At 55.0% G+C, this 69,129-nt stretch overlaps 2 protein-coding genes and 1 long non-coding RNA gene across 6 annotated transcripts; 1 reads left to right on the top strand and 2 right to left on the bottom strand.

The window, feature by feature from the left end:
• Positions 1 to 15,742: 15,742 nt before the first annotated feature.
• Positions 15,743 to 28,632, bottom strand: LOC142055576 (uncharacterized). 2 transcript variants are annotated; one of them, XM_075089682.1, is made up of 2 exons: positions 25,916 to 28,632; positions 15,743 to 16,092 (listed from the first exon to the last, which is right to left on the bottom strand). In XM_075089682.1, the coding sequence occupies exon 1, from the start codon at positions 28,115 to 28,117 to the stop codon at positions 27,215 to 27,217; it is 903 nt and encodes a 300-aa protein (XP_074945783.1). In that variant the 5' UTR covers positions 28,118 to 28,632; the 3' UTR covers positions 15,743 to 16,092; positions 25,916 to 27,214. The 2 variants fall into 2 exon arrangements, with proteins under 2 accessions (XP_074945783.1, XP_074945782.1); XM_075089681.1 differs by lacking the exon at positions 15,743 to 16,092 and adding an exon at positions 22,955 to 23,474.
• Positions 28,633 to 30,000: 1,368 nt separating this feature from the next.
• Positions 30,001 to 34,751, bottom strand: FOXA2 (forkhead box A2). Of its 3 annotated transcripts, none has more exons than XM_075089679.1 (4): positions 34,610 to 34,751; positions 33,813 to 33,953; positions 32,765 to 32,834; positions 30,001 to 32,064 (listed from the first exon to the last, which is right to left on the bottom strand). In XM_075089679.1, exons 3-4 carry the CDS (start codon positions 32,831 to 32,833, stop codon positions 30,802 to 30,804), a joined length of 1,332 nt encoding a protein of 443 aa, XP_074945780.1. In that variant the 5' UTR covers position 32,834; positions 33,813 to 33,953; positions 34,610 to 34,751; the 3' UTR covers positions 30,001 to 30,801. The 3 variants fall into 3 exon arrangements, with proteins under 3 accessions (XP_074945780.1, XP_074945781.1, XP_074945779.1); XM_075089680.1 differs by lacking the exon at positions 34,610 to 34,751 and adding an exon at positions 34,196 to 34,350; XM_075089678.1 differs by lacking the exons at positions 33,813 to 33,953; positions 34,610 to 34,751 and having other exon boundaries at positions 32,765 to 32,866.
• LOC142055577 (uncharacterized) lies at positions 32,943 to 40,962 on the top strand. Its single transcript, XR_012659984.1, has 3 exons — positions 32,943 to 33,222; positions 35,743 to 37,017; positions 37,268 to 40,962. It is a non-coding gene; the product is annotated as an uncharacterized LOC142055577 (long non-coding RNA).
• Positions 40,963 to 69,129: the final 28,167 nt, after the last annotated feature.

Genomic DNA, 69,129 nt, shown 5'->3' with positions numbered 1-69,129 from the left:
GAGGGGGATGTTTGGGATCCAGGTGCTAGGGGTAGAGGCGCATTTATGCAACCACGTCTCAAATTCACTCAAACATCACCCAGGAGGGTCAAAAGTTCATACAACCAACGCCAACACCATCGAGTTTTGTTTCCTGCTCAGGAAAGCGGGTGAAGGAAGGAACCGAGGAGAAACAAGAAAGAAGAGAGAAATCCAATAAACGTGGGGGTGAGAAGGGAGAGGGGCAGGCAGTGAGAAAAGCAAACAAGGGCTGCAACAAAAGGAGGAGAAAGGGAACAAGAACCACGGAAAGCAAGAGGACGACAGGTTAGGAGGAGCCGGAGGGGCGGATGAGGGCCGCGGGGCTGCTTGCACAAGCATCTGAAAAGCGGCGGCCCGTACGTGGCAACGCCGCCGTGGCGTTTAGAAGTGTTTGCTGACACTTTTGTCACCATGTGCCCGTTTCCAGCAGGTGTGACTGCACCACCGTCAGCTCTGCTGAGCTCTGGGGTGGCCAGCGCAGACCCGTGCCCCCAGCCCCCCGGGGGCAGAGCAGGGCGCAGACCCGCGCCCCCAGCCCTGGGATGCTGGCGACAGGCCCACTCACCTCCCTTAGGGCTTCTTACTTTCTCCCTGCAGCAGCTCTTAAGGAACGTGGCATGCAAATGGAAAGGGATGATCTTTTGGAGAGAACATTTTCTGCACAAAACACTAGTCTCGTTGGTTCCCACCGCCCACGTCGTCCCAGCGACTGAGCTCCCCGCTCCTCCCACAGCCACGCAGGCTGGACCTCTGCAAAGCGTGGGACACCGGCCCCGGCTCTCCACGCACGGGGAGGCTTTGCAGCAGCACATCACGTTCCCAGCATCGCTGGGGGAAGCTCCGTGCTTCCTCCCTGGCCCCCCGCCAGCAAGGTGTCCCTTTCTGTGCCTCCTCCTGGCATAGGCGCCAGCTGCCTCTCGGGTTTACGGGAGCGGGGTGGTTCATAAGAGGAGGAGAGCATGCCCCGGCATGCGCGCGGGCTTTAACGAGGCACTCACACGTGGGCATGTGCACCTTGGAGGTGGAACAAAGGCTTTACGGCTCTCGCATTGCACACGGCAGAGCCCCGCCAGTGGCCTTCCCCGCGCTCTCCGGCGACCTTGGATCTTTATTGTTTCTGAGAATGGACCCTTTATAGGCTCCAGATGGAAAGTGTAAAATTAATAACCCCTGGTTGGCAAACACCCATATGTTTTCCACCTTCTCCTGAGATACAAGTTGTTTATAGTGACATTTATTTAATGCAAATTAACATATAAATGAAGATACATGGCTCTTCCTAGAGACTTGCAGAAACTGCTCCGCACTATGTTGTTAAAGCCCATCATGTATAATGATATAACCGATGGGAGCAGGTTATAACATAAATCAAAATATTTTGCTGGACCGAGTCCCTACGCCGCAACCCCCAAACCCCTCCTGCCACCCACCCCAAACACCGCTGGCCGGGAGGGTGCACCAGGACCACGCTGCAGGGAAGCAAAAGATAGAGGTGGGTTTTATTTTTTTTCCTGAGCTTATTACTCACTTTTCTTCCATTCTCAAGAAACCACAACAACTTGTTTACCAAAACCTAGATCCTGGCCTAAAGCTGCAAGAAAATACAGTTTTGTTGCCTGACTTTCAGAAGAAACACAGCATCTCCAAGTCTATAGGAGAGGTTTCCTTTGAAATAGCCTCAGCCTTTTATTTTTTTTTTATTCTTCCCAGCCAGGAAGAATTTCGCCAGCCTCCTGCAAGGGCCCTTTTATTTAACAATATACACCAAGCCAGCCTGGGAGGTGTTAATTGCTTTTTATCTAAATGGACTGTTTCTCCTCATGCCAGCAGTGCTTTCCGTGGTGGAAGGAATACAATACATTATCAGGGAGCGAGATACATGTGTACAAAGGGTATTTACTTGTAGGAGGTTAAAGATACCACACAAAGAAAGCCAGCCTTGCAAGGGTACCCTGTTAACTAGTGATGGATGAAGCACCAAAAGAAGAAAGGTCTGAAAGCAGTCAGCAGATAAGACCTTGCAGGCCTTATCGGAGCCCACAGGTACCTCCCCGAGGTGCAACCACCAGGACTTGCCCACGGAGACGTGGGTTTCTGAGACCCCAGCCCAGAGCAGAAGGCTTGGTGCGCCTAGGGGTGACCGCCCGGGAACGGGGTGGCATCAGGTGTGCCTGCACCTCTTGGGCTGCCGTGCAAACCAGAGCGCCTGGGTGGGTTTGCGACCACTTTAGGGCAGTGACGAACATGGTCTCTGCAAGTCGTTTGGGTGCCTTGGGGCATTTTAGTCCTCTGCTGCCTGCCTATGGTGATGTCCTCCTCTCAAACCAGCGAGAGGAGGGCTTGGAGAGAGGCAGGGACCAGCCTGCGTGGTGGGAGCAGAGGGGCAGGGTGGGGTGAGCCTGGCACAGCAACTACTTAATAAAAAATAGAACCAACCCACAGTTACGTCCCATTTGTCCGCCAATGACCTTAGTTAAACCAGTGCAAGTTTCTTAATTCAGAGCCAGCCTAAGCCTTTAAAAACTGTTGACTTTCCAGAAAAGCAGGAAGCGGGTAAACACGGCAATTGGCTGCTCTTTCTACTGCCCACATGTCACCATAAGGCAGGGGAAAAAAAATTCTATTAGGCTTTTATTTAACATGAATTTGAATGTATTCCAGGTCACTGATCACATAAGCAATCATGATATGGGTAATAAAGAAGTTCCTACCATACCTTTATTTGCTTTCTACCTGTAATAAATCTTTATCACACACCGTACTGATTGCAACAGTATCACTTCCTTTTTTTTTTAACCCCCCATCCTTTTTTTTTTTTTTATAGAGCAGCGAAAAAAATAACTCTATACATCTGCAAGCGCAGCCCAAGCCCTCTGCTCTGCCGCGCTGCTGAATAGCTGGGGTTGGGAGAGCATTCCGGGTCACGGTTATTTCCCAAAAGGCTGCTGACGGGGCCGGGGCGGGCAGGGATGTTGCAATACCCACAGTGACTTTCCCCGGGTCCTTCAGCCAGACCGAGACGGCCCCGTGCAGGTTGCAGAGCTCAGCGTGCCTCCTCACAGCTCGCCGTGCAAGCTGCGCCCATCCCTGCCTGCCTCTGGGCCCTCTCCAGTTTCTCCATGCCCTCTCTGGGGCACAGATCCCAGGACGAGGCAGAACATCCCACCCCGCTGTCATGAGCATCATCCCCCCCCGCACCTTGGCATACGCTTTTCACCCTCCCGGGTCTCACCCTGCAAGAGGTGGGTGCTGCGGGAGCTGCACCCAGGGCGTGCAGGTACCGACACACACAGGCAAGTCCTTTCACACGCGCTGGGAAGTGAAAGGCAGCCACACGCTCCCCGGCTCTGCCCGTCCCCGAGACGAAGCGCGGTTTTGCTGGAGGATGGTTGGCATTACCTCCCCATGCCCTCCTGAAGGCCAGCATTGCCAAGAGCCATCCTTGTCCCAGACGAGCCAGGTAGAAATGGGTTCAAGCCCAGAAAGCCCCATGGAATCTCCCCATGGGCTCTGGGACAGAGAGCAAGCCGCCTTAGTGCCCACAAGCATATAAACCGTCATGGGACAAAGCCAAGCAAATCCCACTCAGAGGGTCCGTGGCCACAAGGAACCCAAGAAGAAAGCAGGGATATTTAAAGCTATATCAGCAACTGTTCTGCAAGAAGGAAAATTGGACGTGCTTCATCTTTGCATGATGCTGCGAAATACTGACCTGCAAGCTTGCTTAGGAAGCGATTGCTAAAATGGCTTTATGAAAGATCCAAGTGATGCCCCTCTGCTAGAGCAGCCCAACACGCCCCAGACCCAAGCTTTTCTCCTCTAGAAGAGTTTTCCCTTCCTGTAAACCAAAAAGTCAAAGGGAAATCTAGTCAGACTTTCAGAGGCCGCTTGATGAGCGGAGGATTTACGGAGGGAGGAGAACGCGGCACCCAGCTCTGCCAAAAGCGCGCACAAGTGAGGGCAGGATAATATTAGAATAGAGTCACATCACGGGTTAGAAAGTGCTCGGCAGAAAGACCAAGAACATGGATGGACGGGCACCTTTCAGCGCGCCGAAAGACGAAAAGCGCGTGGCTGCGAAGCTCGGTGCCGGCAGCACCGCTGGTGGGGGGCTGCGGCGCCCGCACCGGTAAGATGAGGCCTGCAGCAAGCAGACTTTGTGCGTTACGCCGCACGAGGAAAGGCGGGGGGGCTGCAGAAGCCGTGCAAAACCCACCCGAGATCCGCACGTGGTAAGAGGTAAAACGGGAAGGGCTCAGCTGAACCCTACACGCAGCTTCCTACAAACTGTCTAAACTTTCTATGAAAAAAAAAAAAAAGAAGGTATTGCAGCTGAAAATCTGAGTAAAAGCCTGTATTCAACAGGTAGTCAGCCAAACCAATTTAACTGCTCCTGGAATAGAGAGGATTAAAAATATTTAGAAAAAAATCCTAACTAGGGAAAAAGAAAATGAGAGACTGCAACTATTTAGCTTAGAGAGGGGGCAAAGGAAGGGTTGAACTCTGTCTTACAGACAGCAAAGCAGGGATTTATCTTCGGCCTCTCCGAACACAGGAATAGGGGGATATTCACTGACACTGGATGGAAGTGAGGCCGTAGTGCATCAAAGGAAGCGTTTGGTGGTTTTTCCCCCTGCTGTGATACTACTTGTAAAACTCATGTCTATGAATTCTATCATCAGTCCCAAAACTTACTGCAATTCACCAAATGCCAGGCATTGCTCTCACTAGGCAAGCATCCACAATACCCTTAGAAACAACAAAATTTCCCAAACTAAGGAATATTTAGCTCTTCAAAAAAATATACAGAGAGCTCAAAAGCCAGAAGTTATGACAAACCACTCCTGTAGATTCTTTTAATTTTTTGCTGGAAAACAAAGTTCCAACACCAAAAACTTTGGTTTGAAAGAGAATTACTTTTAAGAGAATTGCTTTCAGGCTTCTCCTTCAACGGCCACGTGAAGCCCTAGCTTGACTTCCAGGTTGGGAAGGCTCGCAGGGGGAAGCGGTTGGCAGAAGACCCCTCATGGATGGCACTGGGCTCGGGCTCTGGTCTCCCCAAAGTCTCCAGTGTCCAGAGGTGGGACGTCCCCCTGGCACCCCTGGCTTTAGCAGACCCCGAGATCTGGGGTACCTCGAAGGGGCCGACACCTGCGCGCGCAGGACAGTTTTCTCAGTGTCTGCGTCACCATTTCTAACTCCTTCAACAAATACAACCTGAGCAGCCTCCCGCTCTTCCCAGCATTGTGCTTCCTGGATCCCATTCTCCCTCAGCCCCTCATGCTTAATCTGTCTCATTTGGATGATTTGCATCCAAATCTCCCCAATTTTGTCCTTTCGTTCTCGAGCACACGATGTTAGTTCCTGCTAATGCAAGGGCATCAATCGCCTTCATCTTTTCCTATTTAATGATATTTATCCATCATCGCATGGGAGAGAAATTGGCTGCAGCTCAATTTGGCAAAATAAATTGGTACCAGTTCAAGCATAATCTCACTAAATACACAGATTTTAATTTCCCCCTAAGTGAACTATGCTGCATCTGCAGTCATTGTCCTTGGTGCAAAATCTGGACGCTGGTTTCAAACTCCTGCATTTTTCACTGCGTGTAGAAATCCACTTTCTGACCGAACTGGCCTCTTGCTTGGCGCCACTGGGCATTTGACGTGCAACGCTCTTGCAAGGGCAGGTTTGTAGGCGCGCGGTGGCCCTGACGGAGCCTCATGACGATGCCATCCAGTAGCTGAACCACGGTAACTTTTTGCTTATACAGCTTGAACCGACTTTATGCTTAAGGCACTTGACCTGAGGCAATGGATCAAGTTACCCCGCTCTTGCCACGGGCTGCGACGACTGGCCTGGCGGACGCTTAGCGCGCTCGGCTGGCACATGGGACCTTGCCAGGCTCCCTATGCATCGGCAGCAAAGACTCAACACAAACCCAAAGGAAACCCTTGGACGATGCAGATTTGAACCCTTCAGTTCGACTCCCTTTGGAAGAGTCATCCCATTTTTTTTTGGGGGGGGGGTGGGGGGGTGGAGGGGTGGGTGTCAACCTTTTCTCCACAACGATAAAATTGCGAGAGCTCCAGCTGTGCAAACCCACCTTGGCAACGCATGGCCAACGCCTTATCACCCCACCGCATTTGGCAGCCCCCTAAAGCTGAAGCCCTCAGGGGTCCGCGGGAGCCCGGGGTGGTGGTGCAAATTCTTGCAGCCCCTCTCCTGCCATTAGCCGGCAGAGTCAGAGGCTGCCATGCGGATTACCCGGCCCCTGAAAGGCTGCAAATCCCTCCTTTGGAAAGGCAGGACGCTTTACTCCTCCTTCAAGGGCCTGAAGAGGAGGCAGCATTTAAATTCAATAGCACAGCTTCGGTACAGTTTCACCCCTGTTGTTGTTAATTGCTCGAATATCAGGCCGGCTGATATAGTGATTATTTGTAGACATTTATACTACTCCAGGCCTTCTTTTTTATAACTTTATTTCATTTTCTGCTGTTTACTCAAAGTACCTTTATCATCACACGCTGATAGTCTGTTCTTTATTGCCCCAGCATGATTACAAGAAGTCTAAGCATAGTGCAATAACACACATATATAAATATTTGAACAGGAAAAGAAAGTCTGTCTGATTTGCACTATGGAAGGAATAAATTAAAACAAATAATACCACTAGAGGGACCTTCACTCTGAACAGCGGCACCGGGGAGGTCACACATATAGTCCGACGTGTAACTCCCAGCAAGCGATGGCAAATCCCCCCCGCCGCCCCCCGGCTGCCCAGTCCAGACCCCTTCTCTTCCCCCCCCCCCCCAAGCAACACGCTGCTCCAGGCTTATTAGAAATCGCAACTGCAGCACCCCGCACATGTTTGCAGGACTTTGTGTTTGCTGAGGATCACTAAAATAATTCCACTTGAGCACAATAAACGCGTTTTGTTTTTGCAGTTAAAGACCTGAGTAGTTTTAATTAGTTTACTCGGGTCTTTTGCATTCGGTCCCCACGCAGCGTTGCGGGTTCAAAGAAGAGCCTTTCTGTGTGTTTTCCCTTTTCTTCTCTTTTCTTTTCTCTGTCTCTCTCTCTTTTAACGCTGCGTGTGAATAGTCGAAGACAGGAGCGAAAGACGCTGGACTTAGAAAGTAAAATCTCCAGGAAGGAAAAATGGAGGCAAACACAGGAGCTAATTTAGGCAGGCATAGCTGGTGTTGTTTGTGGTTGTCCCTGACAGCGCTGCTGACTCGAAAGCACCTGTGTTTGCTCACTAGCTTTCCCCAATCTGCTAGAAAATGGCCCAAGCATGTCACATGGCAGCGAGATAGTCCAAGCGCCATGGGAATAAAAAAGCCTGAGCTTTTAGCGGAGTTAATCATTAATGCGCCTTTTCTTTGTCCCATTCAGGAGTGCTGACAAGCGCTTTGATATTTCATATTTGCCATCAGGTCAGCGGCAGCCATACCCAGGTACTAATGAACAGCCTGGCTCACGCCTCCCCGTTTCATTGCCCGCCTGCCGGCTGCAGATTTCCTTTCACCTGCCCTCAGCTCCCTGTGCATATGCCTACGTGTGTGCATACACTCGTGCACGTATATATAACCTCTTTTTCAGCTGGGTCGGGCTCCCAGCAGGTCCAAGCCCATGCAGAAGAGCGCCGGTGATTTTATAGCAGCAAGCGCGCAGCTTCCCCTGCCCCAACCTCAGGCTCTTTCATCCTTCCTTTGGGATAAAATACGGAGCTAGCACGTATGCGACGTCAGCCAGCCCCGAGCAGGCAGCTCATACGCTCCATATTGGTCACTTGAATACAGCGCTTTGTATTTCTTAGCAGCTGTCAATTTGCGTGTGTGCGTGCGCTTTGGGGTTGAGCAAATAATCCCTCGCAAATAATGTATGGATGGGGAGGAATGCAGGCTGCCTCGCTCCTCTCCTCTCCTCCCCCCGGTGTCAGCAAGGGGCTTGAATATTTTCTGCAGTGCATCTCTTTTTCCAAATTGTTTGCAGAGGGAATGATTCTTCCAGGTGCGGGGGGAAGGAGGGGGACCTCACCTCGTGAGGACATGGTTTAAGAGAAGACTGAATGGTCTCCCATCCCGTGCACACTGTTAAAGGCACCAGCGGCTGGTTCTGCTTTCTCTGACTTAACAAATAAAATGCATTTGTGCCAGTTTTGAACAGAAACCCCTGTTGTGCAGCGTAAAGGACAGGTGGGTCTGCAGGGCCCCATAAAGCTGCTGGGTGGACGTGATTTGTGCCAGCTTAAACGAGAATCACAGTCAAACTTCAAGGTGCTTGAACTTTTCCCTTGACTCCGTCAAACCCTGACAGTGTGGCTTTGCTCATCCCGCCCTAAAGCAGAGCCTGCTGAAACCACGTGGTGAAAAAAAGAACCGCGTCAAGGGTCTCCTCAGTGTTTTGTTCCTGCATTTATACCACCCAGATATGAAAACTGGGTGAAACTCCCCGTGCTTCCAGCTGGAAAGCTTTCATCCCCAATGCCTTACCAATTCTGCAGCTGACAGCCACCAGTGCAACGAACCAGCCAACATTAAAGCAACAAATGCATCCTATTAACTACAGCTGCATGTAGGAGAGCCCTGATATTGCATTTAAACACAGGCAGGTAGGAGATGCCCTTGCTCAGCAGGAGCACAGATGAATGCCCCTTCTCCCTCTGCAGTTGTTTCCAGGTTCAGATGCTAAAGTACCCTGAGAAGTCGTGCAAATGGGTTTTCCCTCTAGCACCCCCGCAGATGGGAATGTATCAAATGCAAAACCTAATGATTAAACGATACCTTTGCTTTTTGCCACCCTGTTGCTGAGATGTGCTACCTGCATCCCTCTTGGTCTCAGCAGGCTGTTGATGGAGGCTGGATGGAGCACGCTGGGAAAGTGTGGTGGGTTGCTCTGTCTGCCCCATGGATTTACATGCTGCTCACCCTGGGACGCCCGTGGCTGAACTGTTGAAAAGGTGGCCAGGGCTCACGGATCATCCCTGCCTGACACCGCTTACTCTACCTAACTTTGGGGCTTTCCTGAGGAGGCCCCTACAGCTGACTTCTCAACCCAGCACCCCAAAGGGGACATCATAAGGGCTCCGGGGTTGTTTGGGGTCAGACGTGGCCCAAGCACCCTGTCCCCTCTCCATCACCCAGAGCTTGCATCCGCTCAGCGAGGACAGGAGGGTCTCCTTGCTCAAGCACAAGCTATGGGGACCGCTTCCCTCCAGACCATCCTCCTGGCAAGGGAAGACTCAGGAGCTCCACTCAGGAGAGGCAAAGTGGCCGAGAAGTTTCTACTCGAGAGGTTTTTGGCCCAGGGAGCCCCGCCACCACATTCCTCATGAGCTTGGCACACCCCAAAGCCACCAGAGGAATGTGGGGCCAGGCCACCAGCTCCTTGTGCCAGTTTTTTTTTCAAATCAAAGAGGAAACTCCTTTAAATGTCATAGATTTGTAAAGGCCAGCTAATGGTGACTCATAGAGATAAAGCTCTCAAGGACACCGAAGGAGCCCAGAAGCCTCGGTACCATGGGCTTCCTATGGGACTGAGCTGGGTCTGGGGAAGTTGCCAAGGTCATCAATATGCAGAGAGCACCCCACCGCTGGCTTAGGTCTAGTGCCTCATGGGATGAAACACCTCATGTAGTAAGGCACCCACACGATTAATTCTGCAGGTGATGTAGGTGCTGGATGTAGCGCCCAGGTGAAGGAAGAGCACATGTAAGAACATAAGCATTGCCCAGTCTGGTCAGACCAGAGGAACAAATAGTCCACACCCTCCCCTTTAGGTAGTAAATAATAAATATCTGGAGAAGATTAGAAGGACGGTGTACACACGGTGATGTTTTTCCTGAGTGCTCATCCTCACACCTAGATACCCCAATGGCTGAGAGAAAGGGGAGAGATTTGGTATGCAATAGCCCCTGCAAATGTAACCAGGCCCTTTCTAAACACGGGTACCCCCAGGGGCCACACAGGTACCCCAGACTGACCAATCCCTGGTGTGAGAGCCAGCATGCCATGCTTTGTGTGAAACACCTGGGAACGCATCCTGAATTAAGAGCAAGCCTAGGACAGCACTGGGGCCCACAGCCAGATCTCCTGAAAACCAGGTAAACACTGCAGCCCCAAGGCCACCAGCAGCTTTGATCTCCACCTTTTAAAACATCCAGATAGGTACAGCCATTTTACAACACAGATCTAGCAGAACAGCTATAGCAAAGAATGCAACTTAAAATACTCCGGCGTAACTAAGAGCCAGCTCGCATCCCTCAGAGGCAATAAAACCACCCGTGAGGCCAGATCTTAGAGGGTTCCTCCATCCTTAAGAAATGCCTGCACGCTCACATCACGGCCAAGGGCTCGTTGGCAGCAGCAGCAAAGTTCAGCACACTCAAAGCCGCGGTTCCTGCGCCCCCAGCTCACCGAGCTAGGCCAGGATTGGCCCCTTTAGTCACTTGTGCTTATTTACTCCTTTACTTTTAACTTTTTTAAAAACATCCAAATAAACTCAAGGATTTTAAAGTCAGGCCACAAGAAGCAGCCAGGCACTACACCACACAGGTTAGGATGGAGAGCCCTGCCACGGAGAACGAAGCCAGAACCCAGTGCTTTCTGCTACTCACAGTCACATCTCCCCACCTCGGAGCCACCACACAGGTACCAGCTGCTGCATCCCAGCTGGGTGAGGATGCCTGGGCCCTCTTTGTAGGGTGGGGCTCTCCAGGATTGGCCACGAGGAGGGTGGGAAGGGCTCGACCGGTGTTTACACTCTTTTCTGCAAAATCCCACTACTGTAGAGGTGGGAAGGGGCCTCTGGACCTCTGGACCTCTTCCTGGCCAGCCCGGAGCTCCCCACATCCTCCTGCCCAAAGCTGCTGGTGGTGTTGGATTTGAAGCTCTTGCATTGCTCAGTTATTGAGGTGCTGCAGCTTGCTCAGCTCTGAGTTAAAGCTTCCAGAGAGCTAGGGGAAAGACACTCACTGCTTTCTGTAGGCTTTAGCTCGGAGCAGGCTGTGTCTTCCAGCTGAGAACGCCGAGCTGCAGGGGAGAGGCTGGAACAAGGAGGCAATGTGCGTTGCAGGGGCCTGGGAGCTCGCCATCAAGCTTCTCAGAAACATTGAGAAATGAGTTGACTGTGGGGTAGGATCGGCCCCCAGGGGAGAAAATCCAGGGTGCTAAAAGGCTTTTTAATCCGGTGGGGAGAAGATAAATGGGAACCAGTCAGCAGGACCTGCTCCCAGGCATACCCACGCTGGAAGCGGAGCACAGCTTTCTAGTAGCACAAGTGATTAATGAGCACAGCAGACTAATTATGGTCCTCTCTGGCCACAAAGCTCTAATCTAAGAGGCGTTCTTAATGAACTCCTGAGGCTGCGATTGGACTTCTAGGGTAAATCACTTACATTTTAACACAGACATAGGAAACTGCTCTCCGAGTTAGCAACCAAAGCTCATTCATAATTGCTTGTTTAAATATTTTTCCTTCTTCATCGCTGCAGTCAATTTGCCGTGTGCATCCTATGCAGAGGCGAAGCCAGCCAAAAAGGAAGCTTTCCTGGAAAAATAACAAAGGTACTTTCAGCCACAGAAATCCCCATCTCGAATCCAAACAGGGAAGCCTCTGTCCCTTGCCAGTGTAGGCAGGGTTTCCGCCTGCCTGTTTGACATAGCAGAAGAGTTAGCTTAGGCAGGGGAAGGGGAAGGGGCCGCTTCTCCTGCTGCAGGGTGGAAATCCTTGTCTTTCTAGGTGCTCTTTCCGAGCTCAAGTCTCGCGCTCGGTGCTGACGGGTTATTTATTAGTCCCTGCATTTCCTCGCAAGGGCGGATAATAGCTGAAGGCAGCGCAAACACCCTGGCAGTAGGCTGCGAGCAGAACAGGCAGCCGCTGCCTGGAGATGGCGTGTTGCATGGAAAAGCTGTGTCACCCCTGTTAGCAGCTTCGTTTTGGCTGGAGGAATGAAAAGCCTGGCTCCCCAAGCTGGGGGCTCAGTTGCAATCTTCCAGCTGTTTTGCAGTGAATGCATGGTTATTTCATGTGAGTTTGGGGTGCAAAGGGAAGGGATGTGAGGATGTTCAGCTTATCCCCCTGCTCGCCCATGCACGGACTACTGGTTCCAAGCTGCCGGAGCAAGCCAAGGGCACGTGAGGGAGAAGGGTTGTCCTGCCCGGCTCAGGAAGGGACGTGTCCATGCCATGCTCAGGATTGGTCCCTCAGCGCCAAAATGATGCCGAACCAATGAATGAATCTGAACCCTTCCTAGCATTGTTAGTGACCTTCTCGGTGACCCAGAGCCACTCGGTTAACCTCTCGTGATAATGAGATAATGAGAGCCTCCGATGGGTAAATATGCAATTACAGGGGCTGCTTCGAGAGGGCAGGGGTGGCCAGGCAGCGGCCGCTGCAGCCCGTCACACATGCAGGTAGTCCCGGGCACCCTCCAGCTCAATTAATGGGGAAGAAAAGCATCTTTGCCGTCATGGCGAGGCAGGGCAGAAGGAGCCACGCGCTCAGATGAGCCCCCAGCAGGTACATCTGAGTGGGTCAGTGGGCCAGGCGTGTTTGCTTTCCTATCTTGTATTATTAATAAGGAGTTGGACGTTTCTCACGGCACTCATTACAGCCGAGAGAGAGGGGAGAGCAAGTGGCACAGACATGCTGCAGGAATGCCGCGGTTTTGCTCAAATAAAGGTTTTTTAGCTCTTTTCTGCGCTGGGAGGAGATGTACCTGATGTCGCTGAGATCAGGGGGCTTCAGTAATGGGGGAAGTCGTGTAGTCACAGCTGCCCCCTCCATCCCACAGCACCCTGAGCTGATTCCCACCCACTTGCTGGGTCCTCCAGGTCTTGTGTGTCCCCTCACCTTCACTCCACTGGGCCTGGGAAGAAAGGGCTTGGCTCATTTTCAGGAAACTCAAGCAGGCAATGATCATCTTTACACGTAGCACCAACTTTTTCTTGGCAGACCCCTTTCAGGGGGGATGTTTCACAGGCTCAAGAAGATGCGGAGCTGGTGTGTGGATGCTGGGGCATCTCTACGTGACACTTGTGACCTGCCACTCCTCTGTCATGAGAAATGGGCAGTGCAAATAAAACGATCCTGTTCTGAAATAGCACGGTGCTTGGGTGGTTCTCAGTGCCGCGAGATATGGCTGTGGTGAGCGGTATGAATGACCTCCTGCAGTACTTGCAATGAGACAAATCACGGACAGCAGGTCCATCAAGGGTGGTTAAGGAGCAGGAGACACCAACAGCTTATTAAAAAGCCTACAGCATCACCCAAAATAGCTTAGAGACCCTGCTTGGCACGCAGGGGTGGAAGGGACCAGGGCTGGGGGACTCCTGTGGGTGCTGGCCGCCCTCCCTCCCCGCTGGGGCGGCTGGCTCCCTGCTGCGCAAACACGGCAGGTGAGATAAGGTGTGTGTGCACAGCACTCTGCCAGGAATTTGGGGCCCGTCCCCCCCGCCACAGCCACCTTCCCGACAGCCACCGTCGCCTGGCTCGCTCCCCGCACCCTTCCATGCAGCGGGGCTGGCTTCGTGCCCCCTCGCTCCTCAGATACCCAGGAGGGATGTACAGAGATGCTCCCGCCGCGGCATCCCCACCATGAGCCATCGTGCTGGGGTGATGCAGGAGATGACATGGGACATGCAGCCCACCCCCAGAGAAAAAGCCGATGAGAACATGAGCATCTGCAGAGCGGGAGGAAGCCGGGATTCACCCTGCTGTGTTTGGTTTTTACCACGGGCACAGTTAACAGGGATGAGTCACGCTGGCAGCGGGCAAACACGGAGCCTGGTTTCATCGTCAGCGGCACAAATGCCTCCTCGCCCTCCCGCCGCCCCAGTGGAGGACTCGGAATAATAAAGGCCGGTTTTAAAATTAATATGGTGATACCTAGGAGATTAATATTCCTGATAAGCAGACAGCAGAATGACTGAATAGGCCCGTGGTTCAAACAAAGGTTTCTGTTGAGTAGGACCAGGTAAAAGACGGATGGTTTGTTAAACATTGCCAGCATACTTTGCTAGTGCCATTCCCCGGTCACAGCTAATGGCAGCCGGGGCATTGTGCGGCAGATGCAGTTGCTAATTTCAGCCAACTTAAACGCTGCTTCTTATCTTTGTTGGCCTTGCTGAGATGAAGGTGGTTTCAGGATTTTGAATGCACTACACTCGCGCATGGAGAACATTCCTGACGGTCTCAAGATGTTGAAAAAAACCCACTGGCCAGAGAGGAGCGGAGCGGGATCGGCTGGCCCAGGGCCTCCCCAGCTTTGGCAGCGAAGCAATTTGGGGGTGGCGGTGCTGCCCTTCACTTCGCCTTCCCCTTTCCAAACTCATTAGGCAAGGTCCAAGGAGTGCCCAAAATGTGTTGAGCAATTTGGACTTTGCCCCAGCCTCTCAATAAGGTCTGCTCTTCCTCCCCACGTAGCTGCTGCTGCTTTTTAGCCAGGGGCCTATCCAACCCATGGAGGCAATTATCCCTAAAAGCTGGAAGAAACCGTGCACCAAAACTTTGCGAACAAAATCACCGCGCAACCTCTTTCTTATTCCCCCAGCAGTTCTGCAAGCGAAAGCATTCGCTGGCTCTGCCCGGGGAGGCTTGGGCAGCAAAATCAGGGCAGATGGCACCAACTTCTCTGCTTCTTCATCAACATCTCTGCTTCTTCCTTCCCCATGTCGCCCACCAGAAATTAAACCACTAAAGAATGGCATGTCAGGGCCACTTGGGTGCTCTTCAGCATCAATTATCATCACTCCAAAGGTCTCTGAGGCTCGCACCTATGTAAAAGCCCCATCTATTTTGATTTCCACCCAGACAGGGTTTCTGGTGTCGCCCTGTCTGTGCGTCCCTCCCCTCCTAACCCTTGAACTCCTTGGCTGGTTTCAATCAGATTTGTCAAGACAATAGCTGTCTGGAAGCTCATTAAGTCCTTAGGGGGGTTTGTGGACATAGGCAACTGTGCGCAGGCAAGAGGCTGGGGGATGGCTGCAGGGTGAAATCCCCCACCCGGGACCTCTCTTCCTTCCCAGGAGAGGAGGAGCACATCACCCCACTACCTGAGATGCTCCCCAAGTTTTTCCCCTCACTTTTTGGGGGAGTTTTCTCCCTTCTTTGAATCCTTCTCAGTGTTTTTCCCCAAATCGGACACTTGCAATATCTCTTTTTTCTGTAGCAGGGAAGCCAGGATATCTGGGGGGGTGTAATTAATGGTATTATAACACTTTTTATTACTCTCTCAGGCATCTTAACAATGCTGAGTCACACCAGGGGATTAGGACAGCTACAGGAATATGAAATCCTTTGCAGGGCTGGGCCAGCGGGCTCTGACAGAGGCAGCAGGCAGGCAGATTTCTGGAGGCTGGGATGGGGCCAGGAGCCAGAGGTGTCTTGTGGGAAGCATCTCTGCCAGGCAGGACCTACCTGGGATAACACAAGTCCGATCACGTGCATTGCTGGGTATCGCCTGCATTGCACAATAACGCGAGGAGGAGATGCGTGACCCGCCCTGGCTCCCCCGGGCATTTCCTCTGCACCCCCCTGCACCTCAGGCCAGATCCAGGGTGCCTAAATGTCACAGAAGCCTCTCGCTCAGGCGCCCCAGGTGCCTGGAGGCAGCCAATAATTAAATGTAGGCTCTCCAAAGATACCAAGAAAAAGGTTTCTTTTCCCCCAAAGGTTAGTTGCTATCATCATCATAATCATTATTATTATTATTATTATTTATTGAAGCAGAACTCCCTCAATATAGACATAAACTTGGCTTCATTTGTTTGCATTTTGACAGGGGGGATTTGCTCGACTCCTCCGAAATGGCTGGTAGCTGCAGCCGTCAGCTCCCAGGCGCAAGGGGCTGGGTGATGAGGAGCTCTGACCAGCTCAGCCGCGGCGTGGGATGCTTCCCCTTCTCAGCTATAGGCTTCAATTTATAGTAGGGAAGAGGAGAATGAGGCTCAGCTGAACTACGTGCACGTGTACGGACACGCACCACAGGCCCCTCTTCTTTTCTGGGCTGGCCAGCTCGCCTCGTGTGATTGCTGCGTGAAGCATCTTCAGCTCAGTTAACACCACCTGCGGAAGAATAAAGGAAAATATCTGGCAAGGGTCATTTCTCTTCTGTCTTCTCTACTGTTCATCCCAGCCACACTTCTTGGGGAAAATGGGCGGAGGCGAAACAATACGTGCTTATCTGCAAGCAGGACGCATGAGATCGCTGGATGCGAAGAACGGTTGATGTTATTTCAGTACATCTTCTTCACCACGGCTTGCTTCCCCCGCCGGTTTGCCCCCATCGCGTTTGCAGGTGCTGCCTGAGCCGGCGGGACGAGCCCTCCAGGAGCAAGGCGACCCGAGGAAAGAAGCAGCGTGCCCCAGAGCAGCTCTGCCCCGGCTCGGGGAAGCAGGTCCCCAGCCCGGGCCGAGGGGTCCCGGGGGACAGGGACGGGTCCCAGCAGCCAGCAGGGATGTGGCCACCCCGGTTTGGCGGGTGAGCAAGCGCTGGCACCGCTCGGGCGGTGGCGGAGATGGTGCCTTACGCCAAGGCACCTTATCTCATGGCAGAGAAACCCGCAGCAGAGCCATGCTGGCAGCGTGCTCCTGCCAGAGGCATTATATTCGCTTTGAAAAAAAGACAGAAGTATTCAATTGCCAAATATATTGTTCCGGTAACTGTAACAGAAATGACTCTGGGACTTGCCAGGTTACAAAGCTCCTGTTAAGTAGCTCCTGCCGTGTTGCAGTTAATGCCTATTGTTACAGCGGAGCACCCATGCTCCCGTCCAGGATCACCCCGCTTTGAAGTAGGTGAGGCGGGCTCGGCTCTTTCCTCTTTGCTTTTTTTCTTTCTTTTTTTTTTTTTGTTCTTTTTTTTGTTTTTTTTCCCCAACTCCCCAAGTCTGTGATTTAGGCTGAGAGCAAAAGAGCAGGGGAAATTTGGCAGGTATCGACAGACACTCCCCCTGAGAATTTGTGCTGCACAGGCACGAGGGGAAGACAAGTAGCGTTGGCTCCGGTTAGAGATGCCCTGGGGTTTGATTGTTGGGTTTATGTCATATTTTGGATGACCTGGACGCGGGTAGGGTGTGCAGGTGCTACCATGAAATGTCAGTGCAATGGATGTAGGAGGGTGAGAGAGCTGTCGGGTTTCAGAGCAGGGTCTAGCCAGGTCGGGAAGTCTCCAGCAGGGCCATGGGGCTGCTCTTCCCACCCTTCTCCAGGTGGGGAGGTCTTCTGAGCCAGGCACAGGGTTTCTAGTCTGTACCCTGCGGTGGATCTCCCCTTGGGCCCAGGTACCCCTCCTGCACTCAGGGCATCCCTCGGGAAGGAGCTGGGGTAGAGCCAGTCCACCCTCCGCAGCCGAGTGCGCAGACTTTCCCTCTGACGCTCCTTCTCCCAGCTTACGGATTTTATCCAATTTAAATGGCAAGGATTTAAAATGCCACCTGAGTTAAAAGGACCTGATTAAAACCGTAGCCTCATCATATTTCTTAAACATGCAGTTGCATTGCTGTATTTACATTAGTGTCAACTTTAATTTAAATTCTGCATAACTATATTTGCTCCCCTAAATTCATTCGCCGGGAACACAGCGCAAATTACTCTGCACTAACTGCACTTTCTCTTTGTCTATGGCGGAGTGGTTTGGAAATTAGCACCGTAAGTGAGTGGTGGGGAGTGTCATTCCGCCTCTTTAATGTCTCATTAATTAACCCATCTGGGCCGGGAGCAGATCGATGCCCCGAGGTGGGCGAGATGCCGGCCCGGCTCTGGCAGGGGCAGAGGCGCTGCGTGGCTGCGAGCCGCTGGGATTACTCTGCTTCGGCTGCTGGTAGGGCTGCTCCAGCTGAGCCTCACCCTTGTGGGTGGCGGGCTGGGCTCGTTCGGGCAGGTTTGTCCCATTTTAGGGGGCTGCTCCGTAGCTCCCAGGTACAATGGTCAAGCTGCTGGTGAAACGGCAGAGCCTGAGCACCCTAAAATGAACCCCAGCATCAGTCCTTCTTTAGCGTGGTGCCTTCAAAATGGAAAGCAAATTGGCCCGATGGTGGGTTCTTTCCAACTTGAGATGTTCTATGAAATACAAATACAATTAAATAGAGTACCCCAGCTGTGAGGGGTGGTAAGGTACAGCTTGGGCATAAAAATACTGCCGCTGAGAAGTCCTAAAAACTATTTCTTGCATGGCCAGACACCTCTGGACCGTTGTCATTTGCTTGCCATGGGTTCATCCCACCGCTGCAGGGCTCGTCGGGGTGCTGCAGCATCCCCGGGCGCAGGGGACAGCCAGGTGCCGGGTGACTTCAGGGACACGTGGGGTCAGCTCTTAAGGCAGCGCAGAGACAATAGGAGCCCTCCTGCTTTTCAGCCCATCCTCCTGACCACCCACCAGGGAAGAAGGGGGAAAAGGGAAAAAAAAAAAACAACTAAAAACTATCCCCCCCCCCCCGCTGTCAGTTTCTCAGATTTTTGTGACAGAAGCAGTGTTTAAACTCAGTCTTTCCTGCAGGTGTGCTCTGTGACTACAAACGCTGAACGTGATCTCAGCCAGGCAGGCATTTTCTTTAGTCCTCAGCGTTTTGCCTTTTCACCTCGTAAAACCCTTTCAAGCTAAATAAACCTTATTACAACAGAACCGCGCGGTGCAGCCCGGCTCCCAAAACCAACAGCCTGGGGTAGGACAAAGAGTAAAAATAGCAAAGCATCCCCATCGGCATTGGCGCTTAGCTCAGACTGTAAGACCAGCCTGTGCCGTAGCGTCCGACCTTGCTACGTATTTATTTTTAATTACAGCATTTGCCTGCCCCATCAGCAATGGCATCGTTAAAGCAAAACAAGTGGTGCCCTGGGTGGATTAGAGGTGGGGGGGTGATCTTCAGGGACGTGGGGCGCAGGGAGGGAAGGGGAATGGAGGCGGCTGCCTGAATGCAGCAGGACCTGCCCCTGGAAGGATATTGCCATCAGCACCTGCCATCGCTTATGTCCGGGTAGCAGGAGACAGACCCCACCGCTGCACCGCACGGACGATGCAGGCTTATGCTAGTAAATCTCTCGAGGCTGGTCATGCCTTATAGAAGTATGAAATAATCACATTTTGCAGCTCTGCATCTCCAGCCCATGGTGGTAACGTCCTTTATCTTCTGGAGCATGGTGCTTCTGGAGCTGGGACTGCTTGCCCTGAACGAGGACGCCATCGCACACGTGTGCGCAGGAGCAGACGGGGGCACACGCAAGGAAACGCGTGCCAGGGTGCGCTGCCCGTGCCTTGTTTATTTCCCACCAGGGCAGCCCAGGGAGACTCGGTGGGAGAAGGGAGACCCGGGCAGGGGACGAGGGGAGGCAGCGGCAACAGCGGGTGCCCGGTAAGGGTTTCCAGCCATCCCTGAAGGAGCAAAACCAAAGCTGCAGGACATGACTTGCCCCTGAGCATTGGCTGCCAGGCGGCCCTGGGGGTGAACACAGCATCCGATACTCCGGGGAGGGCATTTCACGGGGGGAAATACAGTAAAGGGGACGCGAGATTTGGGTGGATAAGTAGAAGGCCTGACTTAGCCGCGACTCCGCAGCTGTGCTCTTATCTGGCCAGAGGAAGAGGCTGAACAACAAAAGGGGCTAAGAAGCCGGGTTGATGCATGGGAAAGCCATTGGCCGAGCATTGTGGCTGCCCTTCTGCTGAGCAAATAGTTCAAACTGTTCATTCCCATCTCCTATTCTCTCCCTGGTACATTGTTTGTGTCCTTGCATTTCATTCTGCGAGGAAGATTGCTCTCTGGGCCTATAAGCAAACAGTCCAGAAAAGAGCCAACTATCCTCTCCTTTTCCCTGGAGAACTAGCATTTTTATTTCAGCTCCAAGCTGTCAAAGAGCTGGAGAGTTTATGTCAGTATCCTGAATTAATTGCTTTAAGCTGGAGCAGCCTATACCAGCCACCAAATGTCCAGAAGATGTTTATTAATAATGTTTCCTCTAGGTTTTGGGGTTGGTTTTTTTTTTTGTTCCAAGCTGTGCTCTCACATACAGTGCCCTCTATTCACCGCCGAGGCGGCGCGCCTGACGCCGGGTGAGGGTGGCGAAATGAAAGCCGCTTATAGGGAATTAATAAAAGCTCCCGAGGTATTGTCAGCCCCGGAGCTCAACATGTCGGCGCGGCGGGCACGGCTGGGGGCTCGGAAATCTCCCGCTAGGACTTTTTGGGTGACGGGAAGGAGAGGAGGAAGATGAATTGCTGGTGGGATCGAGAAGGAGCGAGCCCTTGTTTAAACACAAATATCTTTGGTAATTAACAAAAGTGGCGAGGAAATTACTGATGGAAAAAAAACACATGAAAGGTAAATGGTTTTGTGTTTAAACATGATATATTTTAAAGTGTTCCCCAGTGTGAAAGTCCCTGTTTAAGGGAATGAAGTAATAAACCAATTTATATACCAATAGAAAGTCGAGATCCTGAGTGCCTTTGTGTAAATTTTCCACTTGACTTTTCATTATCTACCTGAACAAAATCAATCTATATGTATGGGATCAACATGCAATATGAGAGATAAAAGACGAAATAAATGTGCTTTGCATATCCCGCAGATAAAAGCCACCGGGCTCCAGGCGCTGCCTCCTTTCCAGGCAGATGCATTTTAGAAAATAAATCATTTTGCAAAGGAAAAGAGAGCAAAGCAGAGTGGTGCTTCTTAAGTGTTTACTCCCTCGCTTGAAATATTGATCCTGTCAAATGAACAGTGGTTAATAAGTAACTCAGGAAAAATATGCCGGCTCTTTCTTTGCTCCCTGCTGTAGCACGGACCCGTCTCCCATCCCTCTCCGGCTCCCGGGCAGCAGAGCCCCGGGGCGTCATCGCCGCAGGCTGGAGCTCTGGGCAGAGCCCGGACGCGCTGGCGGGGCCTTTGCAGGCTGGAGCAGACTAAAAGGAAGGCGACAGGGGCAGCAGAGTGGGGTCAGATCCCCTGCACCCCGCAGGAAGCCCTGAAACCCCAGGGCATTTCGGCACCTCAGGACCTTCCGCATCCCAAACTCCACTGCGTCCCAAGCCCTGCCATGTCCCAGCCCCCTTGCTCGTCCCTCACGGCCTCGCCTGCAGACGGAGATAGCATCCCACCGCATCGGCCGCTTGCACGCCGAGACGGCTCGCCCTTGCCTCACCCCAGCGGGAGCCATTCCTGACCCAAAACATCCCCAGTTTCATCTCAGAGAAGAGTATTGCTGTCGGGTGGGGGATCAGCTCTGCTGAATTGGGTTAATATGTGAACTGGGGTAACGTTTCTGGGGTGTGGGAGCAGAGGACATGGTGCCGCACAAGGAAAATGCTCTCAATTTAAAAAAAAAAAATGCAGCAATGAGTGCAGATTTTGCTCAAGCAGCCTCAGCACCCCCGGTGAAACCAGCAGTTGCTGTGTTAACAGCAGCTAAAGTACCTGCCCCTGCAATGTTATAATGCAGAGCCTCGAGAGCCTGGAGCAAGTGCCCTGTCCTGTCGCTGCAGTTTTGGGGACTTCTTCCTCCACCCACCCCTTCCCCTCCCCTCTCCCTCTCCCAGGACCTGGGTGGCACTTGGCTTTTTGCTGTGATGAAGCTCCTCTGGTTTCATGGATCCCAAAGTCTTGGAGAGCTGAGTAATAGCATCCTCTCTCTTATTTTTTTCCCTTTTTTTTTTTTTTTTTATGGTTAGGTGAAGAGACAGGAACTCCTTGTGGTTTGTTTTTTTTTTCCTTTAGTAACAGGATATAGAAAAGGTTAAGAGGCACTTCAGCAGATACAACCCCCTCCTGGGCACGGGGTGTTCTTATTTCTGCAGAAACCCCAGCCCCGTTTCTCAGCGGCAGAGCCTGTCACCCTCGTTGATGTATTCCTCCTCCTAGAATCCTCGTGCTGGGGAAAACACTACACAGCCCCTCTCCGGCCAACAGGCAGGGAAGCACCTGCCTCCCGCTGATTTTATTTCTTTGAGGGTCTCTGCACGTCTCCTGGCTCTGGCAGCCAGGATGTGGGGTTGGACGTGGGTGTTTCTCCAGGTCAGGCATCGGATTTTTGCCTTTCCTTATGCAAAAGGCCCTTCCCAGCCTTTTTCCTTCTTCTTCCCCTAAAAACCCGGACAGGAGGGAAACGATGGGGAAGGAGGGTGCGAAAGGAGATGAAACAAAAAAGCAGGGGCGAGCTGATACCTTTCCAATCCAAAGAGTTTTGTCAGGATGCCCCCTTGAAACATGCTCTGCCGTTGGCTCAACATCTGCAGCTATTTTATTAGTTTGCTAATGATGTCTCAGATTGGACCCAGGGGTGACAGAAAGTCCTGGCAACCCCTTTTGAAATGAGCCTCACTTTCTGCCTCCCACCCCGCTGCCTCCCCCCGCCCAGGGCGGTTGCGTTTGGGCCCCCCACCTCCCAGGCCGCCAGTTCTGGAGCGATGCACAGCCCCATGCAGGCAGCAAGGCAGCTACACCGCCGCAAACCTCCCGCGAAGAAAAGGGGTTCGCGCATCCACACATCCATCCCTTCCCATGGGACAGCAGGGATAGAAATAGCCCCGCCACGTACAATGGGTTACGAGGGGCAAAGGAAGTGGGGAGGGCTCCAAAGTGGGGCGCAGCAGAAAAGCTGTGGCATAGGAAGGGGGTGAATCATCACGTCGCAGGGTAATTTTGGCTGTCAGAGTTTGCTCTCCTCTCCAAAGCCCTTCCTGAGCTTGCTCTTAGCACAGCACCAGCGTGCATCCCCCAAAGAGCTCCACAAATGAATTCACTCCTCAACTTCCTCAAGGTGCTGTGGTGATTTTTTTCCCACACACACACTTCCTTGGAGCCCAGAAAGATCCATCCTGCCAAAGCACCTTCTTAAGCTTCCTCCGAGCCGGGATAATGCTTCTCCCCATTCCCATCAGGAATTACTGGAGCGTGACCCAGGTATCGCACACAAGCACAGACACAAAGAGGCGATCGGAGATGGGAATCTGTGCCTTTAATAGGAGATGCATGCACAGCAGCAGCACACTCGGTGAGGCCCAGAAGTTTGCCCCAGCCACCCCTGACACTGATTCCTTGTGCCATTATTAAAATAAATAACGGAGAGTGAAGGGGAGCGTAAGTGCAGGCAGCCAGCAAAGCAGCGTGCGGCCGCTCTGCTGCATGCAGAAGGCTGTCAGTGACAAGCAAAGCATTTCAGGGTCTTCAAAATCCTTCAATATCAATGCCTTCGGTACCAGGGCGGGAAGTAAAATCAGCACATTTACACTCCTCTGTGCTGTTGGCACCTGGTAGCTGTTTTCCAGCAGCGGAGGAATAAGGCTCTTTTTTTTCTACTGCTTGTGTGAGTCAAAATCCTGTAGAAAGCCGCTCCTTCCCCATCCAGGGGTGAGCACCTTGCTCTGGCCTTGCACGGATGGCGCTGGCAGAGGTGGACAGTTTGAACGGGTAGAGATCTCCCAGCAGCAGGGATCTGGCTCCAGAAATCCCCGCTGCCTGCAGCAAATGGTGTATGGGGGCTTTCCTGCCCCCCTGATTTTTAAAAAAACCACCAGCCCCTGGCATGTGGAGGGCAGCAGGGGGACCTGCTGCTGTGGTCCTTGCCCTGTGCCCATTCCCGTGGCGGCAGGGCTGCCCACCCAGCTGCTCTGTGGCCTTCGCCTGCCCTGCCCTGCCTGGGGAAACAGCCCCTCTGCCCTGGAAAGGGGCTCCGTGGCCTGGGGGGAATGGAGGGGGTGGAGCGGGAGTGAGGTGGGCTGTGAGGAGAGGTGAGCTGTTGGCATCGTGGGGGGAAAGGGAAAGAAAGGGGGAAAGGGGAAAGAAACTGAAAAAAAGGGAAAGGGGGGGGGAAGGAAATGAAGGGGAAAAAAAGGAAAGAACTGAGAAAGGGAAAGAATGGAAAAAAAGGAAAGAAATGGGGAAAAGGAAAGAAAGGGGTAAAAGGAAAGAAAGGGGGAATGGAGAAGAAAGGGGGGAGGGAAAGAAGCTGAAAAAAGGGAAAGAATGGGAAAAAAAGGAAGGACAAGGGAAAAGGAAAGAAAGGGGAAGGAAAGAAAGGGGAAAGTGAAAGAATGGGAAAAGGGGAGAGAAAGGGGAAAAAGGAAAGAAAGGGGGGGAAGGGAAAGAAAGGGAAAAGGGAAAGAAAATGCAAAAAAGGGAAAGAATGGGAAAAAATAAAGAAAGGGAAACAGGAAAGAAAGGGGGCAAAGGGAGAAAAAGGGAAAGAAACTGAAAAGGGGAAGAAATTAAAAGGAAATTCAAGAAAGGAAACGAAAGAAAAGGGAAAGAAAGGGAAAGAAGAGGAAAGAAAGAGCAAGAAAAGAAAAGGAAATAAGAGGAAAGAAAGGGAAAAAAGTGAAAACAAGGAAAAGAACGGGAAGGAGAGGCTGGACGGCGCAAGCAGAGGCGGGGGGCCCTGCCCTGCCCGCCCGGCCGCGGCCGCTCCGGCGGCCCCGCTGCGGGACGCTGCCCGCGCCCCACCGCACGCGCGGGAGCCCACGAAAAACCCCACCCGGGGTGGGAGCAGGTCCCCGCCCGGCCCCGCTCCAGCGGCTCCCCCCGAGGAGCCGCCGCCGCGTCGTTTGCTGGTTTTTTTTTAAAAAAAAAAATAAATTTTTTATTCCCTGTTCTTTTTTTGTTTTTTTTATTTTCACGTGCAATTTCACGCCCGGCTGCACCTGCAAACATAACGGCCCGGCGCAGCCGCCGCCCCCGGCCCCCCCCGCTGCCTTCCCGGCCCGTTTGGGGGTCCTTTGCCTTAGCCCTGCCCGCTGCCAGGCTCGCCCGCGTCCCCCCGGACCCCTCCGGCCTTGGGGAGGGGTCCAGGCCCTACGGGCAGCAGCGGCGGAACAAACGGCTCTCTGTCTTTCCATCCATCCCTCCATTAAACCAACCATCTATTTATCCATCCATCCCTTCCTGTGTCCATCTCGCCATCCATCCGCCAATCCCTACAGCGATCCCTGCATCCATCCCTCCGTCCCTCCATTCCTGCATCCATCCATCCATCCCTCCGTCCCTCCGTCCCTCCCTACACGGATCCCTGCATCCCTCCCTCCATCTCCCCCCGTTCACCCGCCCAAAAACAAGGTCCCGGGCTCGGTGCAGCTTTTCCCGTCCTCATGGACCTCACTCGCCGTGGGTGGGTGGGCTCCGGGCCCCCCCAGTACCCTTGGCCGCTCAGGTGCCCGACAGGACGGCGGGTCCAGCCCCTCCGACCGCCAAAAAATCCCCCTCCCCTCGTTGTTTAGAGCCCAGCCCCGGGTTTATTTGGGTGCTCCGCAGCCCCGGTGACCCTGGGGACAGCCCGAACCCCCCGGGGACAAAAGCGCTCCTTAAAGAATAATTGGGGGTGGGGGGAACCCCGGTTGCGGTGCCCGGCCGGGGCTGCGAGCGGGCTCGGGCGTTCCCCTCCCCCTTTCTTTTTTTACTGGTTTTTTTTTGTTTGTTTGGTTTGGTTTGGGGTTTTTTGGTTTGGGGTTTGGGGTTTTTTTGTTTTTTTTGCTTTGGTTTGTTTTTTGTTTTGTTTTGTTTTGTTTTGTTTCTGTTTTGTTTGGTTTTGCTTTGCTTTGGGTTTTGTTTTGGTTTGGTTTTCCCAATAAAAATAACCACCTCCCAAATTCACCTCTCCCCCCGGCCGCCCCTCCCCGGGCTCCGATGGGAAAAAGGATAAATATTTCGCTCGCCACCGTGGGAGCCCGAGCCTGAAAAACGACCGCAGCGAGAGAGCGACAAAACAACCCCAAAGTCCTCCCGGCCCCGGAGCCCCGTTTTTAGCTCCGCTGGCGACGAAGCTCTCCCGTAAATAAGGAGCCTGCAGACTCTGCATCATCCTTTAATATTTACTCTTTTGAAGGTTAGGCAGGGCAGAGGTAACAAACTTTGAACGATTTTTTTTTTTCCCCCCTCCTCCTCCCCTTTTCCATCCTCTTCCCTACCTGGTTTTATGTGGTTTCTGGTTTAATCTAGTGCGGAGCAGAAGCGGACTTTACCCGGCCGAAATATAGGATTAGGACTATTTCTAGAAGAAAGAGGATAGTGTGAACTGCCTTTAGCCTGCAATAGTCTAAAGCAGAATTACAGCTTGTAAAATAGGTCTCCATCAGTTTCCCAGGAGACGAGTTAAGCCCTACTTGGGTGTTCCAGCTCTTTTTAGAACCAGCAATAATTAGACTCATCTCACCCCCGAGTTGTCCGGTGTCGGGTTTGGTTTATTTTCTTTTTTTTTTTCCTTTTTTTTCTTTTTTTTTTTTTTAAAGATCATCAATAAATGCACTTTTGCCTCCAGTCCCGCCGGCGGTGCGGGCAGGGCAGGCAGGGCCGGCAGCTGCCCGCACCGCCGGAGTCCCTGGCATGCGGGGGGGGGGCGTTTGGGAGCGGGCAGCGACCCCTCCTTTGCCCAGCGTCGAGTCGCGGGGCTTCCCCGTCAAACTGCTGGCTGTGCCACCTTCTTTGTGCTTTGATGTCTTTTGACCCACGGCTGCATGTCAATAGGGGCCCGAACAATTAAAGAAGTGCCTTCCCTCCCCCCCCCCCCCCCTTCATGCAGCCCCCCGGGGAATGGGAAATCATGGGGGGAAATATAGATATATATATATAGATATAAATAACTGAGGGAAGGCGAGCTGCTGGATCGGGGCGGTTTTGGGGGCTCAGCCCGGCGGACCCCGTCGCCGCGGGGTTGCCCAGACGGGGTGTCCCGCCCCCCCCCCCGCCCTTTCGGCCGCCGGCATCGGCTGCCGCTCGGTCCCCCCCAAAATGAAGCAGTGTTTGGGGGGAAATCAGGGCCGAGCGGAGCCCGGCGCTCTGCCCCGCTGTTCGCCGGGGAAATGCAAACCGGGCCGGGGGGGGTGAGGAGGCTGGGGACGCTCGGCTGCGGGAATCGGGGGAAAATAGGCATGGGATGGGGGGGGGCAGAAAGGCCGTGCCCCCCCCCCCCCCGCTCCCCAATCCCAGCCCCATCAGGTACCGACGCCCCGGGAGCGGGGGGTCCCCCCCGGCCCCGTGGGGCTGCTCCGTCCTTCTGGGGCCGGGACCCCCGGGGCGGGCTGCTGCGGGATGCGGCGGGGCCGGGGATGGACCCTTCCCACTCGCGTCCCCCTCCCCGCGGGGGCGACAGGCCTTTAATGACAAGTAATTGGCGAGCGCGCGGGGCTGCATTACGAGCGGGCCGGGCTGGTATGAATTATTGAAAGCCCATTAGCAGCCGGGCGCCTGCCCCTCTCGCCGGCGACATGTCACCTGTCGCAACAGCGCGCGGCCGGAGACACGCGCGGGGACACGCACACCCCCGCTCCCCCCACCCCCGCGTTCCATGGGTGCCCCGGGGCCACGTCCCGTGTGTCCCCCCCGCCCCTCCCCGCGTCCTCCAGCCCCCGCGGGAAGCACCCCGGAGACCCCCGTGCCACTCCTGCCCCGCCCGGGCGATGCCACTCGTGTCCGTGCCCGGTGCTGGAAGGGCCGCCGTCCCCGCCGAAACTCCCCGTTTCCCCTCTCTCGAGGAAATACGGACGGGGGAATTTTATTTTCCCCCAATTTATATATATATATATATATATAATTTTGCCCACGCGGGTGCAGGCAGGCGGGCCAGCAGCGGTACCGGCAGCGGTACCGGCAGCGGCGCTTCCCCGGTGACACGGACACGGGAGAAATTCCCCTCCGCGGGGCGGACACGGCGTGGTCGGTCCCAGCCCGGAACAAAAGAGTCCGAGGAGGACCACGAAAGGGAGGGGGAAAAAAAGTGGGGGGCGGGGAAGAATAAAAGGAAAAAAATTAATAAAAAGTAAAAAAAAGCCCAAGGGTCCGGCGCGGGGAGCGGGAGAAGGGCGGGTGGCGGGTCCCGCACGACCCCGTCCCTCGCCCACCCTCCTCCGAGGGAGCCGCAACGACTCGCCCCCTGGGCCGGGGGTTTTGGGGCTGAAAGGGGCAGGTTCGGCGCTGCCAGCCGGGCCGGACCCCGCCGCACCCCGCTCCCCCCGCGTCCCCAAATAACACCCCGTTTTCTCCCTTCCCCTGCTCGGCGTCGCGGGTTTTCCCCCCTTTTTAAAACGACTCCTCGGCTGGGAGAGGAGCGGGGGGGTCAGGACACCCCCAAAAAAAACCCCCACCAGCCGCGGGGGCGAAGCGGTGGGGAGCATCCACCCCCCCGCGCCCCCCCGACCCCACTGGGCCGCTGCCCTCGGCCCGCTCTCCCCGCCGGCTCTCGGGCGAGCTGGGGAGGAGGAGGAGGAGGAGGGCTGGAAGAGAAGCTGAAGGTGGGAGTTAAAAGAGAAGGAGAAGGAGGAGAAGGAGCGGCGGGTGTCACCTACCTGCGCCCCGGCCGCCGGCCCGGCTCTGCGGGGGCTGGGAGCATCCCCGCATTTATTGGAGCTGAAACTGTGCTACTGTTGACTTTAGCACAAAGCAAAGATTTCGCTGCCCGCTAGTTTAAAAATGAATATTTTACCAAGATATCGATCAGCTTTATAAAATTCAGTTAAGCACAATGGCTCAAAAGGAGGAGGGGGGGGAAGGAAAGGGACGCAATATAATATCTGTGTAAATTTGCTGAAGTATGACGTGGTGTTGAAAGTTTACCCTCCTGGAATTTGGATCCAGATTCCCCCCCCTTTTTTTTCTTTTTTTCTTTCTCTCTTTTTTTTTTTTTTTTTGTTTACTGACTTTGTTTATTCACAGATCACGGTTGCTTAAACCGGCAGGAGCAGGATGCGCTTGGAGCGAGGCTGAGGGCAGGCGACTTGCGTGGGGAGGGGGAGAGAAAAATGCCAGAGGGTGTAAAGAAAAAGAAATAACGTCTAGCGTGGGGAATTATTTTTGGTTTTTCTCTCTTCCCCCCCTCCCGCTCCTCTCCCTCAACTCCCCATTCTTGCATTTTCAAAGTGAACTAGGCCAGAGGAAAGGGAAAAGGAACAAAAATATATACATTAATAAAAAAAAAAAAAGGGTGGGGGAAGGTGGTGGCGGGGAAAGGCCGCTCCGGGAGCGGGCATCCGAACGGCACCGCGCCGCGCCCGGGGCCGGGGCCGGGACCCACCGGGGCGGGAGGGGCGCGGCGGGAGGCGGGGGCACCCCAAAGCGGCGGCGGCACCCCCGCGCCCGTGCTCCTTCCCCGCGGGAGCCTTTTATGTGCTAATGAAACACATTGCATGCCTTGGTTCACAACGTGTGTGTCCTTGCCGTATAGAGACGGACAGATTTCTGGCTGGATCCCTGTTTTGTTTTTGGGAGGGTCTTTTTTTTTTTCACCCCCCCCTCCACCCCCCTCCCCTTTTCCTCTTTTCTCTTCCCGCGGACAATGCGGAATTTTAAGAAGGATTTGAATGTTATTTCGGAAAGCAACATCTATGACTGCCGTAAACGCGTGGGAAAAACAACAAGTGGTTGGGAAGACGGGCAGGGTATTTACGGTGGGGAAAGTCGGGGAGGGGGCGAAATAGATGAAACTAAGCCCGGCCGAGCTGCCGGGGGGTGCCGGTGGGGCGGCCGGGGGGCTCCGAGGCCGGGGCGGGAGGATGGAGCGGCCGGGAGGTGTTTAAAGGCAAAATAAAAAGCTCTCCGATTTTTCACCGCTGGTTTATCCCCCCCTTTCCCTGCATGAACACACAGCCCGCGGGGGCAGCGGGGTGTCCCCCCCGGCCCGGCCCGGGAGGGGCAGGGGTGTGCTGCCTCTCCCAGCCCCAATTCCCCTCCGCCCTCCCAGTTAATCCCGCTCGGTGATTGCTGGGCGAGGGGTCCCGCCGCTCCCGACCCCCCGGCTTTCCGGGGGGGACACGGACGGACAGCGGCTCCCCCAGGCCCGGCTGGGCCACCCCTCTCCGCCCGCTGACCCCCTCCCCGGCCTGGGACTGAGCTTCTCCGGGGGAAACGGGCGGGGGGCTCCGGGCCGGCACCGCCGCCCCGTCGGGGCGGCACAACCGGGGATGGCGGAGCGGGGACCCCGCCGGGGACCGCGGCCGGGGCCGGGCCGGGCCGGCGGAGGAGGCGGGCGAGTCCCGGCGGAACAGAGATGCAGGGGAAAAAAAACCGCCAATAACACTTTAATATAGTTCTGTGAAAATCTGGCTAGTCGCTACCAGAATACACATTTATAAGCCATAAATAAAGCATACAGAAACGATAAATTAATCCGATCCAAGTAGTTTTACTCTCCCGGTAACATCAAGCGTTTGTTTCAATTACAACGATCTATTCTGACTTTTTTTTTTTTTTTAATTTTTTTCGTAGTTTTTTTTCTCTTTTTCTCCCCACCCCCCCCTTTTCCCACTTTTTACAATGTTACAAGAGTTTTGGTCCTCGGATTCAAAACTAGCATGGGTTTCACACCGACGGAGGGTTCCGTTTAGTTCGTGGTTTGTTTTTTTTTTCCTCATCACTTCCACACAAAAAAATAGATATATTTATACCTCCTTGCAACAACGACAACGGAAAAAAAAAGGAGCCCAACAGAAACCCCCTTCTCCCCATCCCCTCGCCCCCAACCCGCCCCTCCCCACCAAAACAAACCACCCCACAAGGCAAACCAAGGGAATCGTGCTCCCCCCCGCCCCCCTCAACCCCGGGCACGGGTGGCTTTGGGCCGAGGGGGCAGGGGGGACCAGCACGCCTGCCCTTGGCACGGGCCGAGATGCTTGCGAGACACACACGGCTGCTGTTTCCCGAACGGATGCAAACATCTGGAGCCAACGGAAAAAAAAATAGAGATATATATATGTATATGTACCGTGCTCGACAGCGTTCATAGTCCAGCGCTCTGCTAGGGGGCTGCGCGGGGGCTACGGGGGGCTTTCTCCCCTCGCCAGGGGAGGTTTTCCCCTTGCCCCTTTTAGGAGGAGTTCATGATGGGCCGGGAATACACACCTTGGTAGTAAGAAGTCTCTCCGGCTAAAGGGGAGGACTCTAAGCCGTTTTTGTTCGTTACGGGCCCCATGGCCAGGCTGCCGGGCATGGGCGAGGCGTAGCCCGAGTAGTGCATCACCTGCTCGTAGGCCTTCAGGTCCATTTTGTGGTGGTGGTGGTGGTGGTGGTGAGGGTGGTGGTGCTGCTGCTCGGAGGAGGACATCAAGTTGTTGATGGAGAAGGGGTGGTTGAAGGCGTAGTGGTGCTCGGGCTTGAGGTGGGCGTCGTGGGGCAGGCCGGCGTGCGGGGGGGCCAGGAGGTGCTGGGCCGGTGAGGCCGCCGGCTCCCCGGGGCTCAGCCCCGGCGTGCCCTTCAGGTCGGCCAGGGTGCGCTTGTGGTCCTGGCACGGCGAGGCGCTGGCCGGGGACTCGGCGCCGGCCGAGCCCTCGGAGCCCCCTGAGGAGCTGCCTTCCCCCAGGGGCTGGCTGGGGGGCTGCCCGGGCCCCTTCTTGCCCCCGCCGCCCGCCCCGCTGCCCGCCCCGCCACTGTCCTTGGCGGCCAGCTGCTTCTCACACTTGAAGCGCTTCTGGCGGCGCAGGTAGCAGCCGTTCTCGAACATGTTGCCCGAATCGGGGTGCAGCGTCCAGAAGGAGCCTTTGCCTGGCTTGTCCGGGGAGCGGGGCACCTTGAGGAAGCAGTCGTTGAAGGAGAGCGAGTGGCGGATGCTGTTCTGCCAGCGCTGCTGGTTCTGGCGGTAGAAGGGGAAGAGGTCCATGATCCACTGGTAGATCTCGCTCAGTGTCAGCATCTTGTTGGGTGACTGCTGGATGGCCATAGTGATGAGGGAGATGTAGGAGTAGGGCGGTTTGGCATGCGTGTAGCTCCGCCGGTAGGTCTTGGGGTCCCGTGAGCGGTTGAGGTTGGATTGCCCGTAGATGGGGCTCATGGAGTTCATGTTGGTGTAGGGAGCCAGGGCGTTCATTGAGCCCGCTTGGCCCCCCATGGGGCTCATGCTGGGGCTCAGGTGGGCACCCATCCCCGCCACACCAGCCGAGCCCATGCCAGGCATGGCCCCCGCACCTGGGGACATGCCGGTGAGCGAGGGGCTCATGCCCGTGTTGGCGTAGGACATGTTCATGGAGGTGGCAGCCGTCATGTTGGCCGTGGTGCTCATGGCCGACATGGTCATGTACGTGTTCATGCTGTTCATGCCCAGCCCCGCGTTCATGTTGCTCACCGAGGAGTAGCTCTGCAGGGGCAAGCGAGAGAAAGAGGAGGGAGATTTGGGGAGGGGACGGGGAGGAGGTGGGTGGGTAGCCCCGTCGGGTACAACGGCAGCCCGGGGAGCGGGGAGCGGTGGGGGAACACCCGCATCGACGCTGGCCAGAACCTCTGCGGCCGCGGGGCTCCGTGCCCCGCAAGGCAGGAAGGGTTAAATTCCGGGGGGGGGGGAGGGGGGGAAGGGGGGCTTGTTTTTCTCGGTAATGAAAAACAAATATATATATTAAAAAAAAAAAAAAAAAAAAAAAGAGCGACGGGATGGCAGCAAGGTCTGCGGATCCGTCCTGGACAGGGGAGTTGGAGGAAGGGGGAAGGAACATCCCTGCCCGGAGCGAGAAAAATACCTGGGGGGGGGGACGACGGCTGGGGGTGGGGACGGCGGGTTGGGGAAGGAAAAAATAGCGACTGTCCGCCCGGCAGCCCCCCGCCGCCCCGCGCCCCCCCGGGAGCCCCCAGCCGCGCTGCCGCGGCGCCCCTGCCCGCAGCCCTGCCCGCAGCCCTGCCCGCAGCCCTGCCCGCAGCCGGCAGCCAGCGAGCGGCCCCAAGCCCGTCCGCGATGCCAAAGTTAATCTTGCCCCGGGGCTGGCGCAGGGCGGGGGGACCCCGGCGGGGGGACCCCGGGGCGGGCCGGGGCGGGGGGCGGCGGAGCCCCGCGTCCCTTTCCTTACCTCGGGCTCCCCGTAGTAGTTGCTCCAGTCCGTGTGCTCATGGCCTTCCATTTTCACCGCTCCCAGCATACTGGAAGTGGAGTGCATGGCAGTTTAAAATTTAACAGCCACAACAAACGACGACAGAGAGCGACCCAAAAAAAAAAAAAAAAAAAAAGTCCCCAGCCCTCCCTCCCCTCCGTCGGAGCCTCTGGAGGAGGAGGAAGAGGAGGGAGGGAGGAAGGGGGGGGGATCGAGCGGCGCTGGGGCTGGGGTTTTTTTTTTCGCTGCTGCTCCTTGGGTGGGTTTTCGCAGTGCTTCGCGGCGAAGAGTCGCCCGGAGGCGATGGAGAAGCCGGAGGAGGAGGAGGGAGGAGGGAGGAAGAAGAGGAGGAGGAGGAAGAGGAGGACAAGTGCTGCAGTGACGTGGGTGCCCGAGTGATATAGCACGGAGCGGCCGGGCGAGCCTCCAATCCCCAGGTCCTCGGCTGCCCATTTGAATAATCAGCTCACACCTAGGCGGGAGCGGCTCCTCCGCGGCCCCCCGCGCACCTACCCGCACCCCGCCGCCCAGCACGGGGGGCCCGGCAGCACCCCGGGACGCCGGGACACCCCCCGCACCTCCCTGGCTTCCCCCCGGCTTTGCAGGGGGATCCTGCAGGAGATGATTTCCAGCACCCCCCACCCCCGCAGCACCCCGACGGGAACTGTGCCCCCCACAGCACCCCCGACGGGAGCTGTGTCCCGTCCCCCCCCGCACCCCCAGCGGGAGCTGCGTACCCCTCTGCACCCCGACAGGAACTGTGTCCCCCTCCCCGCACTCCCAGCGGGAGCTGCGCCCCCCCGGCACCCCAACAGGAGGTGTGTCCCCCTCCCCGCACCCCAGCGGGAGCTGTGCCACCCCCCGGACCCCAACAGGAGGTGTGTCCCCCTCCCCGCACCCCGGCGGGAGCTGTGTGTCATCTCCCCCCCACCCCCGACGGGATCTGTGCCCCTCTCCCCGCACCCCGAAAGAAGCTGTGTCTCCCTCCCCGCACTCCCGGAGGGAGGCAGCTCCCAGCCCCACGCACCTTGTCTGCCCGCGGCTGTCCGACGGAGCCCCCGGCCCCGGGGGTCAGGCCGCCGCCCCCGCGGCCGTGCCCCGGCTCTGCCCCATCGGCGGGCCCGGCAGCCGCCGCTCTGGCTCTTCCCCCGGGCTCCGGCTCAGGTACCTACAACAAATTCGTAACTAAAACAAACAGGGAGGGCAAAGGAAGCGCGGGGGGGTCGCGGGAGAAGCGCCGTCGGGGGCCCGGGGGCTCCCTCGGCGCCGAGCCGGGCGGTGCGGGGTCCCGGTGGGTGCCGTCGGGGCAGCGCCGCCTCTCCCGCTGTCGAAACGCCCCGGGAATCTCGGAAGGGGAGGGGGGGAAGGAAAGAAGGAAGGAAGGAAGGAAGGAAGGACGGATAGACGGACGACAAAAATCACGCGGCTCCAAAACTGGCTCGGCCGCCCTCCCCATCGGCGCTGCGGGCACGCCGGCTCCCGGCGGGGTCCAGCCGGCGGAGGGGCTCCTGCCCCGGCGAGAGGGAGCGGGGGGGGGTTCCCTCCACCCCCACAGTCCCCCTCCCCGGGGCTGGGGCCGTGCCCCCCCCGGCAGCATCCCCCCCGTCCCCCGGCCGCCTCCACAGCCCCCGGGGATCTGGTTTTTGCCCATTTCATAGGTCCGTACCTATATCTCCCCACCTTCCAAAAAACCCATAAGCCACCGGTATTTTTTTTACATTTATTTACCTATTTATTTATTTATCGCTCCCAAGAGGGGAAAAGCCCCCACCCCATCGATCGGCGAAGGCTGACTATAGTTTTTAAATATTAACGCAAACCCACCAGAGAGCTGGATTTCACCTCACCGCGGGGGTCCCGCTCCGGGACGACCCCTAAAGCTCCCGCAGGATTTTTTCCCCGGTTCCACCACCCTTGGGAGTCATCGCCAAACGAAAACAACCCCACCGGCTCCGGGAGGGCACGCTCCTATCGCGATAGCCGCGGCGACAGTGGCAGCCCACCTCCCTCCCACCCCAGCCCCTATTTAGGGGATTTGGGGGTTGGCTGGGGGTATGACCCGAGGGGGGGGGCCTGCCCCGCCGGGAGGGGGGAGGAACCCCCAAAAGCGGGGGGGGCGGCGGTGTCCCCCGCCGGGAGGGGCCCGTCCCGCTGTCCCGCCGGCCAAAAGCGGTGGCGGGGCGCCCTCTGTCGCCTGCTGTCCCCGGGTCCGCAGGGCCGGGGGGGTGGTGGTGGTGGGGACACCCCGGGGGCCGCGGTGGGGGTGCTGCATCCCCCCGGGGCGGGGGTCTCACTCCAAATGGCTGAGGCGCGCTCATCTCCGCAAGAGGTGAGAGAGGCTTTTCTCCGGGGGGGAAATTACATTCACCCCCAAATCACCCGCCCTGGGTCACAGCTGAAAGGGGCTCCCGGGCCAGCTGCACCCTGGGTCTGACTTAGCACAGCCCGAGACAGGACTCTCCAACCTAAAGCATGTCCACAGAGCTTTTTCCTCCTTTGGAGCAGCAGTGAAAAGGCTCAGGAAGGGAAAATTCAGTAAAATTAGCAACGTGGCCACTGGACACACCGAACATCATCGGTTCAAAGATCCTGCCCGCTCAGCTCCCCACTGGCAGCTGCCTTCAGCCATTTAGGGCGAGGCGTGGTTAGGTTTAGCATCATTTTTTCCCTCTGAACACGAGGTGCGGGAGGCGAGCATGTGTTTTTAGCACGGCTGGATTTGGTACAGAAGTCCCCGGCGAGCTCTGCAGGAGGAGGAGAGAGGCCATCACGAGAATTTCCCCGTGCAATAAACTCACCCGCCCTCAGGCCTTCGTCCCGCAGCGGCACGGATGTTGGCGTGCTCCGAGCACGTCTGGCACCTCGGCACGAGGAGCAGCAGGAGGTCACCGCACACCCGGAGCTCTGCGGGTGCCAGTCTTGCGCCGCCCTGTACGAAGTGCCTTTTTCCCCCTCAGGTCAGCAGGACTTTGAATTTTATTGCTGCCAAAGACAAGGTTTTTCTGCCTCTCGGAAGCCCCCTGTACATGGACTGGAAGCTGCGGAGCCGCAAAGGAGAGGTGCTTTCATGAGAGTCCTATTCACTTGGATTTTGACCCAAAACGTTCACCTGAGGCCACTCCTCAGCTACGGGGGACGTTCCTACTGTTGTTGCTCCGGTTTTGCCTTCTTGGTCTGCTATTGCACCCGTCACCGTCTGTCCTACGATCCAAGTCTCCCAAGACTCTCGCCCTGCCCAGGACCTGAAGGACCTTCCATGCAGCGCATGTTGGACAGGAAGAAGCTCTCCTCATCCAACACGTCCCCTGTGTCACCAGGAACACGTGCCCTCCCGGTCCGCGTGCCCAGAGCGCCGTTGGCGTGCACATCTCGGGGACGCGGCGCCGAGGGTGATCTACAGCAACCACGTCCTCCTGCTCAGACAAAGGCTTTGTCTCCATAACGCGAGGACATGCGCTTTCGGAGCGACACAAGCATTTGCATTCAGAAACGTGGCCAGGCGAAGCCGGCGGCTTGCCTGGAGATGGCTGGATGTGGGACCTACCCAGAAGGCAGCAATGGGGAATCTCTGCTCCTGTAAATAACCCCGGTCCTGCAGCCGCCACCTCCTTCTCCCTTCTTTCACAAGAGCAGCCTTCCGTGCCATTAGCTTGAGGAAATCTGCTAAAATTATCATCTGTTAAGAAAGTAGAAAAATATGTACGCTTGCCTTATTAGAGACATTTTAAAAAATACCTAGGATGGTAAAAATTGAAAATTTTCAGCCGTGCCTTATTTAAACATACCTGGTTGGGTTACTGAGACACACACCTGCCATTTAAAATCTATTTATTCTCTTTAATATTCAACTAATATTTATTTTAAATTTAATTTTTAAATTACGTCCCCATTTGCATTAGAAGCCATGTCTCGAGGAGCCCTCTCGCCCTTCCCAGCGACAGGAGGGCAGTGACCGGCGCGAAGCTTCGCCAGGAGCTGGGGCGCGTTTCGGCCGTCTCCATCACCCGCAGCAGCGATGACGGCAGCGAGCGCACCCCGCTCCCCCTTCCCCGGCGCTCCCAGGGACGGGCACGTGCCCTCTGCGGCCGCCTGGGTTGCAACGGCCGTCCCATGGAAGGAGCAGGGGGAGGGTGCTCCTGCACCCAGGCTCGCGGCCGGGCTTTGGCAGCAAGTGAGCAGGTGTGCACGTAAGCGCAGCCGGAGCCGAGCGGCGATGAACCGCGTGCCCTAAGGTGGGTGAAGCCCCAGTGCTGGCGTTCGCCTCCCCTGTGCCCCCACGCTGCATAACCAGGCTGGTCCCTGCAAAAGAAAATAATAATTAAAAATAAAAGAACCCCTTACCTTGCTCTCGACAGCAAACAGGGTAATTATCTCCCTTCTACTGATAATTATCATAATTAATGCAATATAATGAACTCTCCCAATTGCACTGCTGTTTCAAAATAAATGCGTTGGCTTTTTTTTCCCCTTTAACTGAGGAAGGGGCTCTCCTGTGAGACAGAAGCAGTCGTTGCCCTGAAGAAGAGAGGCCTTTCAATAACAAGAAGCAAAAGGAGCCCGTGCGCCTGCAGATCTTGTTAGAGACAAAAGGCAACTGGCCTGCCAGGAAGGGAGACGGCCCGGCGTGCTTGTACAGTGCCACCGCAGTTACCATCGGGATTTATTGAGGCCTTCCCCCGATAAGATGTGAAAATTACGGCGGAACCGACGCACGGAGGTACTCGAGGAAGAGGAGGGAGCGATTGGTTCTGTGCCGGGGGAAGGGAAGGGTGAAGGTGGGGCAGGGGAGCTGCCATCGCCCCTGCGCCACGTGCTGCCTGCAGCGTTCCCTCTTGCTGGCTTTATTCCGGGTTTGTTCCTTTAGGATCCCTGGAAGAAGCTCTTTCTAAGGTCAAGGGGCTCTGCCGGGCTGGGAGCATCCCCAGGACCTTTCACTCAAACAAGCAGAACAGACAACTGGAGGAGGAGGAGGAGGAGGATTCACATTTCTGAAGTGGGGAAGTGCGCTGGAGAGAGGTCGAGCACGCTCACCAAAGCCCTCCTGGCAGTGCCGTGGCAGAGCTAAAATGAGCCCGGCTCCCCAGCACAGCCTGATCCCAAGGTCCCGCTCAGCACCGGTTCAGTGCGCCAGGGTCCCGCTCCTGAGGCTGCCTCCAGAGTTCCCGTAATTTCTGTGGGACGCATCAGGAAACAATATCCTTTGCTCATTCAAGGATTCACATGAGAACCATTGAAATAAGTGACACCCCGTGGTGGGGCGAGTTTTTCCCCCACCCGTGGAGTTACCTACGCACTGAAACAGGCCGTTGTCAGCTGCGGCACCGCTGGGGAATTACCACAATTACACCGTATAATGTTGACTTAACTATTTGAAGAACTCTACAGCCCAGTCTCTCCTAATTAGATCCAACATTTAATGGGGCTTCTTAATTCATGAATCTATTTTCCAAGGCTTTAACAAGTCTCACAAAGGAAGAGTCAGGAGTATGCAAAATTTTTGTCATTTTAGTATCTGATCAAGAGCCCGAGGATACCTACCGTTGTAATACTGGAATGATATCCCGCAGTCCCAGGTTCTCGGGAACGCCATTGCAGACAAACTCACTTCATCCGCAAGCGTACCTGAGGATCGGCCTGTCGGGACATGGCCAGCGTGGCTATTTCTGGCATATTCAATCCTCCAGGTGCTATTTTAACGTTCCTCCCCACTCTGTAATTATTCAACATGCCAGTGAAGGTAACGAGTCGCTGGAATCAGTGGTTGGCACCACAGGGTAAAATAAAACCCTGGAAGTGCCTGAAGAATGTGACAGGGGGAAATAAAGTCCCATTATCGTCCCACTCGGGGATGGAGGCGGTCCTCCCGGCTCACCGGCTTCGGCGGGATGCTTGCTGAGTGTCAGCCCCGGTACCGACGGGGACAACAAGCTCCTGAGAAGCAACTGGGAAACCCGAGTGCATTTGCAAACAGCCCCTGGGTGCAACAACAGTCCAACGTAGGGACCTTGCTGGTGCACAGCACCCAGCATGGTGCGATGGGCGCCGGTGGGACCGCAGCTGCTGCCGAGCCCCGGCGGGGCTGCTGGCAGTGGGCATCTGCCACCGGGAAGGATGCGGGTATGGGAAAAAGCCCCCTCAGAGGAGCCCACCAGCAAAATGATGCCTTCTGGAAAGGCTCTGGAGCAAAATAAACAGAGTGCATCTGCTGGCTGTTTACCATGGCCCACGTGACGCCGCAGCGCTGGTTTTCTCCACGAGCACATTTTGCTGGGTAAACAAGATGCGCAGGCATCTGGAATGATGTCTGGGGGAGAAGCCTTGGGGTGAAAAACCTGGAGCTAACGGGTCCATCCCGGCGCTTGGGGCGTGCTGGGCCGCTCCAGCTCTCCTGCTTTCACGCAGTGGAGGGAGAAGGAGGTGCCGAGGGAGATGCCCAGCGATGCTGACGTTCCAGATCAAAAAAGAAAGGAAGAAAAGAAAGTCTTCCTCGCCTCCCAGGAAAGTCCTGCCATGGACGTTTTCATTAGCTTCGTCCCCAAAGGCCCTGGCAGGCAGGGGAATTTTTACCTGGCTGACCAAAGTATTCAGGCTTTGGTTTCATTCAGGGGAAATATTTTTTTAATAATCAGTTTCTGAAAACTGAAACGTCTTTGGTTTTACAATAAGAAAACAAACAGAAAAATTTAATCCCAAAAACCTCTTCTTTAAAAACTCCCTGTTATTTCCTAACAAAACCCCTTTTTGTTGGAACCCTTCCAGCCCAGCATAGCCTGAAGGTGCTTCAGTCCTCACAGAGACTGAGGGAGGAGGAACGCAGCAGCTTTCGTGTCTGAGCAGGATAAAGCAACCCCACTGCAGCCCAAGGGGGTCCAGTGCATCGCCCAAGGTCCAGCCCATTGCCCCCATCACCTTAAATGGGGACCCAGCTACAAAAGACTTCCCACATCCCATAAAACCGAAGGGATGTGACCAGCCAAACCAGTCGCTGGTGCCCGAGCCCAGCGGGAGCTGGCGATGCTCAGCCTGCGGCAGGGCTGCCCCTGCACAGCCTCCGGCGGGAGGACGGAGACATGGGGACTGCAGGGCCCGTACCCATCCAGAGCCCAAGATAACTGCAGAGGAACTGTGCCTATGAACCCTCAGGCCGTGGACGAAGGGAGCTTGAAGGGGTGCTGTTGGTGGGGCCAGTGTCGGAGCATGGGGATGGGAGCGTGCACAGACTGCCCAGGGTTTCGCATCGCAACGGGAGGCTGCTTGCCCAGGAGATCAATCCCCGACAGCTTCGTTGAGGACTCTGACGGACATTTATAGCCCTCTGAGTCATTACCGGCCTTGTTTAAACCAGTTATACCTGGCCAAGACCTTTAAAATAGCTTCATTTATACTGAAAGGCTCCTCTCGCGCGTGGCGGGTATAAATAGCAGGGCGAACTGCTCGCCGAGCGCAACGGCTCCTCCGAGCTCGGGGAGCGAGGCGGCATGCTTTGCTCAGAGCCTCTGCGTCGCCCCCCCTCTGTGTCACACCCCCCCCATGTCCCCCCGCTGCTGGGGAGGTACAGGGGGCCGGGGGAGCCCGCTGCTCCCAGGGGACCCACCTCTCCCCGGGTGCCCCATCCGGAGCTGGCGGCTCACGAGAACGAGGTGTCCCTGGCAGAGCCGCCGGCAAAACAGCCGGAGTGGAGATTTCTGCTCCGAAAAAACATAGGAGCGCTTGCCTGGGACTCAGACCCTGTCTGTGAGTCTGCGGTTCCTTGACCACTAATAGCAGCCCAGGATCACCCAATAAATCTGCTCGGGGTCAGCCGCGGGCGCACAAGCCCATTTCTGTGCGATGAGTGCGAGTGGGATGCAAAGCCTGCCCCACGGCAAGGGGTTGGTGCCACCCTGGTGGGACAAGTCCAGGGCTGCTGGGACATCCGTATCTGCCACCTTGAGCTTGGCACAGCCAGATTATGGTAGTGCTTTCAGTCTGGGATGGGCACCCCATCCTGGGGGCACCTGCCTCTGCCATGGGCCAGCGACACCCATGGCTAGACCTACGGGTTGCTGCCACCTGCCATGATATTTTAGTTCCACCTCACTCATTTCCAGGCCAAAAATTTAATCTTGACCAGAGCCATTAGGATCCAGAAAAGCTTTGACTGTGTGATTATCTTAACTTTTGCCAAACAAGTATTCACCTGGCTCAGTAATCCTTTCTTTCTGCTCAAAAAAAGAAAATCTTTCCAATTAAAGAAACCCCACCTCAACTCAAGGACAAGTGTTGGGCACCTGCTCTTGGCCCCGAAAACGGCTGCAATGAGGCTGGTGGGAAATGGGGTGGTTTTAGGAAAAGGCAGCCCGAGAGCTGAGGCTGCCTGTCCCAGGCAGGATGTGCTGACCGAGCTGCAAGGCCCGCCGGCACAGCTCGTCCCAGCCAGGCTTTCTCCCAGGGACTGGCTCCTGCACGCTCCCGAGACCCTGTCCCCCCTCAAACCGAACCAGTGTTTCCCTCCCGCTAACACTTGCATTCCTGCATCCTTGGGGGGGGAAAGCATGGAGGCAGCAGAGCATCCCCACCAGGGACCACCACCTGAGCCAAGCCTGTGGCAGATGATCTTGTTTTGCCCCCTGCGACGGCAGCACGTACCAGGCAGGAGGCTGCTAAATAAAGTGCATTTCCAAGGGAGAGCCGTTCTGCAGCAGGGATGTAAAAGCTCTGCTGAAGGCGGTGGCTCCGGCTCTCTCCAAACATTTCTCCCCCCCTCGCTCTGATCTTTTTTTTTTTTTTTCTTCAGAGGAAACATTGCCCAAATCAACACATGCCCGTGGAATGATTTTACACGGGTCGGACAGCACTTTCTGCTGGAAAAACCTCCAATCAGCTGCATTCACAAGCTGGGTTTATTTTTCACAGTTTTTCTGAGTACGTTTTGTTTCGGTGCCAGAGTAAAGACCTGGAGGTACATATTTCAGCCCAACCTGTAACACCATCATCATCACTGGGTTTCAGTGGAGAGGGCTTTGACCTATATTTGCAGCCCAGCCTGGGAAGGAGCTGGGGCATCCCTTAATGTTCGCAGAGCTGCCCTGCTTTGCGACACCTGGGACCCTGCTTCCCCTCTCCTCCCCTGGGACGTGGTGCTGGGCAGGGTAGGGCTGAGCATCCGAGGCAGACGGGAAACCATCTGCCCCCCTCCCCGAGCAGCCGCCGGGTGTTTTGCAGCCTCTAAAGCCCCGCTCTAGAGGGGAAGGGCCAGGGTGGAACAAACTTAACCAGAGCTTTTTAAAGCTCTCCCACCTTCGCCTCCTCTCTTCCTCCGGGTAGGTGTCCCGGCGGCGGCAGAACAAGACGGCTACAGAGGGCTGCTGGAAGCCGTCAGCGCGAAATACACTGGGAGGCCTTTTTTTGCTTGGAAAATATTTCCTCGCCGCAGGCTGCGGTGACAGCAAACATTCCTGCCGGGGCTGGCGTGGGGAGGCATCACCCTGCGGCATGGCTGGGGCGCCCAGGGCTGGCTCCGGGGCCGCCGCCGCCCACCAGCCCTTCGCCGGGGTGCAGCAGCACCCGCCTGTTCACCATCGCCAACTGCCTCTCCCAGGGGAGCGGGGAACTTCTGCAAACAAAGGCCTTTTATGCTCATAGGGTTCGGGTTTGTTTTCTCAAAGGGGAGATGAGAGCAGCTCACGCGTACCCCCAGCACACAGGGCAAACCCTCACCTCCCCGCACACCCTCGGCTCGAGGAGCTAACAGGTCTCACGCAGGGAAAAAAGAGAGGCTTGTTAAAAAAAAAGAAAAAAGACCGAATCCGTAGCTGTCGGGGAGCAAAAGCAGCCCATTAAAGTCAGGGCTGTGGTTGTAAATCAACAGAGCTGCTGCTATTTCCATCTGCTGCTAGCATCGCCTCTCTGGGAGCGGGGCAGAGGCGGCGGCCCCCCTGCCCCAGGTGTGCGCCGGGGGGATTTCGGCTGCCACCGGGCCAGCAGCACGTGGCACGCACATGGGCCGGCGAGCAGGCAGCTCCTCACAGGGTCTGGTAGCTTCTGCAGGCGATACCAGTCCTACGGAGGCAAAGCCGTGGGTCAGGACCTCAGGGCTGGTCCTAAAAGCAGCTGAGCATCCCGAAGTTCTTAATTTTTCTTTTTTTTTTTCATGAGTAATCAAACGATTATAGCTTGGGGAAGAGATGTCAAAAAATAAAAGACATCTGAGGCATTTGTGGATATTTTCCTCCAAATATTTGCAAACTGCCAAATCACCTTGTCCATTTGGGAGAGAGCCGGCCCCGGCAAGCAGTGCTGGCCGAGGGTCTGAGGGGCTCAGCTGGATGTGCTCGCATGTGACAGGAGGGAGCAGGCAGCAGACCTGCTGGTTCCCCTTCTCTTCCCATGCTTTGATTGTCCCATTCCCTGGGGACATACAACGATCCAGTCCCACCCAGTCCTCACCCTGGCTGGGAAGCAAGGGCACTGCTTATCTCCGCAGCAGCCTCCCAGTCTCCATACCCCAGCCCTTTCCTGCAGCCAGCCCCACGGCCCAGCTAATTCAGTCTCTGCACAGGAGACAGAGCTTCCCGAGGTCTCCCGCCAGGAGTTAAATCCACTCTTGCGGGGACACAGGACCACTACACACCTCATCAACCACAGCTCTGTATGCAAACAGCAAGGCTTGCCCTTATCTCTGCAGATACCCATCTGTAGATGTGCTGCATGTACATCCTTATCCACTGGCGTTTACTAAATGAAGTACATGGATTATGGTTTGTATATCGAGCTTTATACTTCGGGTATGCTTTTATAGAGACTAAAGCAGAAGGAATGGGTGTCAGGACATGACACATGTTTATTTTAATACCAAAAGACACCCCAGAGAACATGTTTGTCCTTTAATCAGAAAACAAAGGTCAGAGAGTGTAGTGATGAGCAAGCAACAAAAATGCAAGACCAGACCATAAAAAGCTGAAAAAAAGGAAAGAAAGAGGTATGATTTGTCCTTAGCTCTAGCACTTGGGAATCTCTCTTGCTCTTGTGCCTGCATGGTAAGGGGAAGGGAGAGAACCTATGGACCCTCCTGGACCAGACCTCTTTCCACCAGCACCTGGGACTGCCAAGGGCTGGTTGTGCTGGTCCCAGCAGGGCCCTTGCAGGCACCTACACCCCAGTCCCCATCCCAGCCTGCCCTCACCAATGGGCTCTGTATGCCATGTCAGACAGGTCTTGGCCTTCGGAGGTATCCCCTTCCCAGGCTCTGCCAGCAAAGCTCTGCCCACGTGCACAGCAGGGTGGTTTGCACCGACACCATTGCCAACAGCAACCAAATCACCCTACTTTGCCCACCCAGGCCTTATTCCACCGCAAACACGGCTGGGTTTGAGCCATGCCCAGTGCAAGCAGCCGGCCAAAGCCCATTGGCAGCTCCCACCCGCAGCTGCCCCATCCACCTGGGCATCCCCGGCTCTTCAGGGAGGCTTTTGCCAGGCCAAGACCTCAGCGGGTCCTGCTCTCGCCCTGCCCATGCTGCAGAAGGCAGTGTGAGGGTACCCGAGCATCACCACTTTCACCGCAGCACACAACTTTCACTACTCCCCCGCCTTCTCTCTCCACTTCCATCACAAAAGATGCACTTACAGGACAGCTTTCCCAATCCACAGAGGCCGTTCCCTTCCTGCAGCATCCCTGCCTTCCCTGCTCCCCAGCTGCAGACCCCTGCCCTGCTCCATGCCTTGCCCCTGGGGCTCTTTGGGGTTTTCCCACTGCAAAAATGAGGCTTTTTTCCCTGCCGGCTGCTCCCCCCAGCCCAGCTGCACTCTCGCGGTGGGTGTTTGCCATGGAGGATGCAGGGGTGAGCCCCCCTCGCTGCCTCCCGTCCCCCCCCAGGCACCCCCGGCGGTTCCCAGGCTGAAAAGCCGCCGGCAATCCTCACATTAGCACCTCATCAGCTCCCCGGGGACCCCGGCAAACACAGCCTGCCCAGCCGAGGAAATACCCCGGGCCCTGTGAATGCAGAGCCCCTAGGGTGGGAGGAGGAGGAAGAGGATGAAGAGGACGCTGCTTCCTGACCCCAGGGGCGCAGCTGCCTTCAGCCCCGGCATCTCGGGTGGGCAAACAGCACCTGGGAGGGCAGGGATGCCAGGATGTGGATTCAGGAAGCACCCCGCACATAGAGATGCTAATGGGTTCCCCGTTATCCCCGCTGCAGAAGGGACGCTTCCCCTCCTCTGGCTCTGCCATGGGATTAGGCCCAGCACGGGGGGCTTTGCCATTGGCACACACCGGTCAGCCTTGGGAGGAAGGCTCCCCACTGCTGGTGGAGGGGGGGGGGGGGGGGGCGACACAGGATTTATTCTCCGGTGGCAGCTCACAGCCATGAACGACACCGTGAAAAACGGCAGCCGCTGGTACATCCTTTGTTCGGGATGCTGCAAAAAGCAGCCCCGCGCTTGCGGAGGAGATAAAGCAGCATGTCAGTGCTGCAGAGGTCAGGGCTGGAAATTCAGCATGCTGATACTTCCCCTGCCTGCTTCATGGGGCCAGCAAAAGCAAACAGACATTCTCGGAGGGAGCAGGGGAAGGTTCAAGAAGCGCACGCTTTCTGCTCAGGCAGAAGCATCAGCCAGGGCCCAGAGAGAAGAGGAAGGCACCTGCAGCATCGCTGCTGCCGCCTATTCTGCTCCTTCAACCCCTGCCCTTTCAAACCCCTCTGACTTGCCTACACATAGTCCCAAGCCACTTGCGATTGCCTTCAGACTCTCCAGAGGTTAGACTGGTGGCATAACACAGTTTGCCTATGGGAAGCCTTTCTCCCAGCTTTTGGTGGCCCTGCGTGTAAAGAAAGGTGCATGTAAGAGCATGCCCATGGGCAGGGAGGCAGCGGCACGCTGGACACGCCGATCTGCTCACCAGGCACCTGCCGTTCTCGGCGATAAAACTTCCCTGCGCGTTTGCTCACTTCCAAAAGCGGGAAGCTCGGTGCGCCGGTGCCCGTCCTATTTGGAAAAGCAGTCCTTCAGGTTGGCAGGAGGCTGGGGGAAGCGCCTTCCAAAGCAAACTGCAGGCCAGCTGGAGCGGGATGCTTGGGAAGCCCTCTGGTACGGACTGGTCCCTGCACGAAGCTCCTCGTCAGGGCAGATGCGAGCCAGCGCTCATCCCCCCGCAGGGACGCGACTATTATTACTATTGCTCCCTTGTAAAGGGGAAAAGGAGTGCTTTCTTTACAAATAAATAGAGGCCTGCTCACAATCTGAACTTATCAAGAAGGAGAGATGGTAGACTCAGAAAGGGGAAAATAAACAAATTTGGAAGCAAACTAACTGAGCAATCCTCCACTTATCTCCGAGTCACAAGTCCTCCTTTGCCGGGTGCCAGCCGATAACATCGCTAAGGCAATATAAGGCATACAGCTCTCCGCAGCACTTTAGCTGAGTGATGCAATCAGAAACAATCCTGAACTTGGCTCTTGGCAGATAAAACCTTTTCTTGTCCCTCAGACAGCTGAAATCAGCTCCTGCTGCCGCGTCTGCCCGACACTTCCACGCTGGCATTTCGACAGAGCCGGGGGGCTGTTGCCAAAGCCGGGTGCTTTGGAAACACGAGCTTCCGAAGCTCGTGTCAAAAGCGGGTACCTGTTTGGAGAAGAGCTGATCTGGGGAGCTCACGTGCCGCAGCGAGAGGCTGCAGCCCATGGGACGGCAGGGATGGGAACGCTGCAGGGATCAGCACTTGCTCCAAGCTCACGGCCGCCCTGCGCTATCTCCCCCCTCCTCCTAGCAAAGGTGTTGCTTAAATCAAGGCGCTGACCTTGTCAGAGGGCCTTTGGTCTGCCAGCTTGCGAGATCCAGGGCAAGGCATGCCCCAAGGGCAAGCCCCTCGGCCCCACACAGTGGGTCTGCGGGGCCCACGGGTGGCTGGTCCCGCCAGCACTCCCCGAGGCACCTCGGCTACCCGCAGCGTACCGGGGCAACGTGCCGGGCATGGCAGGCGTGCTCCCAGCCGCAGCTCTGCCCGCTGACCAGCGATCCCATCCCTGCTCCTTCTGGGGCGCTTCCACTGTTGCAAGACCTGTGTCCTGTGCTGCCCTGCCCACAGGCGGGAGCCTCCAGGTTTGTAAACTACATGTTCCATCCATAGCAAAGCCCTTTTGGCTTCCAAACTGATGAGCAGACCCCAAACACTGTCTCAGGCCAGGCACCCAGGACTAGCAGTCAGCCTGACAAGTACACGGCAAAGCAGCATTTTCAAGAAGTTGTTCAGGTCTCAGCACGAAGCATAAAGCACCTTGAAATACACCACAGCTTAGATGCGGTCCATAACCTGATGCTTCTGGGAACAGACAACTGTTAAAGCATCACATTTTCCCCAAGGTACAAGGGGGAAGGCTATTGAGGCCACGCCACATCCCTCCCACAGACGTGGCCACGTCTTCATCGGTCACACCCCCATCCCCAGCCTCACCGCCCAAGGATTTGTCCCAGAGAGACCCTCAGTATCACGATTATCCCCAAACACAGAAGACTTTTTACAACGGGGGATCCCTGCACGCAGCTCCTGGCACAGGCACTCGCCAAGACACACAAGGCATCAGTGGGCGAGAGCTCCTCGCAGCCTTGTTTGACTGAAATAATTTTATTTGAATACAATATGCTATTTCAACAATTTTAAGTTGCATGGGGTTATTTAAGATGGATTCAGTTTTAATTTAATCAGTTTAATGGGATTTTGTATTTTTAGATATAGCACCTCCAAATTGTCTGATTAACTTTTCAGAATCAATACGCTTAACAGCAAAGCATACAATTACACAGGTAAATGATCTCCTCCGTGGCTTCTGCATGAGCAATCACCCAGCTTCAGCTTGCACCATGGGGGTGCAGATCTGCTCCTGTGGCCCCTACTCTGGTTCAGTGTGGCAGCCCAGCCCCCCCCCCCCCGCTCCCAGAGGAAGAGGGTCTCTGGGGCAGCACGGCCGGTGGGATGCTGGAGGAAGGCCACCGGCCGGTTGGGTTTGCTTTCACACACCATTTTTAATTGTGACCTGTTACAGACCCAAAGCGTCCCTAGAAAAGCTGGGACTGCATCCATTGCAGCGTCAAACGGCCCCGTTTGCCTGGCCCTGGCACACAGGGGTAGCCCCGCGCTGTCCCTTCCCCTCGCCTTGCCCCTTTACACCTCCCTGTCCCCCCAAATGCGGGTGCAGGAGCCGGCCCCCTCCAGCCCAGCTCACACCGGCATCACTCCCCACACGGGGCATGGGTCACGTACTGCCTCCAGCTCCCAATTTATTCCACCAGCCTCAAATATCCCCCTTGCTTTTGTCAAGTTGCATAATTTTTGAACTTACATACTTGAAAAATTCTTTTAGAAATGTCAAGGTGACTGGCGTATTAAAAATGAGCCAGAGCAAACAGGAATGACATTATTTTAATTCTTTCAGTGCCAGGTCATTTTCTCTGTAATAACACAGCTTAGATACCAGCCTCCTGCCCCTTGCATCATCCTTCCCATTACTTTCTCGGTTGTTTTTATTTGTTCATCTACTAGATAAAAGCAAGGGGGAGAAAGAAAAGCTACCGCTGTTGTGGAAGCCCCTTTCACTGGGATTTAAGAGATTTGTTTCCCAAATCCTACTGAAATTTCACAGGATTTGGGCAAATTCAAACTCTCTTGAAATCTCTGACTTAACACAGTAAAATCCCATGTTTTCTTTTAGTATCTGGGTGATTTTCTTCAGGGAAGCATTCCAAATTTACACACTGGACCACATGTTATTGTAATAATCTGTATCAGTACCTGGTGTATTCCCAGCTGCAGGGTACAAGGCACATTGTGTTGGTTTGCAGGTGAAGGAACCGAGGTCCGGAGGAGTCCGCGAGCAGGGCCAGGAGGAACAAATGCTCAAAATTCTGCCCTTTCCACTGTGCTATGCTGCTCCTGGAGGTGACCAGCAAAAATACACACCTGTATCGCTCCAACTGTAGGCAGTGCCCTTCCCCTGGGGCTATAAACACCTTGCCATTCACAGAATATTTATAATTAATGCACCACAGAGTGAATGAAATCCTGTGATGGCTCAGGGCACAGCAGCGCTGCAATCCAGATCAGCAATCCAGCTGCAGCCATTTGGTTAAAAGGGAAAATAAATCACTTTTCCTTTAGTTCATGGGCACCAAGCCCCACAGCAGCTGGTGGCAGGGCACGGGGGGCATGCTCCAGGCTCTGCTTTCAGCCAAGGGTTTTACCCCTCTCCTTGCACCACCTCTCTTTGACCAACAGCCCAGCTGGTCTAATTCACTAAACCAGCATAAGATCCACCTTTTCCCAAGCAGGGTTTGTTTTCCGCTGGATCAGAGAGTTGAACCGGCTCGTGGAGGAGCACTGGAGTGGGAGCAGCAGTAGGAGCATGCTGCAAGGACCAGAGGGGGATCTTCCCCCACCAGAGCTGCATTGCATAAATTCACCTTCTGCAGCACAGGCGGCTAGGCCTCTGGGCTGGAGCTACCACATCGTGGGGCTTGACAAGGTGCAAAAAGAGCTATTTTGAGAGTTGCCCACCCTCCCGACCCCCTGGCAGAGGATGCTCTGCAGAACCAGCAGGAGGGCAGGCGCCCCCGGACCGCAGCACCCCCGGACTGCAGCACCCCCACTTCTGAGATGCTGAATGCCATGTAAAATGCTGAACATCAGATAGGGAGGAGAGGGCACCTTCCCCACCTTCCTGACCAGCACAGGGATGCTGAGAAATGACTGGGGGAGCTGGTAACATCCAACACCACCACAGCTGTTAGCTTGAGCAAACAGCAGCCAAGCCTTAAGGCCTCTTTCTGCTCGCCCAGCTGCCAGACCTCGCTCCGACTTCAGGCAGGAAAAAACATTTCCTCAGGTAGGGCATTAACTATGCGATTGAACTGGGGAGCTATTTTTTTCTCCAGCTGTGCATACAGTAAGTAAAGCCTGCGAGTCAATGGGCGCTAAGCTCACACTTCAACGCTAAGCCTGCGCCACGGTGCATTTCAGCGTGTTCCCAGGCTCTCCACGGAGCACACAACCCAGGCCCGGGCAGGGGGCTCGCAGATGCACTGGCATCCCACCCCTGCCCCCAGGAAAGCAAGGGGGATGCCCTCTCCATCCCAGTTTGCATCATCTTAAACAATACAAAGGGTTCTTCTCCAATCCACCCTCCTCGCCCCTGTGGGTAGGAGGCAGAGCCAAAGGCAGAGAAGCCAGGTTTAAGGGCAGCATTTACACTGCTCGGAGAAAATCACTCACGATAAACTGCTGAGACTGTGGCCAGCTTGAAAGCAGACAATTAGAAATGGTGCTCAGCAGCACTCAGGGCTAAGCCTGCGCTAAGCACAGAGGGCAATAAACACGCTGCTGTGAGCAAAAAAAAAAAATATTTTTTTTTTTCCAGTGTTTGTCTGAGCAAACAGAAGCTATTTGCAAATGGTTTTGAGGTGGTAGCGGCCTTCCTCTGCGAGTGCCAGAGCCTCAAGAAAGTGCAGGGGGTGTTTCCTCACCCAGTGCAAACAGGGAGATGCGCAGCCGGCCCGTGCTCCGGGCACCCCGGCAAGAGCATGCAGCCTCTCCACCCCTCGGCAGGTGAACCAGGCTCCACCGCCTGCGGGGGAGGATGGAAGAGGGGATAGTCCTTCCGTCTGACCATGTAAAAATAAGAAAAAACCCCAAGCCAAAAGCAGCACCCCAATGCGAGGCTGGGGCGGGGGGCAGCGGGTGCACAGCCCTGCAGGACCCCGCAGCCCCAGCGAGGGCCGGGAGAGCCCCAGGCCAGCCGGGGACATTTCTGGCCATCAGAGCCCTTCCCTGTGGGCAGCAGCCACCGTTCCCGCAGACCTGGCCCGCCCCGACGGGGGGACCACGGGCAGGGCGAGATGCTTTCCGGCTCTTTGGTTTCCTCCAGCCGGAGCGTGCCTGGGCAGAGCTGCTCTGCAAGGGGAGCAGCTCCAGGTTTTCTATTTATGGGCTCTATTCATCCCTAGCTGGGTTTCGGTGGTGCCCTGCCATAAAAGTTGCCTGCTTCTCTGTCTTGGCAGCCAGGAAACCTCAGCCAGCTTGAGGAGACCATAGGAAATGGCAAAGCCTCAGGATCCAGTTCTCCAAAATAAGGTGCAGCTAAATTAATATGGTGTGAGTGACTGGCGAAGTGATGTCACCTCAGCCTTACAGCGATCACTGCGGGGGGGGGATAAATGCATCCCTCTGTCCTGACTTCATCCCACTCTTCCCAGAAATGCCCCAGCTGGGCTGGAGGAAAGGCACTGCGAAAAGCTGCAGCTCAAGATAGAGAGCACACATGCCCTGGGAAAAATTGGGGAATATTAAGGGATTTAACACAGAGCCATCATTGCCTGCCTTTCACAACAGGAAGGCAAATCCTCCTTCTCTCTCTTTTTTTGTACTAAAAAGAAGCCCTCACACTACAACCAGGGGATCTAAGAAACATCCCCATCATTTCCAGTGAGGTACTTTGAGAATTGAGAGATTTGGTGACCACAAGCACCTTTTGAGTTTCACCTACTTTCAGTGCTTTCCCCTTTCTGTTGGTTTTGTCCATAGCTAAAGGGATAAGCCACAAATACAACTCCCATCAAGAAGAAAAGCACCATATCCGCTGAACATCAGCACTTGGCCCAAATACTGAAGGCACTGTAGCTTCTGAGCACTCATTTGGCCACTGTGTTTCTGTATAGCATGGCTCGCTGCAATTTCCATCAGAAATTTAAGCTCATCCATTACCATGCCTGCATTTAATCTAGCAGGATTTAGACAAATTCCACCACGCTATTTAAATATTAATTAAGATTTCTCACCCAGCACATCCTGCATATCCTTTCAAACAGCTTTCATCCCTCCAAATCTGGGGGACGTTTTTCGACTAGGTTTATGGCAAACAGGCAGGGGCTGGCAAGCACCCGGGGATGAACAGCAGCCTGGCTGCCTCACCATCCCTTGGACTCCTCGAGAGCTGAGGAGCCTGGCAAAGCCCTCGCTGCAGGGATCAGACCACAGCAGGGCAATGGGTATTTAGCTGAACTACTCCCCTCTCCATCCTCAGCTCCCTAGGTTAAAAGGTTGGTCTGGTCTTGGGTGATCTGGGATTAGGGGGTTCCTTCCTAATGCTGGAGCTGAGAGACATCCAGCTCTTTGCTCTTGCTGCCTTGCATGGCCAAGCACACCTGGCCATCTGCTTGCCGGGTTACTCTTCTTGCTTTAAGTTTGCTAAATCCACCTGTAGGCATAAGCCTTGCAAATCCACAGCGTTCAAGTGATCTACAGACCCCTCCTGCTCAGTGCCATGCCTCCGTCCCTTCCCTGCTTTGTCAGCATAATTTTTCTGTAAACTTTATTCAGCATCAGCACACCATGGACCAACCTGAATATTTATGCCCATAAAGCCAAGGTTTGGGCAGAGAGAGAGAACTTGTGCTCAAAAACCTGCACTTTGATGTGTGCAAATGAAAACCTAACTTAAGGGTAAGGGCATGGACCAAACTCAACGGCCCCAAGTGAGTGGAGCTTGGGGAAGGGAAAAAGGGGATGCAGACGGGGCATCCCACTGCCCCACCAGCAGCTGTGCCCCGGAGCCAGGCTGTGCCTCCCACAGCCCATGCCACGTCTCCCAGCCCGCCAGGAGGACGTGAGAGGCATTCGGATGGAGCGGCGGGCTGAAAAGCTGGGTCAGACAGGGCGCAGCGAGCCGACCCTGGCCGGTGCTCACGCCGAGACATGTCCTGTGTACCTTGGCCACGACCCCAGCCCAAACTGGCAGCTGGACCCACACTGCATCCCCCCTCCACAATGGCTTGCAAAGGGGGGGCCCCAGGATGATCAAGGTCCGGGGACACCCCTGCATCCCCAGGGGTGTCTCCCATCCCACGCACCCCACACCGGTGTCTCCCCTGTCCCCAGGCTCCCCAGGTGTGAGTATCTGGAGGAGCAGACACAGGGGCATTGAGCAGGGCTGTGAAACGCAGCAGTGTCTGCCACGCTCCCGGCCAGCACCGCCGAGCTGCCAGCGTCCAGGAGCTGCCGGGACACCAGCCAGGGCAGGAATAAGTAACACCACTGTGGTTCCCCAGACCGTGTAAACAAATACCTGCTCAACCCAGCTCCTCGCCTGAGCTCTGCTGCTGACACTGGGGGGACGCACAGAGCCCCGACCTCCATCTCTCCCTACGAGCAGTGCTAACACCACCCCCTCAGCCACCAGGGAGGGGAAAGTATCCAGGTATTTGTATACCAGCCAGGTATTCTGGGGATAAAACAGCAGCAAAACACCCTGGAAGGTGTCAGCAACCTGCCTGCAAGCAGGGCTGAGGAGCAGGCAGCTGCATCCGTCCCTCACAGGGCCCGAGCAGGACCCATGTAGGTAACACACCACATGCTGATGTGGGAGAAGGGATCTCACATGCCCACACGAACAGAAACATCACCAACCTTCCAGGCTTCATCTGGGTACCCCCTCGTATTTTTGAGATATTCGCTTTATAGATGCGGAAACTGCAATAAAGGCCTTTGCCCCTAATAATTTGCATGGGGATGCATGCATCGAGGACTCTCCTAAAACACTTCTCCAGTAGCAAGGTGGCTTTTAAACTACACAAAGTTTATTTTTGTGAGTGCCTTTATTCACCAAAAACAGTTTCCTGAAAACTGTGTCGTGTGTGTCCCAACCCCCGCCCCCCCATAAGGTAGCAAAACCCCCAAAGTCAAGAGGGGCAAAAGCCTGGAGATGTTAAAGATACTATTTTCAGGGGAAAAAAAAAAAAAAAAAACAAAAAAAACAACAACCCAAAACAAAACACAAAAAGGCAGCAGCTGTGCTGAAGATGTCCGCAGGGTACCGGCCATTAACTGGGCTGCTCAAAGGCCTCCAGCCAGTTGCATTTTGGCCAGACCACTGTTCCTAATCAGAGGTGCAGTTTGACCACATCTCCTAATAGCGTAGTATTTTAGGAGGGGAAAAGAAGTTTTAAAACTGGTCAGTACCTGCTTGTTTAGCATTTTGGAAGGCTCCCATCCTGACGCTTCTTAAACACGTTTTCTTTACTGGAAATTACTTTCTGCTTTGAGATTGCAAGCGATGTTAAAACCCCTTAAAGCATAAAAATAAAATAACTGGAAAGTGCCAAACCCAGCCGTTGCCCGGAGCCAGGCTGCCCTTCCTTGCAGCGCGTGGCTTGTGCGGGCTTCAGCCCTGCAGACCAACCTGCCGGCAAAGCACGCCAGCGGGGCTTCAGACGCACAGCAGCCTTAATCCTTGTGTTATGGCACGTGGGAAATTCCCTTTGAAAATATCGATACGCCTCCAGGTAACTTCCCTTGCTTCGGTTTGGCAGCCAGGGCTGGAAACACCCCTATAAGCACCCCAAATCCCGGTGCAGGCAGCCAGGGCGGCCCTGGGGGTCGGCTCCCAGGCAGAGCTAACAGGAGAGGGCAGCAAATACCCACGCTTCGGGGCTCCGCGGGCAGCGGGAAGGGCGACAAGCAGGGAAATGGGGGCAGCTTTGCGAAGTGCCAGAAATGCGTGGGTAAACGCGGCTCCATCACCCGTAGCTGCCCCGTTTGCACGCCGGCCGCTCCGCAAGCACGGGGGCACAGACAGACAGACTCATAGGTCTGTCCTGGGGCGCAGACCCCGACAGGCGGGGTGCGCGACAGGCGGCTGCCCCTCAAAACCAGGCACAGCTGACAAAGGGGGAGCTTGAACGCATGTGGCTGCTCATTGCCGGGCCAGCCGCTTAGTCACTGGGAGACCACAGAGCTTTCCCTGATTCAGACTGTCCCCAGGAGGTGACACAAGGCCCAGGGAAGTCCCAAGCTGTTGAAAAGGCCTGTCTGAAGTGATTGCAGCTGCCTGGCACAGAGGGTTTACTGGAAGAGGGGAGCCAGCAGCACACCCGTTTTGCAAACACTCGGTGCCAAAGTGTCACCTCCTCCAGCTGTTTCTCACCAGCCCGCGAGACCATGCAAAGGTCGGGTAGCTGCATTAGCAAAACCTGGCTTAGCAAAGCCCACCAGCAGAAGCTGGGCAGGATTTTGCAGCAGCAGTCCACACACAGCAGGCAGAGGCAGCAGCTTCCCTGCCAGTGATTAAATGTGATAAGAAGCACAAACAGCAGTTACTGCATCTCTCCCCTCACTTCATCAGCCATGTGGCTCCACTCAGCACCCTCTTCATTTGGCACAGTCACAAGGAATGCAGCAGGTTTTGGAGAGAAAACAGAAAATCATAGCATAGCAGCTAATAAGAGCAGGCAGTGGTTGTGTGTAGGAGACCTGCATTTCCATAACAATGCCGAAAAGCGTTTTTCCCTGCCCACGAAATAACACATCGGCAACAAAAGAAGCACGGTGGCAAGGTGAAGCCAGCCCCGCTGTACCCTGCGCTCCCCAGGGGGGAGGGAGGGCACAGTCCCACCACCGGTGTTTGTCAGGCAGGGGGTGGAAAAGCAGCTTTGGGAGACTCTCAGCTCTGCCAAGGACAGGTATGAAACAAAAGCCAGAGCTGCAGCTTGCAAAAAGAAAGGGGGCTTCATTGCAATGGCAGCACTGCACCAGTTTGCAACAGCTTCATCAGCAGTACACCTAAATACACAAAGTAAAGGCCAAATCCTTCCTCCTGTTAGGAACAAGCCCCTAGCCTGAAGGCAAAAGGAGAAGCGGCTTCTCCAAGGTCGCATAGGATTTCTCTGCCAAAGAGCAGAGCTCCCAAGGCCTAGAACAGTGCTTCACAGCACAGGCAACACAGCCCCCCACAGCTCTTTAGCAAAAACCACCAGGGCACCAAACACAGAGAAAAGCAAGCCAGTGCTGAAAACATACTTCAGCAAGATGAGGGCAGAAGCACCCAGCAGCTTTTGCCCACACAGCCCACCAGGTCCCTGCTGCCATAGGACCATTTAAACCAGCCTGAACATTAAGCTAAGGCATGATGTCCTATCCCTCATGTGCTGGAGCTTCTCCCTAAGTGCACTTAGAGCCCAGTCAGCTGAGATTTATAACAGCAACAGAGCACAGCCAGCTTTCTGCTCCCCTCAGCCAAGCAATCACACCCAGGGACCCCACAAACCTTCCCCAAGCACCTACCTCCACCAAAACCACTCTCATCCCACAGGCAGGAGCCCTTTGCGTCCTTTAAATGGGAGCTCACCCTGACAAAAACCACCTGTGGAGTCCTCATTTAGCAATTAATTACTCCCCCAGCTATGCCCTCTGCCATGCTCTTGGTATCTACAGGTTCTTCTGCTCTTTTCCCACCTGGGGCTGACCCCTTGGCTATGAATTTGGGGTCTGACCGAGGTGGGGGAGCAGGGTAGGTCTGCTGCTAGTAGGTACCGGGGGGCATCCCCTGCACACAGGGCATGCAGGGATGAGGGGGCCAATGCAGCCTAGGGAGAGTTAAACCAGCCCATTTCCTAATGCTGGGGCAGAGGGAAAACCATGTACTGCTTAAAAACCAGGACTATTTCCTTGCAATTTGTTGACTCAGAGGTTTCCTGCAAACACTGGATGCCACAGATCTTAAAACCCCAAAACCCGTGATCTCAAGGTCCACGGCTCGCCTGGGACCTACAGCATCCCCACGCTTGCAGGGATGCAGCCCTCGCAAGCAAATCCAGCTTTTCCCCTGGCAGCGAAGCCCCCTCACGCAGCTGGTTGGGGTGGTCTGTGTGCAGCGGGGAAGCTCCCCCGGGGTGGAGTTTAAAGGTTAAGCTCAACGACCTTTCTATGAAGCAGGTAGGAAGCAGAAGTATCCAGAGTACTGCAAAAAGGGGGCAGATTTTCTTTTCCTTGTCAAATCCTGATTCTAATAATGTTATTATTATGCTGTAATATCTAATAAGAAACCCCCCTGAACCCTTAATTCTTCTGAATTAGGAAGAACTGAGGTGATTTCTCAGTGTTGCTACAGGTATGGAAGGAGACTGTACACAAGGTTATTCCCCTCATTGACAGGCTAAAAAGAAAAATGAGAGGGAGGTGTGCTGGCCAGGGGGGCTGGGAAGGGTGTTGGTGATGGGGAGCAGCCCGGGCAAGGGGCTCAGCATCCCCGTCCCGCAGCAGCGCCTTCCCCAGAGGGGACAGAAAGGGGGGGATGTGACGGAGGGGGGGGTGTCATGTCACGGTCCCGTGAACTGCGCTGGCAGCGGAGCTGATGCGACATGTTTGCACCAGGATGTTTTACTTATGAGAAACGTCTTACTGACTGCCAGGAACTGTTCTGATTCAGCTGAAATTTTTCAGGCTTTTTGATAACTTAAACTATTTGGGAGGGAGGGCTGCCCTGGGTCCCGTCCAGTTCCCCCCGCCTCCCTCCAGCTAGAGGAAGGTACTTTGCCCTGTTCAGCAAATCAAGCATTTTTTGAGTCATTGAACCCTGGGTTTGTTTGCTTTCCAGTTTGGCTGGGAAGGCGTAAATGCTGTCAGAAAGCTGAAATACAAGCAGGGGTGGTTTTTTATTTCTTCTTTTTTTGACACAGAATAACTCGTGCTGCTTTTCTGCTACCTTTGGGTTCAAACCCTCTTCCTACAAATGTGACTGTGGGGATGATCTGGGGTTTGTTCTGGGAGGGAGAAAATGGTTTGCAGCCCCCGCAGCGTCCCCCCGGAGAGCCCCGCGTGGGGTGGCAGGCTGGGGGTTTGCTGCGATCCCCCACCTGAAAGGAGGGATGTGATCTTCTGTGGTCCCTCCAGCTCTGACAGAGAGGACAGGCAGGGGAAAGGCGTGTTCGCTTCAGTCTTTCGAGTTGGGGGGATGTTAAAATGAACTGAAACCAACTGTCCGAATCAGCATTTCAGGAGGAGGTCATACAAATCACTAGGGCTTATTTATTTCTTTGTAATTCTGAGCAAACTCAGCATGAAAAGAAAGAAATTGGATCCGCTGCTGAGGGAAATATGGGAAGGGCAAGGACACGGGTGCAACAGGGACAGCTCTAGGAAATACTTTTGTAAACAGTTTATTCACTTAAAAACCAGTGTACTGGCCAACAATAAACAATTAGTGAAATTTGGATCCTGGTGGTATTTAGGTGCCAAGGAAGACTTTATGACCTGGACTTTGAGGCTTTTAACAGGGCCCATCGTTAGCCTGGGCACCGCCGGTTCGGCAGGCCCTCCCTGGGCTTTCTTTGCAGCCACAAAAGGAAGAGATTCACGTTTTATTACCACGCTGTCGCAGCAAAGGTGGGGTGCTGGAGTGCAACTGGGAGGAGAGGAGCAGCTCCTGGCTCCTGTCCTTGGGCAGAAGCCCCACGCTGAGAAAAGCTGCTCCGTGGGGAGAAGCAGGGGCTGCCCAGGCTTGGGAACCTGCTGCAAGCCGGAGTCGCCCGTAGCACAGACTGGTACCAATGCAATTATTCCAGGGTCATTCCCTGACTACTTATTTTAGGGAATTTTCCCAATGTTAGAAAACGTCTTCAGGGCTTCCCAGACAAACTCATTCCCAGCTGATTCAGGGAAAAGACAAATGCTCCCCTGGCTCTGTCACAAAAGGATGAATTAACCCACAGCTCCAGTTCCTCACGGGCAGCAGCGTTGCAGACAGGGACGGAGGCCACGGCTCCAGCCGTGCTCTGTTCGATGCTCCAACGCCGCTTCCCAGCAAGAAATCATGGTGAGCATCCTTCCCCCTTAACATAGCACCCAGATGCAGAGCACCACTTTGAAGAGAAGTCTCAGGGTGGTACCAAGATGCTCTGAACCAGCCGTGGCACCTGACGGTGCTTGTGGGCAAGGTCAGGCTGCGTTTGGGACAGCAAGGGAAGCAGAGCTTGGCGGGGGAAATCCCCAGCTCTCTCGGCAAAAGCAGGTCGTTATCTTTAAATGACATCCCTGCAGACACAGAGGAGGGACAGGGCAGCGGGGAGCCAGGGGGTGAAGGCAGGGAGGAAGTCTGCCGCCGCGGAGTCAGGATGTGAGCAGCCAGGCACGCACCTTCTCTGGCCCCAAACCAGCTCTCGTGCAAGGCACCGCCGTGCCCCGCACCTCTGGGAACTTGTGGTCCCGGGCTGGTGGGGGAGACTCCCGGATTATGCCAGAGGTATGCTTCAGTGGAAAGGACAACCAAAAGCAATCCGGAGTTTGTACGGAAAAGCAAGGGCTCGTTCTAGCTCTGCAGGTCACAGAAGGGACCAAAGCCTTGAGGTCATTGCTTGGGAGAAACCTCCGTCACTGGGCCAGCGTGAGCCCTGGGGAGATGCTCTAGCACTGGAGGCATTCATCCCAGCCTGCTAAAGCTTGCCTGGCCCTGAGAAAGAGCAAAAGGAGGGACTCTGCCGCCCATTTCTGACCTAAAACATCCCATCTCCGCTGTCAGCGGGATGAAATGACGCCTGCCATAAGGCTGCTGGCGCTCGTGCTGCTATCGCAATATCCCGGCAGTTGGGATAAGGGCCGGGGCCGCGCTGGGCGGAGGGGCAGGACTCGGCCGCGTGCCTGCGCAGCCCCCGGGACGCACGAGCGCGGCTGTGCAGGGCGATGCCCTGCTGCGGGGAGCGAATCGGCCTGGGCCTCTTTGAACATGAAAGATAAAAAAAATATGAATAATTAAAAAATCTATTTATCCCATTTTTTCTCCATTTTTTATGCTTATTTTTCCTACCAGCAAGTCCTCGCTGCTTCCTAAAGCATGCTGCTTTTCAGCACAAAGCAAGGAATAAAGCAGCTACCGTTGGGTGGACCCAGCGCCGATGGAGAGCCGGGCACCTGAACTCTCAGCACCTCCCTGCACCCTCCATCTCGCTGCCCTTTCCTTCGTGCAGAAAGATGCCAGAGGGGAAGAAGGAAGCCAGCAGGCTGAGGTTTAGCTGGCTCCAGCCCTCAGCACAAATTAATAGCAGACCAACTGCAGGGAGGCACAATTTTGTAGTAATTTATTTTGTTTTAAGGGCCTAATAACTTCCAGCTGGTGATTTGCAAATGAACTGGCTCCTCACAAAAACCTGAAATGAAGCATTTGACACCGAACCCTGTTTTGCTAAGCTGGGAATGTAACACTTGCGTCTCAGCAGAGGGAAAGGAAATGCAATGGGGAGACCAGAGGAAGGGAAAAACATCTTTCCAACACGTCTTAACAAACATATTAAGGATGGGGAGTAGCTGGGCCTGTCTTCATCCAGCCCACGGACCTCAGCGCTGATGGATCCAATGTCATTGACAATTACACCCCAACGCATCACCCGTGGCCACCGCGACGGAGGAGACCTCTGCATACCAGCAGGCACCTCCGCGACGCCGAATTACCGTGGCTGCTGCAACCAGAGCACTCAACCCCCCTGCAAAACGCAGCAGCCCCACTTTGTGCGGTGGGGTGCTGTTCACATGCCACGGGAGAGGGGAGCTGCGGGATCCAACGGGATCTCTGCCTTGCTCAGGTCGCTCTGGCTCAGCGCACTGTTGCTTTTCTCCAGCGATAGCATCGGTTGCCTGGGCTGAAGCATCATTAAGCAAGCACGGCCCCATCCACAGGGATGCAGAGTGTGGCTGCTGCTAAGAGGGGAGGGCTGTGCTCCCCAGGAAACTTAGAGCACTGAAAATAAAAGCCACCTTTGTTATTTCAGGGAAGGAGCAGAGAGAAATAATTATTTTTTCTTAAAACTCATGCCTCAGTGGTTAACCCCTGCAGCAGAAACACTTGCAGCAAGGATGAAATCAGAATCATAGAAATATAGAATCATAGAATGGTTTGGGCTGGAAGGGACCTTAAAGATCACCTAGTTCCAGCCCCCCTGCCATGGGCGGGGACACACTCCACTAGTCCAGGTTGCTCAAAGCCCCATCCAGCCTGGCCTTGAACACTTCAGGGTTGGGGCACCCACAGCTTCTCTGGGCAACCTGTTCCAGCGCCTCACCACCCTCAGAGTGAAGAATTTTGTCCTTATACCTAACCTAAATCTACCCTCTTTCAGTTTAAAGTCTTTACCCCTTGTCCTGTCACTACATGTCCTTGCAAAAAGTCCCTCTACAGCTTTTTTCTTGGTCCCTTCAGGTACTGAAAGGCCACAATAAGGTCTCCCTGCAGCCTTCTCTTCTCCAGGCTGTACAAGCCCAACGCTTTCAGCCTGTCTTCATAGGAGAGGTGCTCCAGCCCTCGGACCATCTTCGCAGCCTCCTCTGGACTTGCTCCAGCAGATCCATGTGCTTCTTGTGCTGAGGGGCCCAGAGCTGGAGGCGGCGCTGCAGCGGGGTCTCACCAGAGCGGGGCAGAGGGGCACAATCAGCGCCCTCGCCCTGCTGCCCACGCTGCTGGGGATGCTGCCCAGGGCACGGCTGGCTGCAAGCGAACATCGCTGGGTCATGTTGAGCTTCTCATCAACCAACACCCCCACGTCCTTCTCCTCAAGGCTGCTCTCAGCCCATTCTCCACCCAGCCTGTATTTGTAAATATTGGACCTTCTGAAAAAAAGACACTTCTGTGCATGAAGCACCAGGGAGCATCCCAACGTGTCGTGCTTGCACTGGAATTTGGGTGTTTTTCTGAAAAAGCAAGGTTGCAAGAAATTGTGAAGCAAAAAACAAGCCCTGCACCCAGTGCGGGCAGTGGGACCCCGGCAGTGCAGGTCTGTGGGGGCGCAGGCAGTGGGACCCCAGCAGTGTGGGTCTCTGGGGGTGCAGGTCTCTGGGGGTGCGGGTCTCTGGGGGTGCGGGCAGTGGGACCCCAGCAGTGTGGGTCTCTGGGGGTGCGGGTCTCTGGGGGTGTGGGCAGTGGGACCTCAGCAGTGTGGGTCTCTGGGGGTGCGGGTCTCTGGGGGTGTGGGCAGTGGGACCCCAGCAGTGTGGGTCTCTGGGGGTGCAGGTCTCTGGGCGTGCAGGTCTCTGGGGGCGCAGGCAGTGGGACCCCAGCAGTGTGGGTCTCTGGGGGTGCAGGTCTCTGGGGGTGCGGGTCTCTGGGGGTGCGGGCAGTGGGACCCCAGCAGTGTGGGTCTCTGGGGGTGCGGGTCTCTGGGGGTGTTGGCAGTGGGACCCCAGCAGTACGGGTCTCTGGGGGTGCAGGTCTCTGGGGGTGCAGGTCTCTGGGGGCGCAGGCAGTGGGACCCCAGCAGTGTGGGCCTCTGGGGGTGCAGGTCTCTGGGGGTGCGGGTCTCTGGGGGTGCGGGCAGTGGGACCCCAGCAGTGTGGGTCTCTGAGGGTGTGGGCAGTGGGACCCCGGCAGTGTGGATCTTGTGCAGCCACCCCTTCTGCATCCACAGTCGCGGGGGGGTCCTGGCAGACCCCCTGACCGTGTCCAAAAGGGCTGGAGCGGGGACGTGGGGACCTGCTCTGGCTGCAGGAGGCCACACCAACCTGGGGCAGCCCACCTTCACCCCCAGCCCCGCTCATTGTTTCCCTGAAGGTTCCCAGTTCTGGAATTTCCTTTAAAGGTGCAAAACAATATCAGGAAAATCAGTTTTTCTTTTTTTTTTTTTTTTTTCCTAAAAAGCCGATGGAGGCCCCCCTCCCCTACATGGAATAACATCCTCTGCCATCCAGGCTCCCTGTGCTCCCCCCGGCAGACCGTCAGATTGCTCATGGCCAGAGAGACGCTGGTTTCCTCCCCGCTCCCAACGCCAAGCCTTCAGCCCCCCGCAACCACATCGCACCCTGGGCAGCTCGGCCATCTCGCAGGCAGGGTTTTGAGCCTCCTCCTCCCATTTCGCAACCCTTGGCCGTGTGGAGGGGCCCCATCCCAAGCACCAGCTCTCTTCGGGAGCGCGAGGCGCTGCTGCTGAGCCGCTTGCAGCCCGCAGCACAATGTGAATGCAAGTGTTTTGCCTCTCAAATCACCTTCCCCTCCCAGGGAGAAAGATGAGCTGCTGCTGAGACTGCGGTACCCCGTTTCCAGCTGACCTCCATCCCTTACACTTCTGCTCACATACATGACCAAACATAACCCGGCAAAACCATGAGATGTTTAGCACCTGCTTTTGGCCCAGGGTTTAATTTCTGTGGTTTAAAGGACTCCTTCCAGGCTTCCATCACACTGTCTCCCCGCCTTTCCTACTCCAGTACCCCACATTTCTGTATGTCACCTACTGTAGTGGTTTGGGTGTCTCCAGCAAGCAAAGGCGCTCAGAGCCCCCCGCTTTCACATCCTACAGAAATTAAAAAGGCCATTTATAAATGGGAAGCGTTTAAGGCAATACATTAAACCCTCTGATGCTCAACTTAAATTTGAGAACAACTTTAACTTATAGCCAGACTCAAGACCCTGAAACTCGGGCATCAACAGGCAAAGGAAGTTTCAGTGGCTTTTCTTTTCAGAGGCCCCACCTTGTATGAAAGTGAATGCTTTTTCAGAGTAAAAGGCACTCTCTTTTTGCTGAAAAAGGGACTTCTCCTCTACATTTTCCCTCTGAGTGGTTAACAGTTGTCATTAGAAAGTGCCAGATTTCCTTTTGGTATATCACTCAAGCAGTTATCCAGATCAGGAGCAGCACTGAAACAAGATTTGCAGTTCCCCACCACCAAAACCCAAGCTGCCATTAAGATAATACCTTGACGATGTTTTCAGCGCAGAGGCTGGGGCAGGAAAGCAGGTGCACACAAAACATGCTGCCCTTGGGCAGGGACCCCCCCAGCACCCACCTCCCAGCCTGCGCTGCCCGCACAGGCAAGGCAAAACCTCCCCTTTTTGTGCTTGTGCGCTCGGGATGAACCTCCGACATGTGTCCCCTGCCCGATTTCCTGAGATAACCCAGAGAAAAAAAAGTAAAGATCCTTTTCTCGCTACGGAGGCCGGCTCTCGCAGGGCTGGGGGAGCTGGGGCGATGCTATCCGCGTCTCCCAGCCCCTCCGCCTACTGCGAACAAAGGCAGGATGTGGCATCTGTCATCTCCCAGCTTTCGGGACAGGGGGGACCCTGCCAGGGTGCTCTCCGAGTGTTTACACACCAGCAGCCGCCCACCGTGCACCTCCCTGCCCCGGCGCTCCCAACGCATCCGCCGGCGGGACCGTCTGCCTGCTGCAAGGGGCTGCCAGGGAGGGGAAGGGCTGCAGGCACGAAGGCTGCCTTTGGTGCTGCCCAATCTATCAGTCAGGGCCCAGGCTGCCTTTCCCAAACCGCCTGACAAACACACCCCCGCCTCCTGATGGTGGTGGGACTCAGAGAGGCGCCCCCGAGCTCAGCATCGCTCCGGTGTCTGCTTCTCCCATCTTTCCCCTCTTGGTTACTCTGGCAGACAGCTTGGAGGCAGCCGGCTTCTGGGAATCCTGCAGCTACATCTCTGCCTGCTGCCTGCCTCTGCCCCTTGTTGCCGCTCCCCGACTGGGCTGCAGAGCCGTGGGCCAAGACCCGGCTCCATCCATAAAAGCCAAAGCCTTATTTAAGATCCGAAGCCTTTCCTGCGGTGCTGCAGGATGCTGCGGCAGGTCGGGGGCTCGCAGGTCCCCGCGGGGCCCGGGGCGGGAAGGAGCCAGGTGCTGGCAGCGGGGCAGCTGGGAGGAGCATCCCATCTGGTGGCTCAGCCCTGATCCCAAAGGGAAGGGTGGGGGTGACATCCTCCCGGGGGGGGGGGACAGCCGTAAGTCACGTGCTGCCGACTTCTGCGAGCAAACATGTTCAAAAATCTATTGCAACACCCCCTCCCCTCCCCGGGGTCAGACCTTTCCCTGCCCGAGGGACTGGGCGCTGCAGGCATCTCGGGATGCGGTGGAAAACATGGTGGGGAAATCATCCCACCCCTGGGGGTACCAAAATGTGGTGTCAAGAATCAGTTTTATTTGCTGTACCTGGGAAATTAAGCAGGTTTTTTGGGACCGCAGTAAGGCTTCCTTCCCTGGTTTTGCATAAGACATGTTACTCCGCACAGGGGGACTCGGATCTCGCTTTGCCTGGGGGTACCGGGGGGTGTTTGCCTGGGGGTGTAACTTGGCCCCCAAGGACAGACAAAAACCTATCAGAATATTTGCGGTGAGTAACCCAGCGAGGGTTGCGGGGGATCTCATGGAGCGGGGGGGTTTCACGCGCAGGGGAGGTTTTGCTTACTTTGAAAAAGCTCTGGTGTTGCAGTGTGCTCACTGGAAACGAAGGGTTTTTATGAAAATGCAAGAACTGTCAGTGGACATGCAAGATGTTTGCATTATGAAGGAGAAGGCAGGAGAGGGGCAGCGCCGTGCCAGCCACAGCCGCCCCTGCTCGGCTCTGCCCTGGGCGAGGACGGGGCTCCCCAAGGGCACGGGCTGTTCCCGGTGTCGGTACAGCTCGCTGAGCTCCCCCGAAGGTGTGGCATCCCCGCTGCTATCTGCTTTCAGTAACAGAGGATACATGTGCTCTGCCAGGAAATCCCCAGCCCTGCAGAAACTGGCCGCATCTCCACAAACTCTGCGGTCACTTGTGTGAAACGCATGGTTTTTTACAGAGACAATTTGTAGGGATGGCCGCGTGCTGCAGGAGAGCAAAATACCCCTAAACACGCTGTGGGCCACCCCGTCCTCTGGCAACGGAGCTGGGCTGAATTTTTCAGCCAATAGTTTTCTAAGTGTGAGAAAGACAGCCGTAACGGCCTGCGGGGCAGGGCCTGGTGCAAATCCCTATTTTTTTTTTTCATTGCTTTTAATTTGTTAGAGGAAAGCGTATGCAAAAAAATTCAAACACAGAGAGGAACCACGATGTCAAGAGAAGATTTTATTCACCTTTGCCACACATGGACGTGTCTGGAGACACCTGAATCCTGCCCGATGCCAGGCGCATCCTCCCCTACTTGCTCTACAGTACCCAGAGCCCCTCCGTGATGCAGACGGAGCCGGGCATCACGGCCGTCGGGGCGTCCCCGGCCGTGGACAGCAGTGGTGAGGGCGTCAGGTTGTTTTTTGGAGTGCCTCTCTCTGGGACAAGCACTTGCTTTTCATTTAGCTAATTGCAAGAGAGCTTTCCAGGCAAAATGTAACAATAGCACTTAAAATGTCAAATTTCAAATGCCGGGGTGGGGACGACGCCTCTCCCCCGGCTTCAAAGGGCAGTGGGTGATGCTGCTGCTATGGGCACTTTGAAGTCAGGGAAAAACATGGGTGTTTCTGGTGCTGCTCTTTGCCTTGAGCTGCTGGTTCTCACAACACGGCCATGAAACCTCTCACATCTTCTCTGCAAGAGACGGAGATTTTCAGCAGGAGCCTCGTGTTACTCTGTACCATCGCGCAACCAGAAGCCCAGAACCTGTACTTGAATTTCATTGGTTTCAGCTCATTTTCTGTCAACTCTTTTTGGAAGTCATAACTGAAGAGGACACACATTTGCCCAGGGGCAAGGGTGGGATGTGCAGTGCGACGGCCACTCCTGCACAAAACTGGAAGCAGCAAAATCCTGTAATATTGTTTAACTCATTTTAAATCTCTTTTCCTTCTGTGCTTGGCTATTCTGCCCCAGTGGTAATGGTATTGACTCATTATATGATTTTTTAAAAATTAAAACGATGAAATAAATGGAAAATTTAAAAATTGGTATTTAATTGAAATTTTAGACATATTTTTCCTTCTGATCAGAAAGACGCACAAACCGAAGCGGCACAGCAGCCGCTCGCCGGCCGCGGTGGCCATCGCTGCCGCCTGCCGTGATGCTGGTATTGCGTTCGGGTGCAAGAGCCCCGCGGATGCCCATGCGCTCGGAGGCAACTGCCGCCCTCGAAGGTGGCGTGGGGTCTTCTGCTGAGCAGCCCTCTTAGGAGACCGCTCTTGTTTCATGAACCAATGCAACCGTTAATTTCATGACGCTGAAATTAAAGTTGGGCAGGCGGGGTCGCGCGTTCGATGTCCTGCTCCTCCTTCACCACCACGCAATATCCCAGCAGAGGTTTTGGTGTGCGAAGGTTTTTGGCTTCTGTGTAACTAAAACCAGAAGGGGATTCTATCTAAAGGTAGACGTGGCACTTCAGGGCATGGTTTAGGAGACATGGTAGTGTTGGGTTGACGGTTGGACTTGATCCTGGAGGTCTTTTCCAACTTTAATGATTCTATGATTCTAAAGGCTGCAAAGCAAAGATATATTCAGATTTTATATTCAAGCTTGAAAGGCTAAGAATGAAGAAAATGTGCATTTGGCAGCGTCGTTTTTAAATTAATTCAGCTCTTACTGCAGGGATTAGCTTATTTTTAGCTGAGAAAGCAGCTCCTGGACGCCAGCAAAGTGGTCGCGCTTTGTAACGGCAAAGCAACAGCCCCCAGCTCCCAAGCGCAGACCTCCAGCCCCGGCAGGGTCCGGCCCAGCCGGGAGGAGCCTTCCCGGAGTGGGTTTAGCCCTGCAAAGCCCTTGGTGTGTCTTTGCTTCTAATCAGGTTAGAAACCAGATGTGAGTTGGTAGTAACGAGATAATCAGCCCCGGGGACCATTAACTGGAGGAAATGGTACGCTCCGCGCCGTGAGGAGTGCTCACATCAACACCGAGGAATGGAAATGGGGCTGATTCGACACAGCCTCATCTTATTGCCCACGTATATGTTCCCGCTGGGTACATCTATATGCAGCTCCTCCAGACCAGCATCCCTGGTGGGAGCTTTACCAGCCACGCCCTGGAGCCTGGCATGGGCTGGAAACCCCCTTTGCACCGCAGGGTAATAACTGGGGCCTATTTTAAAGTATATTTTTCAGAAATTTTAAAATTGGAATATTTCGCCTGGTCCATTTCGAAACTTTTCCTTTCAAAAATTTCCTTTTTGAAATATTTTCCTCTTTTTTTAGGAAAAGATTAAAAAAAAAACCCCAACCTAAAAGAAAGAAAAAAAACCCACCGTCTGTTCTGCCCAGCACTATACTTCAGTGGATTTTCATTTTGGTCGGAGAAGAACAAGGAGTTTTCGCTGGCCGTTATTAACTCTTCTGGAAAGGCGGATTTTTTTTTTGTTTGTTTCAGCCATTAAAAAAAAAAAAGCCGTCACCAGCTGCCTTTTGCTGGAAGACCCGGCAGGGCAGGGCGAGGCTTGGGCTTACAAATATTGAGCTGGCGGCGATTGCAGGTCACTGTCAGAGGGAAACAAAACGCAGCCCCCGTTACATGTCGTTCACATCAGGCGGGCCTGGAAAAGGGCCCGATGCACACCCGGGTCTACACGGCTGTGAGGCAGCAGGGTGCAGACTCTGGTGGGTGGGCACTTGGCATCCAAAAAACGTATCCATGTGCCAGTTTGTCGTGTTTTTGCAGTAAACTAATAAGGGAAGGCTTCAGATCTCCCCTGGCAAAGCCGATTTTTCTTATGGCAGGCTGTGGGTGTTGAGGTTAGGGGTTTTTTTTAACCTATTTAAATATTTAAAGATGCTGTCTCAGGGGGTGGGGAATGATCTGTTTTATTTTAAAATTAACCATCTGGAGAGCTGCACTTGGGGGACAGCAGGTTGATTTTGTTTCTCAGGCAATTTGGTTAAAATAATTCACTCCCAGTGAAGAGTCTCCCGCCGCCGGTCCCTCAGCTCCGTGAGCTTTGGAAGGAAGGATGGCGGGAGGGCAAAGGCCGGTTAGCTTGGCACAGAGGGCAGCACCAGGAGAGGGTTTAAAGCTGTTACTGCTGGTCGTCCTTCCAGCCACAGGGAGCACTTTGCCTTAGAAAAATTCACCTTTTACAGACGCTGAGGGCAGGATCCCCTAGGAAATCACCCCAAGCAGGGGAGCTGCTCCCGAGCTGCTGGAGTGGTACTTCCCGGGGCAGTAACAAACCACCCCATGTCAGCACACCTTCAGCTGCCTACAAGGAGGTTCTCCTGGCACCAGCCTCCACAAACCCTTCCCCTGCAGCCAAAGCAGTCATTATTCATCCGTGGTTCTCCCCACCCAAAGCTTTTCCATGGAAGGACTAGTACCAGCAGTACAATGTGGGCAAAAGTCCTGCTCGCTGTGAAGGAGTTTCCTCCTTTACAGTAAAAGAGCATTTAAAAGTTTCCTGTTCCTCCTGGGAGGTGGAGGGGGTCGGTGTAATCTGCAGGCGGTTTCATTGTTTTATTACACATTTTCCGGTCGCTGCCTGCAACAGGAACCCCTGGAGCACGGTGCCCCTCCTGGGCCTCCGTGCCCAGCCCAGCAGCCTCCGACACTGGGAACTTCTGTGTCGTTGCAGCGGACCCGAGTGTCATTTTCCCCCCAGTAAAACACCCCACGGAGATGGGGTCGGGGAAACAGGGTCCTCCACTCCTGGTGCCACAGTCCCTGCAGCTCCGGGTACCAGTACGTTCTGTGCTCCTCCACGTCCCTGAGGTTTAAGCCGGGATGTCATAGCCAAAACATCTTTGCCAGCTGCACAATTAACTATGGTCATATATTTAAGCACCAAGAAGAAAAATGCACCTGCTTTCCCATGCACGTCAAGCCTGTTCTCAGTAATATAATATATGTATTTATCTGTATTCCCGCCCAGGTGGTGAGAGCCCGCTCCTCGCTGTCAGCTCACAGC

This window comes from Phalacrocorax aristotelis, chromosome 3 (genome assembly GCF_949628215.1).
Source record: "Phalacrocorax aristotelis chromosome 3, bGulAri2.1, whole genome shotgun sequence".
Taxonomy (NCBI): Eukaryota; Metazoa; Chordata; class Aves; order Suliformes; family Phalacrocoracidae; genus Phalacrocorax; species Phalacrocorax aristotelis.
Note: the sequence above shows the minus strand (reverse complement) of the source record. Positions and strands in the feature narration are given on the sequence as shown.

Coding starts and splice junctions, on each gene's coding strand:
- LOC142055576 (XM_075089682.1), bottom strand. CDS start 28,117: ATGCTCCCCACCGCTTCGCCCCCGCGGCTGGTGGGGGTTTTTTTTGGG.
- FOXA2 (XM_075089678.1), bottom strand. CDS start 32,851: ATGCACTCCACTTCCAGTATGCTGGGAGCGGTGAAAATGGAAGGCCAT. Junction 32,065..32,764: donor ACTACTACGGGGAGCCCGAG/GTAAGGAAAGGG, acceptor TTGCCCCTGCAG/AGCTACTCCTCGGTGAGCAA.